Source organism: Melospiza georgiana, chromosome 10 (genome assembly GCF_028018845.1).
Source record: "Melospiza georgiana isolate bMelGeo1 chromosome 10, bMelGeo1.pri, whole genome shotgun sequence".
NCBI classification, from domain to species: Eukaryota; Metazoa; Chordata; class Aves; order Passeriformes; family Passerellidae; genus Melospiza; species Melospiza georgiana.
The window spans coordinates 2,816,828-2,888,916 of record NC_080439.1 but is presented as its reverse complement, the minus strand read 5'-3'; the positions used below and the strand labels follow the sequence as shown (position 1 = coordinate 2,888,916).

The following is a 72,089-nucleotide window of genomic DNA, read 5'->3' as shown; positions in this document are numbered from 1 at the left end:
ATTAGTTTGTTCCCAGCAAATAGTATTTAAAAAAAAAAAACCAAAAAGAACTGTTTTGGTTTTTGTCAGAAAATGGGAAGTGGAAAAGGAAGCAGTTAAATGCTCCAGCAGCTCCCTGAGCAGAACCAGCCCTTTCTCCCTGAGCTGATGTCCCACACTTGAACAGCCAAGCAATACCAGACATGAAAGCTGAATAACTGAGTTATTCTGGATGTTAATGCTTCTTTATTTCTAATAAAAGCAATGTGGAATGTAAATTCCACTCAAATGACAAGTCGAGCCCATGAATTAAAACTCCAAATGGTTTTAAAAACAATTTAATCCACATAAATGTACTTTTTTGGGATCTTGGAAAGGATTTCAAAATAAATATAAAACCCTGGTCATATCAGTAACTACAAAAAAAATATGCAATATCAGGGAAAGGTCTGAGCATAGTGGGAAAAGCACAGATGTGCAAACAGAGCTGAGCAGAAATCTGTGCGTGGCTCATTCACTTGTTTGCCAAAGTGTCATTACTGCAGTACGTTATTTACAGATAAAAAATAGCATATCCTTGCAGTCATGTGGTGTTGCTGGCTCCTGAACTTCCTGCTTATCTGACAGGTTAACCAGCAATTCTGGGCAGAAGTAACCTGGCTGCTCTGGTAGTCAGCTCTTGGCCCAGGGAAACTCCTTCATTCAGAGAAAGGAGCAGCCAGACGGGAAAAGCAGCTCTCCAGGTTGGTGGTTTTCTGCTTCCTTTGCAGACCCAAGAGTGCTCAAAGTGGGAGAGGTGGAGGTGCTGAAGTGATCAGACAGGCAGGTTGTGGTGGATAAACAAAGCCCTGCTGCTCCCCTACATTTTGGGTCAATTTGATGCCACTCCACAGCTCTGATGTTTCGGTGGGTGCAGGATGAGAGCAGCACAGCTGGAGGGGCTCTGTGATGTCCTTTAGTCCTGAACTCTGCACTGTCCCCTCCTGGGTTCCACAGACACCAGAGCAGAGCAGCTGGAGGGTGCTCAGGGCTGCAGAAATCCAGGAAAACCATGGAATTGCACCCAAAACCTGCAGCAGCTGCTGCACAGGACTGGCCCTGGCTTTGGGATTAAAGCAGGAAATTGGAGGGTTCCTCCTCTGTGGGAACCACAAAAAGGACAATTAACTGATTGCTGATGGGGGACAATGTTGTGGTGTTGGTACTTTCTAAAAGCAAAAGAAATAATCCTAGAAATATTTGGGTTGCAGGGGTCTTTGAAGTTCACCTCTGCCATGGGCAGGGGTGACACCCACTGGAGTATGTGCCGGAAATGCTCTGAAGAGTGGATAAGCACTTAAATATGTTGCAATACTTTACAGCCTTGTTTAAATACTGAGAAATCTCACCTTAGCCAACCCCAGAAAGGACATGCAAACACCTCTGTGTAGTACTGAGGAATGATGATAGGCTCTACAAAATGTACAGGTACAGGGAAATGTACAGGTACAGGGAAATGTACAGGGCATTACCTCTGTGCAAAGGGGAACAGTGTAGGAACAAGCAGAGCTGCAGGGGAGGAAAAGACATCACCTAAATCTAGTGTGGTAAAAAAAAAAATCAATGCCAGCCTTAAAACGGCACAGGAATATTGGAGGGACAATTAGCATTGGTGGTGCAAACCAACAAGATCATGAAGGTGCACATTTTCTTTTCTCTTCAAAGTGTTAGCAGGACATCAAGGTGGAATTGAAACATTTTATAAGTCTGTTGCTTGATCCCACTGTGAGTTTCCCCAGTCTCCAAAAATCCAGCCATAATCAGTGCACTCTCAACTGTGCTCCTGTTCCTGCTGATGCCACTCCCAGGTGTCTGTGCAGGTGTGTAACAAACACCACAAATGGAGCGCTCCCCTCTGAGCTCATCTCCTGCTCCTCCAGGGCTCAGGAGGGCTGGGTGCCAGAGGGTTGAGGCTTCAGGAGTGTTTTCCTTTGTGCTGTGGTTGTGCACAAAGCTCAGACACTGAACTTTGCCATCACTTCCAGCCTGCTCCTTGCTTCTGCAGGAGAAGCTCTGAGATTTCAGGGCTGGGGAAGCTCCTTGGAGCCTCCTTTCAGATAACCCCTGGTCACAGCTCACCAAGGCCCTGCTGATACTGATGCCCCTAGATTTGAGCTTTTCTATTTCCATCTCTCTGTAGCCCTGCAGTTCTTTAGTGTGTAACTCTGAACTCCACACCCAGTGCCAGCTGCTGCTGTCCCATTTGGGGCAGACGCAACAATTCCTCTCCAGGCCTGGCAATCAAGGACACCTCACTGCCTCAGGGCCAGAGATGGAAACAAAAGTGAGTTGGGGCAGCAAACTGGGGCTCAATGCCTTCATCACCTGGAGCTGGAATTGGAAGATGAGCCCCCAATATGTCCTGCAGAGCTCCCCTGCACCTCCTCAGGAACCGCGGCCTTGCCTGGCGCTGCTGTCACCCCTGAGCCCTGCAGGGACAGGGGGCAGCTTGGTGACATTGTCCAGGTCATCCCTCATGCCTTAGGGTTCTGTTTTTTATATTTTTTCATCTATTTGTAACCCTGTGATTCTTTAGTGTGTGACTCTAAACTCCATGTACTGTGTCAGCTGCTGCTGTCCCATTTGGGGCAGACACAACAAATTCCTCTCCAGGCCTGGCAATCAAGGACACCTCACTGCCTCAGGGCCAGAGATGGAAACAAAAGTGAGCTGGGGCAGCAAACTGGGGCTCAATGCCTTCATTACCTGGAGCTGGAATTGGAGGATGAACCCCCAAAGTGCAAATGGCCCAAAGTTATAAAAGTGTGAAACCCGTGAGCCGTGGGGCAGTTTGGGTGTAGGCCCTGGGGGGCTTGGTCTGCCCTGGATGTACCTGAAGGGCTTCAATCAACAGAACTGCTTTTTATTCCTTCAACTCTGTCTGCCCTCTGGTTTTAGGTAGCCCCAATAAAAGGCATCAACACCCCAGAGCTTTTGCAGTTAAAATTCCAATTATTAATGTAACCTCCCTGATAGCCCTGAGGAGTGGCTCTTTCTTCTTCCTCAGCTTCCTCAGGACACAGAAACTGTGCTCAGTTTTCCCTTTCTCCCTTCCCTTTTCTCTCCCAGCTGACCCCAAGGGCACCTGCAGCAGCCAGAGCTGGCACACTTAATTAAGTTAATCATTACCTGGGGTGGATGCTGCAGGTAACTCAGTTGATTAACACCTGTGATCCTGCAGTGCTGCTTGGTTAAATCTTTGCGTTCTTCCTCTTGGGATTAATGCCATTTTACAGATTTGGGCTGGGGTTTTTGGATCATAGAGCAGACAGGCTGCTCCAGAGCTCCTCATCTTCTCAATCTCTGCATAAACATTTTTTCCATAAGCAGCACTCTTGTTTCACTGAGCAATAGCAGCAAATCACTGCATTTCTAAGAATTCTGAAAAATAAAGTTCCCAGGCTTTCCCAGCTGTAAAACCCTCAGAAAGGCGTCTCTTCCCTTTTCTGCACTCGGGTTTCTCTGGCAGCAGTGTGGCTGTTACACAGCAATTTTCTTTCCATGTTTTTAAAGTGGCTGATTTTAATTTGGATGTATTTTCCCCTGCAAATCCTTTCAGTCAATATGGAATTACATAAAGCAGCTTTTTGAAGAGAAATTGTATCTGGAGAAGTTTCCACTCTGAGTGTGTGTGTATTTTACACAAACTATTTATTTTTTATGTCTTGGTGGCACTATCATTTTCGATGACCTGTGCTCTACCAGACTGACCTCAAAGACATAAAATGAAAAAAAAAAATGATGTAATAGTTTTGATCCTTCCACATCAAGAGTGCTGCTTTCAAATAAGGACAGGGTGGAAAAAGTTTGCTTGGATGATGGCAAGAAAGTAATTTTGTTTTCTTATCCCCAAAAAATGGAAAATAGGTTGGAGTGACTTAGAAATATATTTCCTTCATATAAGTGTAAAATGCATGCAGTGTATTTTACAAGTTCTTCCCATTAAGAAAGGGAAGAAATTGTAAAATTTATAATAAAAGGAGATTTGTGTAGGTTTATCTGTAAAGGGCAGTAAAGTTTCCAATCATGAGTGAGTGTCAAATGCTCTTCCATAAAGGATCATCAGTCTTGAATAGAAGGTGAATTCTTTACATGTGCAACACAAAACCTGAAATAAAATACAATTATTGGCTTCAGCTCTCCATTATTCTCAAAAGGGTAAAAGTACTGTGTAAGTTGGGAAAGCTCCAAGAGACATTTTTAGAAAAATGAGGTGGTTTAGGTGTCCTCCACCAGGCAGGATTATTTATAATGGAAATGAAAATATTCCAGAGTCCCACATATCAATTTTGATGTTCTGAGATCATGGCTGCAGTAACTGACAATGGAAATTAAATATTCAGCTTTGTTTTCTGTCAGAAAACAAAGCTGCCATGATGCTTATGAAATAGCACCTCCAAGAGAACTTTTGGGCTGGACTGACCATTAATCAGTTTCTGTTCGGAATAATGAGCATTCATGGTACTCAGGATTTTTATCTTTATGTGCCCCAGATGTTTGAGTCAGGTTTCTCAGACCCCGTGCCCATGCCAGCCTGTCACCTTCTGGGACATGGCACAGCTGAAATGGTCAAAAGGGAGCAGAACCCTGTGTAAAACTGTTTTTAGACTTTTCAGAGCTCTTGCTGCCCTGGAGACACTCCTGTCTGCTCCTTCAGAACATTTTCCATATTTTCTGTGTCATGACTGAAACAATTTAAAATCAAGAGGATGTGCAATACCCCCAAACATTTATTTGAGCTTCATCTTCTTTGCCATGAACACATTAACCACTTTGGGGTGGTTTTGAAGAATAAGCAGACACTTTTACTGAGTTGTTTAATTTTTTTTTTCACATCCAAACACCCAAACCTGAATCCATTAGTGTCTCTATTGGTAGACTCATAAATCTTTATCTGAATGAAAGTTCCTCCACTGTCTTTTCCAGTTGGCTCCATGTGCTGGCTTATTTCCATGCTGAACATCTGCACACCTTTGTGCTATCACTTAAACGTTCAAGACAAAGTTTACTTTGGATTTAAAGAATCTTTTTGATGCCATTCATTCACACAACACAACAGCAACATTTTCCACAGCACCAGCATAGTTCCCAATTATTTTTTAATATATATATACAAGGGAAAAATATGTTTTATCTACCTTGCAGAGCTTGAGACTGGCAGGATGTTTAAAAGAAAAAATGTCTTTACTCTGATTTATGAGAAATCACAAGTAATACAGATTCCCCCCTGGGGATATTTCTGGGGAAGTGGAACCACATGGAGATGGAGCTCCCTCCTGGTGTGCCCTGACTGTCCTGTGGGGGCTGTTACAGTTTGGGGCACAGCAGCTCAGGAGCCTGAGCTAAAGCAAGCACCAGGATTTATTGCAGAAGAGAAGTGCAGAATATTTGCTGAGTAAGCCAGGACTTCTTGCATTATGCCAGGGATTGAAAGGGACAAAATAAATCCATGCCAGCAGCAAATCTTGGGGCACTCCACATTAACCTCTCTGTATGTCAAGAATTAGAACTTTCTTCTTCTCCTTTGTTTTTCCTATCTCACCCATGCATTTTAATCCATGGCAGAAAATTACCTTTTACCCTGCAGCTTTCAAATTTCCCTAATAAGCTTTGGGGATGGATTGGGTCAAAAGCCTTCTAAAACCAGCACTAGATGATCATCTGCAGACTGCTTTTATTCTGTAGATCTTCCTGATGGCACTCAATAGATCTGTGGGACAAGATTTTGAATGAGTCCAAAGGGAGGGCGAGGATTTCCCCCTCTCTCCCCACTTTGTAGATATTCTGGAGTTAAATATCCGCATTTATCAGCCCATCTGAGACTCTGAACTCGACATAGGAGCAGCTGTTTGTCGATAATTTAGACAGGAGGAAATCTGAGAATGCCCAACATATAATTACCCTTTTTGTGGAAGGACAGATTCACATCTCGGTGAAATGGATGGACAGGAGCAGGCTCTGAAGTGCTGCTGTGAATTTCAGTAGCTAAAAAATCCTGGTTGTATCCTTTGGGAGACTATTTTAGGAGAGAAAAGCATTGTGCAGCACATAATCTGCTACTGAAGTTGTGCTCTACAAGCCAGGACAGCCCGGCTCCCACCTGGGAGCTGAATAACCTGAGTTGTGTTCCTTGTGTTCTAACAACTCCTGAGCTGCTGTATTCCCACCGAGGTGCATGAAAGAAAAGGATTCTTCCTCCTTCTTCTTTTCAACCTGAGCTAAAAGCTTTTTTTCCTTGGAGTGCTTTGAGGGAAGGTAGGAGAAGGTGGGTGTTGTATCAGCTGAGGAGGAAAGCACACAACGTGGAAAAGCTCCTCAGCGCCAGGGAAAAAGTTCAAGGGTAGTTCAAGACTCCTAAAATCTTTGGGAATGTTAATTAAGAGGAGAATAAGCAATTTTTTTTTTTTTACTTAGTGATGTAAATACAACGAAATCATGTCCAAATATGACTCTCAGTAATTTGCTCTAAATCTAAAGATTTGGGGCCCCAGTTTGGGTTTGAGTGGTGGGACCGTCTCATCTGTCTCGCCACAAACCCCTAAAACTGGTGTTACCCACTTGCCCGCATTTCTGAGGGAAAGAATCAGCATCCAGCCTCGGATCTTTGCCAGGTTTGATTTTTCCTTTATCACACTGGCAGGTGGTGGGTCCAAAAGCAAACCACAAGGAGGCTTTCCATGGTTCATGGCATTTGTCATATGGATCGGGCACCTGATGTTCTGGACTCCAAATGTTTACAAGGTTGGAAAAAGTGCTCAGATCAATTCAAGGGAGAAAAACCTCTGGGTGGCAATAGGAGACAAAAACATCACCTTTTACTGAGATTCAGGTTTTTGTGGGCTAGAAAGTTTCACTTTAATTCTGTGTAATTCTGTGCTTGGCTGCTCTTCTGCAAACTTCCCCAACATTTGGAGAGTGTCCAGAGGAGGCACCAGGATGAGCAGAGGGGTGGAGCAGCTCTGCTGGGAGGAAAGGCTGGAGAATTGGGTCTGGGGAGACTTTATGTGGGTTCTTCTGAAAGAAGGCCTGAAATAAGGGTGGAGAGGGAATTTTTGTAAGGACATGGAGTGACGAGAAAAGGGGGAATGGCTGTAAACCAAAAGAGGGGAGGTTTATGTGGAATATTGGGAAGGAATTATTCCCTGTGAGGATGGGCAGGCCCTGGCACAGGGTGCCCAGAGCAGCTGTGGCTGCCCCTGGATCCCTGAAATGTCCAAGGCCAGGTTGGACACTGGGGCTGGGAGTATCTGGGACAGTGGAAGGTGTCCTTGCCATGGGACTGGATGGGCTTTCAGGTCCCTTCCATCCCAAACCATCGTGTAATTTTATAATTTGTTTGTTTACCTTTGTTCAGATTCAGCATGGCCATTTTTGAATATTCTTTATTTAATGAAAAGTGTTATTCCTCCTCTGCAATTAACACATTTCTTCAGTCAGAATAGGAAAGTAACTCTGGGTCACTTCACTGCCTGAGGGGCTCAGTCCTGCAGGAACAAATCTGCTCAGTTTAGCTGTGGTGTACTTAGAAAACATGCAATGGGAAACCTGAAAAGATTGATTTTGTTTAGAAGTTTGCAAGAAAAATAAATAGGTTGGGTATAAACTATCCCAAAAAACAGCCAGTTTTTGGGTGAGCTGTGCAGTGCATCCTAAGGTTATGCTGATGGCTGATTTATTTTTAATTATTTTATTTTTATTGTTTCATTCTCATTATTTTACTTTTGATTTTTCTGTTTATTTTTATTCTTTTCCCTACCTGAATTTCCTGGCTAGCAAACACTGATGATGGCTTTCAAAGTGAGCCAAAATGGGGTGAAAAATACTGAGCTGTATAATCACAAGTGAAAATGAGTCTGAGTGAAGTGTTTTTCCAGGATTTCAGGGTCTTCCCAGACAAACTGCAGCCAGGAGCTGAGCACAGCTCTGTGGTGATGTGCATTGCTTAAGGGCAACAGCACAACCTGGTGGTTTCTGGTTATTCCAATGCATCAGGATCTGCACAGGAATTTCCCTTCCCCAGAACCCAGCTCGTTGCCTGCACAGAGCTGAAGCCTGCTTTCATTAATTCATTTGTAAGGTTCCATTTTACCCGAGGTTTTCTGAATAAATAGAAAACAACAGACTGCAAGGGCATATGCAAAAAAAAGATGAAGTAACAGGTCCTTCTCAACATCCCCGATTCTGAAACCTCAGGGTGCTGGATATGTCTGAATTTTGCTTTCAAGATAATAACTAGAGGGATATAATTGAGGAAAAAAAATCTTGCAATATGTACTATGCAAATTTTGGGGAAAAAAAACAGAAAAAAGGACAAAAGGAAAGTGTGAGCAGAAAAAATTGGAAGTTAGCCTTGCTTTTTCTATTATGACAAAGCCAAGAAAGGTATATAATGCATTTACATAGACTGAATATTCAGACACCAATAATAATATTTATTCTCTTTCTTGTGTGTCTTCGGGGTAAGTGGCATTGCTCAGAGTGTAACTTCTGAGGTGGCAGTGAAATGAAACGGGTGTCAAATTGCTCAGAGAGAATTTTCAAATAAAATTAATTGCATTTTGTGTTTTGCATGGTTGTGAAGCACAGGCTGTGTGATTATCAGTAATGCAGATGTGGATGCTGAACAAAACATCTTGCGAACTACATGTTCAGTTCATTTTCTGATCATGTAGGATGGGACAAAAGCCACTGTGATTAGAGAGGGGATTCCAGTCCAGTGCTGGTGCTGCTCCTGACAGTAGGCAAGGCTTTTTCATGGAATAATTGAGTTATAGAAAGGTTTGGGTTTGGAGGCACCTTTAATTTCATCCACTTCCACCCCTGCCATGGGCAGGGACACCTTCCACCACCCTGGGTTGCTCCAAACCCCATCCAGTCTGGCCTTGGACATTCCAGAGACTCGGAGTCCCAGAGTTATTCTCAGTCCTGCTTGACTTGATACAAAGAACATTTGATTTCATCTGTGTGGCTTTGGAGCTGAGAGCAAAGGGATTTTCAAAGCCACCTCAGGAGGACTGAAGTGCTTTGGGGCAAAAGGCTCATTGTTTTTACGCAGTGAATATTCCTATAGGATTGTCTCCACACGGGAATGCTGAGGTGTCTCATTGCTTCCTCTTTGTCCTTTAGCCCAGTCCATGGCTGAGGAATGACTCACAATCACTCTCAAGAAAGCACTGGAGTCCACTGCAGGTGTGTGTGATTCATGCATTTAAACTGACTCTAAAGCTTTCTCTTTTCTCTTATGTTATTGTGACCCAATGTATGTGAATCCTGCTGAAATTCATGAAAATGTTTGTTATTCTGCTTTGGTTTGTTACAGAAGAAACACATTGTTACGTAAACAGGACAAAATTTCTGAGAAACTGTACAAAGATCTTTGTAAAAGTGTAGGACGAGGGAAGGAAGGAAGGAAGGAAGGAAGGAAGGAAGGAAGGAAGGAAGGAAGGAAGGAAGGAAGGAAGGAAGGAAGGAAGGAAGGAAGGAAGGAAGGAAGGAAGGAAGGAAGGAAGGAAGGAAGGAAGGAAGGAAGGAAGGAAGGAAGGAAGGAAGGAAGGAAGGAAGGAAGGAAGGAAGGAAGGAAGGAAGGAAGGAAGGAAGGAAGGAAGGAAGGAAGGAAGGAAGGAAGGAAGGAAGGAAGGAAGGAAGGAAGGAAGGAAGGAAGGAAGGAAATTGCCTTCTTTTCCTTGAGTGCTGAAGTAGAAGACAAAATGATCAAAGACCAAATGCTGCTGTTCACAACCTTTCCCTGTATCCCACTGAGGCAGTTCCTGAATCCCTCTGGAGCAGCCATGGGAAGGATGTTGAGCTGTGTCTCAGCCAACCATAACCATGGACAGAAACCAAACTCCTGAGATGGAAGCTGTCCTAGCTTCCCACACATCCTGCTTCAGACTGGAGAAACCAGAGTATTTTTCAGATGTCTAAAAACCCTTGGCAAGCACAGGGACGTCAGTTCTCCCTGCCTGATGTGCTTTGATCACTCTGTAATTATTACCCATCAGCTCAGACACTGATTTGTGCCTTGCTCAGGAGCAGCAGACAGTGCTGATAGCTGGCTGGAGAAGCTCAGATCAGCTGGGTTGAGCTGACATCTCCTCCTGCTGTGGGTCCTGGGTGATGCCTGGGGCAGCACTGACAGGGTTAATTCTCTACTCTTCTTCCCCAGCTGTTTCACAAAGTTATTCCACATTTTCATATTAGCACAAAGGATTGTCAGGAATAATTTCATGTACTACCAGGGACATCTTCCTGTCATGGAATCATTAGGGTTGGAAAAACCCTTCAGGATCCTTGAGTCCAACCCTTCCTCTTGCCACATTATGTCACAGTAGAAAGTGAGCATTAATGTGGTTATAAAAAAGAAACCCAGCCCAGTTCCATAATCTGACCCCTGGGCTGACTGACAGGGTCTTCGCCCAAAAACATCTTTCCCAACGTGCAAGTATTTCACTGGTCCAGCCCCTGGGGGCTGTAAAGATCAGACCAATGAGCTGTCCAGACCCGGGAGTTTTGAATTGCCTATAAAATCCAGCTCAGAACAATCAAACATGCTGTTTGCTGGTGACCAGTGGAGGTTTGTTGGGGATTCTGTCCCTGACGCTCAACTGCTGTGGGAACATGTGGTGACCCCGATGTAATGAAGAACAGTCCAAGAATTGTCTTGTGGGCAGAGAGGAGGGAGACACAGAGCAGTGCCAGCAGAGCTTGCCCCCACAGCAAAAAGCTGGAAAAAGACAGAGGCGAGTAGAGCCGACCCTGCAGAAAAAAATGCAAAAATTACAGCCAAAGGGCTCTGTAAAACAAAAGCTTGAAAAAAATCAGGGAGCCAACTCTCCAAAAATTACAGCCAAAGAGATATGTGAAACCAAAAAACTGGAGAAGCTGAAAATACAAGAAAAACCCCACAGAAGATATGGGGAGCTTTGTCTGCGCAAGACCACCCAGTTCTAAAGGAATAGAAACTTCTTCTTGAGCAATGGGACATAGATTATGATTAAAAAGTATTATTAGCTTTAATAACATGAGCTAAAAACCACAACCTCTGAGAAGACAGCGGGCATGGCCCTGCCCCATGCCAACCTCTGAGAAACACAGCCACGCCTCCAGCGGGCATGGCTCCGCCCCCATGCCAACCTCTGAAAACACAGCAGGCACGCCTCCAGTGGGCATGGCTCCACCCCCATGCCAACCTCTGACAAATACAGCCACGCCTCCAGTGGGTGTGGCTGCACTCCATGCCAACCCCTGAGCACACCACCACGCCTCCAGCGGGCATGGCCCTGCCCCATGCCATCCTCTGAGAACACAGCCACGCCTCCAGTGGGTGTGGCCCTGTACCAAGCCAACTGCTGAGAGCACAGCCACGCCTCCAGCGGGCATGGCCTCGCCCCATGCCAACCTCTGAGAACACAGCCACGCCTCCAGCGGGCATGGCCCCGCCCCATGCCAACCTCTGAGAACACAGCCATGCCTCCAGTGGGCATGGCCCTGCCCCATGCCAACCTCTGAGCACACCACCACGCCTCCAGCGGGCATGGCCCTGCCCCATGCCAACCTCTGAGAACACAGCCACGCCTCCAGCGGGCATGGCCCCGCCCCATGCCAACCTCTGAGAACACAGCCACGCCTCCAGTGGGCATGGCCCCACCCCATGCCAACCTCTGAGAACAAAGATACACCTCCAGCGGGCATGGCCCCGCCCCATGCCAACCTCTGAGAACACAGCCACGCCTCCAGCGGGCATGGCCCCACCCCATGCCAACCTCTGAGAACACAGCCACGCCTTCAGCGGGCATGGCCCCACCCCATGCCAACCTCAGGGGACACAGCCACGCCTTCAGCGGGCATGGCCCCGCCCCATGCCAACCTCAGGGGACACAGCCACGCCTTCAGCGGGCATGGCCCCGCCCCATGCCAACCTCAGGGGACACAGCCACGCCTCCTAGTGGGCATGGCCCTGCCCCATGCCAACCTCAGGAGACACAGCCACGCCTCCTAGTGGGCGTGGCCTCTCTCTCAATGCTGCCTCCATTGGCGGCTCTGGGAATTACATCCTCCAGAGCTGCTGATGTCAAACCCGGAAGCAGAGCCACTCCAACGCCATGGCCCATCCTGTCACCACCACAGCCCCTAAGAACCTTGCAACATCTCCTGACAGCCATGGTAAGCTTGCCAGAGCGTGGGGAGAGCCCCTGCAGGGCGTAAAAAGCATCCAAGAGTGTTATTACATAGGAATATTGGTAAAGAAGGCTGCCCAAAAAAATGGCATTGGCTGTGTAGCACAGCCGCCTCTCAGCAGCAGGAGCAGGCCACCCTCACACCCTAAGTACGGGCAGCGAAGATGCAAACAAAAAACAATCTAACAGCTCCAGCCAAAGCAGTGCCAACAAAAGCAATGCCAAGTTCTACCCCTCAAATATCAACAAAGCTCCACAGCCTCTACTGCTTCAACTGTACAAAGGTTCTCATATTCCACAGACTCTAATACACTAATAACATGTGCTAAGGGTAAAACTGTAGAAAGGGTGTCACACAAGGGTTATAAAAATACACAACTGCTTATTAAATATGCACTAGAATTCATAGTACAGTGTTTATTATTGTTGTTTGTAAAATCAAAATTAACAAGTCTCTCCTAGCTGATTCTATTACAGTTACTAAGTATTATATTTCTGTCTCAAGTACAGGCTACTGTGTATTAAAAATATCCTAGAACGTATGTTAGTAAGTTTATTCATAATCCTTCTATCATTATTACTTGCAATGCTACTAGATCAACCTAGAAAACTCAAAGGATTTACTTGTAACATTATAGATCTGTTAAGGCATACACATATGCATTAATTCAGTAATGTCATAAGCAAATTCCAGTTGCAAAGTTTTTCAACTGAGAATTTGCCACCTGTCATAATTCTAAAAACTAAAGTCACCTATTGAAGTCAGTAACAAATTTGTAATTCTAACAAAAGGAATAAAAGCATGTTACTTGCACTGTTACCATAATAACTGAAAGATTTAAATGCCTATATTTCTTTAATTATTCATAAGTTGTTCATGTTAAATTTTTTTGTTCCCAAGTGCCACACCCACACAGTTTTTGAACATTTTCAGGGATGGTTCCATTGCCTTTCACCCTTTCACTGAGGAAATCTTCCCTGTTATCCAGTCAAACCTGCCCTGGCCCATTGGAGGCCATTTCCTCTGGTTCTGTCATTCTCACCTGAAAGACAAGACCCACCTAGCTGGGACCCCCTTTCAGGTATCTGTAGAGAACAAAATGTTGACAAATTAATGTCAAACACCCACTCAGAAAACAACCCCAGTTTTCCTGCTAGGATAAAGGAAAATTCTCCTTTTCCCATGCTAAATTGAGGGATAATAGAGAGGGTCTGCACTGTGTTTGGCCCCAAAGTGAAAGCTGCTTTCAGTACACACAGATGGTGAATCATCCTTTACCCAGAGGAGTACAAATTCTGTCCTACAAATTCACTGTGTTCCCATATTTGTCCACCAAATTGTGTTCTCACTGCTGTAAATTTTGTATTAAATTATTTAGGTCAGCTTAAATTTGGAAAGCAGCAAAAAGAGCACCATTTTTTTTTTGCCTCATTTACATGTCTGTGGTTGCTGTAACACAGTTTGCTTGCTAAATTAAAGTGATGCAAGCAGTCTGCCAAGGAAATGCATGGCAATATTTTTTGGTTATATTTTTGAAAAGCTGGTTGTAACTCTCAGTCATTAGCCCAAAAATAGGTGGACACGTGGAGTATAAAAATTTAGATTTCTTCCAGCATGCACTGGGTCTGTGGATGCTCTGGTTTGAGGTTTCATAATTTTCCTGTGAATGAAGAGCATTTTGAGTCTCTGCTTAATGGTTTAAGCATATCAATACCTGTGATCCTGTGATTAAGGCCTGCCTAATGGCAGGTATTGTCAGGATCCAGAGGATCACATTAAAAGCCAATAATAGCTGCATGCTGTGCTCTGACATGATACAGTCCAGCAGCTGCCCCGCGGAGAAACACTCCAGGCATCGTGTCAAAGGGACGCAATGCTAATAACTGAGTTAGGATGGGTTTATTTCATCCTGATGGTGCCAGAGCCCTTCCTGTGCCTTTGGACAGGCTCCTCCTCAAGGCCTGCCCTCATCCCACCTCTTGTTTTCACTGCTGCTGAGATTCCATTCCAGCTCCTGCCAAAAGCTCCAGACCCCATTTCTGGCTGGCTCTGTCCCAGGCAAACACCTCTCAGTTCCTCAGGGCTTCCCATAAACATTTCCACACAACTCTGTCAGCTCCTGCTGCCTGACATTCCTCTGGGGATGCCCTGTGTGGGCTGACAAAAGTTGTTTTGTGGGTTTTCCTGGGTGGGTCCCACCTTTCTGCTCCCACCAGGTGCCAATTTTCATAAATGGGAAGGTTTTATCCACTGAGGCTGCTCATATTTGATTGTCCTTGCATGAATCCTGCCATGGAGTGACCCAGCACAGCTTTCCAAGCCAGTTCTGGTGGTGTTAGCACTGCAGGCCTTCTGCTTTATTTTTATTTATTTGTATTTTTTTTTTTAATTTGTATTTTTTTCTCTCACTCTGGAGAACCTCAGTGCTGATCCCAGAGACTGAATCCCCATTTCTCATGCACCAGATGCTCAGCACAAACTAAATTCCCCCTGCCCAGGTAGCCATCATGGTAACACCTGTCTCAGCATTAGCTGGAAATCATCTGCATGGTGACACTCTGGGGTCACCTCAGCCCAGAGGGACAATGGTTTGGGAAGCACAGAAAGAGCTGCATCCATTCACTCGCATTCCCTTTGGTCAAACATCTTGTTTCCTGTCTGTTCTGGTTTAATTACCCCAGCAGCATTTGATAAATTTTACTCCTTGCCCATCTTCTCTGGAATAGCTTCCAGGTTTCTCTGTAAAACACTCAGATTCAGGCCCTTTCCTGTCTCATGCACCAATACCTAGTTTTCACACAGATTTTTATTGATTGCTTTTCTTGGTGTTATTTTATTTTGCTGTTTTACGGCTGCTGTTAACATTTACTAGAGGAATTAATTTACACTCTGTGTGGAAGGACATCGCTGCAGATATTCTGGCAACATGAATTGTGACTAAAATTTGGGGAGGGGGGTGTGGAATAAAAGGAGGAGGGGAGGAAAGGCAGCAAAGGAGGGTGAGCAAATTGCTTTTCCCTTTGCAATGGTTAAATCCGAACCACTGGTAAATGGCCTTTCAGTGGGGAGGGCAGCTCATTTGTGATACAGGTACAAATGGGCTCAATCAGAGAAACAACCCCACAGGCACTTCCAATTCTTTGTGTGACATTCAAACCCTCCAATGTTTTCAGCAGCTGATGATGGGATTTGCCCTTTTTTTTTTTTATTTTGCGTGAACACAAAAATTAAAATCACTTGAACGCTTTCACCGAGCAAGTCCTCACCACTGTGCTTTATTCCTCCAGGGGCTCTGGGAAATAGACTGAGAGTCTTTGCCAGCCTAAATGATGCTGTGATTCTGTTTTAGGGGAGCTGAGGGAAGGCAGTCCATGGGAAACTCAGCAGCACCCACCCTCCCACCTGTGGGCTTTCTCCAGTGTGAGGGAGTTTTAGTTTTGGCAAAAATGAAGGCACAGGGATTTGTGCCATGAGGTTCCATCCCTGCTTTCCAAATCCATTTCCAGACAGAGCCCTCACTGCAATTCTCATTGGGGTTGATTATTGGTGGCTCCAACACGAAGCACTGGCAGTTCCTGGGTGGGCTGATCCCAGGTGGTTTTCCTTCCCCAGGGGGTGGCTGCCAGCCAAGGAGCCCAGGAATATTCTACATAACATCTTTTGGTTATTGCCTGTAGTGACTTCTAGAAAATGCAGCCTCTGAGTCCCAAGGGCTGACTTCTGTTTGCTGTGGGGAATGGATGGAAATGATGCTTTTAGTCAAGATTACCATCAAAAGGTCCTTATGTTTGGTGATATATTGAGAGAAAATCTAGGAAACTGCAGCGATAACAGTGGGGTATTTAAAACAAACCAAAATTATGGTGATGTCCCTAACTTTCGGGTGTCTGAATGCAATCCAGTATTTTCTTATGATCTTGGGCACATCTTTCAATTTCCCAGGCTCCTTGGTCTGACAGCTTAAACAGAAAGTCTTTCAGGCCCTGGACTCTCTTCATGCATTTTGTGCTGAACCTGCCTCCAGGCAAAAGGGAGAAAATGAGCAGAGAATCAGAACAATCGTGCAGCCACTAAAACTCCTCTCCCCAGCCGAGGTCAGTGAGCTCTGACAGGTTCTCCAGCACTGCACTGAAGTTTTCCCTTCCTGTTTTGACCTCTTGCAACTCCTGCTAAGGGAAAGTATGCTGCAGGATCATTTTTGGAGTTGAAATGCTCTGACATGATAGAGGGCAAGGGATTGGAAAAGTTGATGTTTTAGGCTTGTACAGTTTCCATCATGCAAATGAAAGTTTGAGGAAGGAAAGAGAAGTTTATGGGGTGCTTGAAATATCAGGGATCTGCATAGGGCAGGATGATCATGAGTAGAATGTACTGTTATTAAATATAATTCTAGCTCCTCTATAATGAAATATTTCCTAATAGTTCTAAATGGATAAGCTTCGGAATCAATGCGGCCTCAATATTTCGATCTGTGCCCTCAAAATCCATACTGAGCATCATATTTTGCACATCCTCTTACCTTTCACTTAATGTTATGTACTTAATATATAAACATACAGCAACACCTGAGGGAGCCTCCTGTATTTTAGCAGGAAGCCACCTGTTCTGCCAGGGCTGTTTTTCCAAGCAGATGGTCCCATGATGGATTATCTGCTCCTCACCCACCACAGTGTCTTCCTGATCAATTTGCACAGCTGTTTATAATGAGGTTTTCCTGCTTACACAACACTTGCACATCCACAGGACAAAGTGGCCTTCTGCTGAAATGCCACCCAGCCTGAGAAGTTTGTTTCTGTGCTAGGGAAGAGCTTTCCCAAGCCTGTTCCCAATGGGATCTGGCAAGACACTTTGGAAGAGGTTGGCATGTGGTAACAAAATAAGTACAACCTCTCTCAGGCTCATCTGTTAAACCAAAGTTATATTTATTTCATGAAACAGAAAAGCCAAAAAAATAAAATCTGCTGGGAACTACAGAAAATGAAGAGAAAATGGCTCTGGAATGTTTTTTGTAATGATGAGGAAAAAGAAAGTGTGTGCTGATGTTGACCAACACGTCACAGAATCATTTGGGCTGGAAATGCCCTGTAAGATCAAGTCCAGTCACAAACCCAGCATTGCCAAGCCCAGCACTAAACCATTCCCAAGAGCCACATGCACGCATCTTTTAAATCCCTCCATCCCCACTCTTTTCCTCCTGCTGGAGCATGGTTTAGGGGAGGTGCAGCCCAGTTGCATGGGGGCTGCAGGAACCTCTCAAACCTCCTCTCCACAAACGTCAGACCTACAGCAGGGCACCTGAGGCTTTATCTCATGACAAACACCCAATTATTGCCACTAAAATCCGTGGCTGTGACACATTCAGGAGCTGTGACCCTTTAATGGGATCGTGGATTGTGACACGCTGAATTTGTTCCCTGTGCAGCTTCCCACCCCCAGGTCCCAGCAGGTCCTGGAGTCAGGATCAATTTTTACATTCCTATTTGCACTGTGCTGGATGAAATTGGAATCTGAAAGCTGCAGTGGCTTGGGCTGAACCTTTGAACATCCTTATGGCATTTCCATCAGAGACGTCATCTCTCTTGTGGATGCAGAAACTCAAAGGCAGAGGATCATGTTAGACAAAGCCTAAAATAGTGAGAATGGGGAGGACTGGGAAGAATTTCTAATTTTTAGATACAAATTCTACTTAAGAGATTCAAACGAGCTCATTGATCCACCAAACCTCTTATTTATTCACAGAGTTTTGGTATGGGAGGGCATGAAATGGTGAATTTTGAGCTGCTGTTGTTAGATGATCATGGGAATTCAAATATCTTTATTTTAAACAATTAGAGCTTTACTATCTATAGGAAAGAAACAGGAAACAGAAAGGCAAAAGAGTCATACAATCAATTAATTAATTGTCTGCAGAAATCTGTGAAACCTAAGTTATAATTTAATTGGTTTTTTCTTGCAAGCTAAACACCAGGCTGCAATAATGGCATGCAAGTCATGTTGAGCACATATTAATCATTTTTTATTTTCTTCATTGAACCTGATCCCTAAAAGATAAGATACAGAATTATGTAATACCTCGAGGAACTAAGAATATGTGAACATTCAAAATAATAATAGTAATAATAATAATAATAATAATAATAATAATAATAATAATAATAATAATAATAATAATAATAATAATAATAATAATAATACCTTTATCTTTTCACTGGCTCTATTTTCTCAGTGGGTCTGATTTCTCCAAGATATTTACACAAGTACAGACCATAATTGTGCTAATAAAGAGGAAATTATACTGATCTATAATTAGAGTAATAAGGAGAAAGGTACAGCAGATCATAATTGAACCAATAAGGGGAAAATATAATCATGTTTAATGATTATATTTTGCATGAGTGTTAGTGTATTCTGTATACTTAATAAATTGGTACCCATTTTCATGGTGTGTATCTGAAACACTTTTCCTGATATTATCAAATTACCCTTCAGATCTATTGTTGGGCACTTCTGCTGGCCCTGTAACTCCTCTGGGGCGAGGAATAAGCAAAATAATAGAATTTCAGATGGGTTTGACCATCAGCTTCGATCATCTGTAGCAACATTTCATCCCTGTGCAGGTTTATTTAGTGTGTCCCTGGTTTAAATCCATGGATATACAGGTGGGCAGTCTCCTAACAAGGGTGGGATTTGGAAAAAGAAATACAGAAATGGTTGAGAGGTGTAACCCCACAGGGTCACTGTGTTTGGGCATGGAAAGATGCTCTGCAAGCAGGACATGCTCGAAGGACAAGGCAATGATTTATTTCCTAATATTCACAGCAGAATAACGTGGCTGCAAGCCCCGGAGCTGAGCATCAGTAATTCCTTACTGCTGCTGCTGCTGCTGAGCTCCTACCTTGTGTGGGCTTTTTTTCCAACCTGAAAATTTCCCAGCTCGCAGCTTTGATGTGTTTCCCCGCGAGTCCTTGAGCTGCTAACTGTCCCCTTCTCAGCAATCTTCCCCCTGTCTGCAGTTTGACCTCTTGGAGCTCGTAGAGCTGGGAGTTTACTTGTTTCCCTCGCAGCTTTTTCTCACAACAGGGCGGTTTGCTCAGAGGTTCCAGCCAAGGTCGCGCAGATGCTCGGCGTGGAAATCAGAGGGATCAGAGACAGAGCTGAGCCCTCCCAGGGGAGTCCACCAAGGCTCAGCTTTAAAGCAGCCTCCCCACATCTTCACAGAAGTGACATCAAATACAGTTTGGATATAATTGTCTTGTTGGTTTCCCTCTCAGCCATTAAAAAAATAACGATGTTTCCTACAATTACTTTTACTTTCCTCAGGCATGCCCACTCTTGGTGTGTGACATCCTTTACTCTGAGGTGACACCTGCAAAGATTTTCAGCCCAGTTACCCAGGCAGGAGCCCAGGTGCTGTTTTTGAGCTGTGGGTGGCTTAGAAGGGCAGCACCAAATCTGGTGAACGGGATCTTCATGTGCAAGGTCAGAGAACACCTTGGGAGAGAGGCTCATGTTTTCAAGCAGAAACATCCGAGACATGTATTTCTCCAAATATTTTTCTCTCTCAAAGATTTCTCAGCTCTGCTAAGTCCTGAAGATCAATGGAAAGAGAATTTACAAGAGCATGGAGTAACAGGACAAGGGGGGATGGCTTTAAACTGAGAGAGAGGAGGTTTAGGGGAGATATTGGGAATTCGGAATTGTGAGGGTGGGCAGAGCCTGGCATAGGTGCCCAGAGAAGCTGTGGCTGTCCCTGGATCCCTGGAAGTGCTCAAGAACAGGTTGGATGGACTTGGAGCAGCCTGGGGACAATGGGAGCTGTCCCTGAACTGGATGGGCTTTGAGGTCTCTTCCAACCCAAACCATCCTGGGATTCCATGAATTCTGTGATAATATGGAATGTGTGTGAGTTAGGATATTAATAATACTTAGGTAAAATCCTGAGGGGCAATAATGGTGAAGTAAATAATAAAAAAATACTATATTTTTATAGTAATATATACTATAGTTCTATGTACTATAGTTAACTAAGTAAAAAATGCTGTATTTTTATGTATTTCCATATACATTTATATATGATATTTATTGTTCTCTAAGCTTCTTAGACTAAAAAATATCCATTTTCCCTAGACCTGAACTTTGCTTTCATTTCTTCAGACACTTGGGCATTTCTTTGATCAAAGTACCCGTGTCAATGTGACAATGATTTCACATTTGAAAGAACAAAAAGACACTTTCATATTTTGTGTTGATTTTTAAGAACCTCGCCCTAAGTGAAAAAAATTACATTACCTTATAAAACCTCATTAGACAGATAGATAGAGATATTTTTTAAAAAGGCAAAACCCATAAAAGTAAGAGTATAAATACAAATATGTATGTAGGTGAATAGCATATATATATGTATATACATATATAAATATACATAAAAATATATATACTATACACTATATACTATATACCATATACCATATAACATATAACATATAACATATATATAATATATAAATGTATATTTATGTATATGTAAAATATATAAAACCCCCACTGGTTTGCACCTCCTTTTCTTCCACTCTCCCATAGGATCACTGAGAAAATGATGACTCTCCACACAATTACTGAGGGCATTAAATGTGGTTAATCTCTAATTTTTGCACAGGTATTTTTAGCAAGCTAAGTAATAACTAAAAAGAAGTGTTTCCTCTCACAGCGCACAGTTGTAAAACTTTAATTTATATGTTAATTTTTTTTAATTAAAGAGGGAAAAATAGAGAATTTGGCTTAGTTTTCTTTAAAAATACAGCATAAGAGCCGAACATTGGGCTGAAGGACAGCAGTGGAGAGGGCTGACATTTACCTGAAGACATCCAGGTAACCCCAAGGCTGAACTTGGAGTTTCCTGATGCCTTGGAAACAGCCTGAGAACAGTGGATTCACTCATCCCAGGGTCACCTTGTCAGAAAACTCCACATTTTGCATTTACTAAAGCAGTGCCTCGGAGCAGGAGGCTGATCCTGGTGCCCTGGGCTCTCTGAAGAGGAGCAGGGAGGGGAAGGCACAGCCCCGACAGCAAATGAAGGAAAAAACGGACAAGGTTTGAAAACAGATGAAGCCAGAAGCAGCTTTTAGTGTTTGAGTCTCCTGCTGCTTCTCTGCTGCTCAAGGCAAAGAGGTTGAGAGCACGAGCATGGTCATAAGCAGCTGAAATTTGCTTTAAAGTGGCCTCTAACAAGATTTAGGGGTTATGATTCATCCCTCTGATGTCAGAGAAATGAAGGAAGTGTGTGTCACCTGGACACGTCCCCAAATGGGCTGAGGAGGCAGCGGAGAAAGGCAGCAAATGCTGAAACACTGAGACCTGCCTCAGTTTGAGTAGCACCATTCAGTGTTTCCTGCACTTGAAAGGTTTTCATCAGCAAGAGCTGTCACCAGAAATAATTCTGAATTAATCTAATTATAAAAAAATTATTAAATTTTTATTAAATATGTTACTATTAAAGTTTTATTAATACATATTTATTGCTAATTTTTATTATTATATTATATTACATTACATTACATTATATTATATTATATTACATTATATTACATTATTTTACATTACATTATATTATATTATATTATATTATATTATATTATATTATATTATATTATATTATATTATATTATATTATATTATATTACATTATATTATATTACATATTATATTATATTATATTATTTCTATTTTATTATTGAATATTTCTATTACACTGCTGAATTAACAGTCTTGGTTAAGAATTCTGAAATCCCACTGTATTGCACAGTTCTGTGCAGAAAGTTTAGTGATTTTTCATAAAATTATGGAATCCTCAAAAGGCCTGAGTTGAAGGAATCCTAAAAATCAGCCAGTCTCAACCCCGGCCATGGTGGTTTGGGTTTAGAGTGGGACAAATTCTCTCCAGTGAACATATCCATGCAAAATACCCGTGGAAGGTCTGATCCTAAAGGACATGGTAAAATTACCAGGAGAAATTAAATAATCCTGCTTTCTTGAACTTTCCTCTGTTAAAACACTAATTCCCATGCTGGCTTTAAAACTCCCACTTGTAATCTCCATATTAAGGTCTATAAACTTCATCCTTAACTTTTTTATTTCTGCTTTATTCCTGTTCTGTGCGTTGCCAAATATTGCTTTTGTGTAATTGAAACAGAGCTGTAGTTTGATTATTAAACAGGGAAGGTAATTGTGTTCGGCTCTAAAGGGGGAAGCAAATGTGGACAGCAGGAAAAAAAGCTTAAATTGTGGAAAAATTGCTTTTTTTATTTCTTCAGAGCAGAGCTAGAGAGCAGATGCTGCTGGGGGACAGCAGTCCCAGCTCCATGGGGTGTTCTCTGGTTCCATGGGGTGGCTCAGGGAAGGAGGTTTGACAAGAAAGTTTGTAAGGGTGTTGGATGGAATTTTTTTCTTTTCCCCATCCCTCTGTTTTGATCTGTACCCTACAGAATTATTGCACTTTAATGCTGTGTTGTGGGACACATCCCCCAGCTGTGGTTCAGCCTGGCTTTGCACCTGCGGCCTGGAATTCTGGTAGGAAAAATACTCAGGAGCCCCAGGAAAAAGGAGGATTTCAGGTGTGCTCAGCACCACGGGTGATTTCCTGCTTGAGGGTTAAGAAAAGAGGGCAAGCAGCATGTGACACCACACAGGTCCCATTTTTAGCCCTAAAATCAGAAGGGGACAATGCAGATCTGTGCCACGGCCTGGCTGGGCAGGAGCCAAGTGATGCAGCTGGTGCTTGACATGTCCAGGCAGGGCACATTCCTGTTTTATCTGCCACAGCTGCTAAAACCAATAATAAATACTTATTTACAAAGAAAATCTGAGGTTTGAGTACAGGAAAAAAAAATTACAGGTGAGAATTCTCTAAGCAAAATGAGAGGCTTGAATTATTTACATTTCTATTTATTCGTATAAACAGATGCCCCACGCACAGAACAAACCCCTGTGTTCCCCCAGCCCTGTGCCTGGTTTTGCCCAGCCTGGGGTTGTCCCTGGAGCATTTCCAGGGCTGCTCTGGGAGCAGATGTGGGATGGGAGGCAGATCAAGTGGCTGCTGCCAACTCTCGCGAGCTCCATGTCAGAAAGAGTTGATTATAATGTCAGCACCGGCCAATTTACGGGCTTAAAGCAGCAGCTGCACCGCTGCATTTCCCCCAGGGATCCCAGGAGCCCCACTCTTAAAAACTTTGTAGTTCCTTGTAATAGAAGCAGGGTAAGTGATTCTCTCTTTTGCACGTCTCTGCCTGCCAGGATAATTTGCGGTTCAGCCTGATTTGCGCGGGGATTGGGATCGCAGGGAATGCTCTGCTCTGCCCATTTGTTGCTCTCCGGGGGAAGTTGCCTCTGCTCTGCAAATGGAACGGCGTGTGTAGCAGAGCCTGGCATTATTCAAGGGATCCTGGGCTAAGTAAATTAAGCTGAGCTAGAAATCACTTATTAATTCAACCATCTTTCCTATTTAAATAGCGATTATGTAGTCCGGTGTATAGATTTTTTTTTGGCTGGGTAAAGATTTGCAAGGGGGAGGAAAGAGGCTTTGAGATAAATAGTGTTCCCTCGCTGAATAAGAATGCAAAAGTAGAGTCTGTTTAACTTTTGCTGGGGGAAACTACTAGAGCAGCAGGTTTTTACAATGTGCAAATACACTGCTTGATACAACTCTGCTGGGCTGGTGCTGATGAGCTAAAGCAATCTTCTGACCCTTTTACTCTCATTGTAATAATCAAGTAATGTTTGTTTTGCTCGGTTTGCTTTACGTTGCTGAGTTTGGTTTAAAGCAGCATTAAAATCCTTATTAAATGTAATATTTGCCAGGCATTCAAGGTGTAATAATAATCCTCTGTCACTTGTTACTTTTGTTAATATTGGCAGAGTGACCTGGGAGTAGATGAGTTCTGTCATTCAGTAGTACAAAACTTCTGTGTTTTTCAAGCTTGATCCAACTTGTTCTTTGAAATGCCAGAGCCAATTTAAAAGGAACAGAACTGATTTTTTTGGGTTTTTTTCTCACTACTATTATGATCTAAAACTATTACCTCTATATTTTGCAATGCTACATTGTTTATCCCATCTCTTTTTAATTAACAGGAAAGTACAGGAGAATAATTAATTTTAATTAGTATTCAGGTGGATTAATCTTGAGGAACTTTAAAGTCTCTTGTTTTTCTTAGCATCATTTTCTCTTCATAATGACAATATTTTAAATACTTTATTATGTCCAGCTTGTTGTGGTTTTGTCGTGATCAAATTCACTGAAGTACCAGTGCCACAACAGACTTAGAGAAATAACTTCTCCCATCTCACAGTGTTACTGGGCGCTCCAAAACCCAACTGGATCCCTCCTCCATCATTATCCTTCTCCCAGCTCTGGTGGCTTCTCAGGATTTTGGGTTTGGTTTTGCAGAGGGGCTGAGAGAAGCCCTGGGATGCTCAACACTAATGATATTTTAAGCACAGATTTACAGAGCAAACCAAATCATTCTTCTCACCTCTCCTTCCATGGCCTCTCTTAAATCCTCTTGAGAGTGTTTTAAAATAAAACGTGCTGTGTTAAGAAAAATAATCCCAAGTCTGTGTTGGTTTAGCAGGCTGGAAATATTCAGCAAACCTGGTAAATTCTGCCCAGTTGTCTCAGAGACAGTGGGATTTAGGCTTGAGTGCTTTAGCAAGCTGGGGTAAATACAGGCTCTTGTTTTGGTCTCTGTGCAGGCTTGGAGTGGATATCAGAAAAGGTTCTTCCCCCAACCCAGAGGGTGCTGGGCACTGCCCAGGCTGCCCAGGGAATGGGCACAGCCCCAAGGCTGCCAGAGCTCCAGGAGTTTTTGGACAACACTCCCAGGGATGCCCAGGGTGGCATTTTTGGGGTGTCTGTGCAAGAACAGGAGCTGCACTGGATGATCCCTGTGGGGCCTTTCACACTCAGGATATTCCTTGTTCCCATGCCTGGCACAGAAAGAGGGGAACCAAAGCCAGTGAATTTGTGACTGAGCCTCCTGCCCGTGCCAGGGCGAGTTGTGCTGACCCAAACTCCTTGGGACCTGCTGGACCCCGTGAGCTGACAAATCACATCTCTACTATTTAACCAAAAATGGGACAATTGCAGGTTTCTCTCAGTCAGGCTGAATTCTTGATAGAATGTAAAACCAACTCTGAAGTCTATCACCCCCCCTTTGCCACCTCATCTATTTTATTTTAACAAAACAACCATAAATGTTTATCTTCTCTAAAATTTATCTACTTTCTGTCTGTTTAGATGAATGCTAAAAATATTGTCCCTGAAGATTCCTCCCTGCTCCTTTGATGCTGTCTCAAAATCGGAAGCCCCTTTGCACAAAATCTTCCACCCCTCTGCTGCATTTTCCTTCCAAGAACAGGCAAACAAGCAGGAGGAGCTCAAATTGGGCCACAGCTGTATTTTCCAGAGAAATTATCCTCATTCCTTTTAAGGCCACGAGTGCTCCTCATTAACAAAGAATGGCCTGTTTAAAGGGACAGGACAAAGCATGCCATGCGTGACAGGGAAACTGGCAAAAAAAAAAAAAAATAGAAGGGAGCTTTGTTGAGCATTTTCAGATATGTAAACCATAGAAATGGATTTATGCAAATGGGCTTTTTGCGAATTTTCAGTTTCAACGATGGTGCTGAGGTTTTATTTGAAAATGTTGGGGTTAGTAAGATTATTAGAGTGCTTAAATGTGATACATAATCAACATTTATATACTTAGCTTTAAGGTAATACTAATTATCACTTGGAAAAGCTCAGGAAGGAAAGAGCAGACCTTACCCAAATTATTAGGCACTATCTTCATATATTCAAAAATCCTTGATGTTTTAGCATTTTAATATTAATTCTAAATAGTAGAAGTATGACTGCTTCATATGACTCTTCTGGCTGTAGACTTGGTTCAGATGCTCTAGAAAAACAAAATCTTAGAAGAAATTATTCATGTAGTTTTTGGTTGGTGGGTAAATCATCTGCAGTGGTCAGAGCCTGCTTGTATGATTCCATGTCTCCTGGTTTCTCTTCCCCGGTTCTACACTTTTTAGCAAGAGAATTTTTCTGAAGTACTGACCAAATACTAAATACTGAACACAATCTTTGCAACACAAATAACCAACAAGAACTTGCAGATTAAAACTTCTGTGCTTTGTGTAGCAGCACCTTCTCATTTTCAGATCCCCTGGCATGACTTGCACTCTTATTTAACAGACCATTTTGGTACTAATGTATTGCAACGCTAATTCTGAAATTTATTTTTCATTTATTTTTCATTTTCTGAATTAATTTTCATTTATTTTTCATCCTGTGTTGCAGGCATCATGATTTGGACAAATGGTTTAAGTTTCTTCACCGGGTTTCTGATGGGCTTTCTCCTCCTGTCCGTGTTCAGCAGTAAGGTGGTGCCTGAGGAGAACATCATTGCAACCCAGAAGGGCAAAGTCAGAGGGACCAGCCTGCAGGTGCTGGGGGGGACAGTCACAGCCTTCCTGGGAATCCCTTACGGGCAGCCCCCCATTGGGAAGCTGAGATTCCAAAAGCCAGAACCTCGGGAGAAATGGGCAGATGTTTGGGACGCCACCAAACACGCAAACTCCTGCTACCAGCTCCTAGACACAACTTACCCCGGCTTTGCTGGCTCAGAGATGTGGAACCCAAAAACCAACCTGAGTGAGGACTGTTTATACCTGAATGTGTGGGTTCCTTCTCCCAGGCCCAAGAACGCCACTGTCATGGTGTGGATTTATGGGGGTGCCTTCGAGTCTGGGTCCACTTCCCTGCCTGTCTACGATGGGAAGTTTCTGGCCAGGGTGGAAAGAGTGGTGGTGGTTTCCATGAACTACAGGACTGGCGCACTGGGATTTCTGTCCTTGCCAGGAAACGAGAAAGCTCCTGGGAATGCAGGTTTGTTTGATCAAAGGTTGGCACTTCAGTGGGTCCAGGAGAACATAGCAGCCTTTGGAGGCAATCCCAAAAGCGTGACTCTGTTTGGAGAGAGCGCTGGCTCGGCCTCTGTCAGCTATCACCTCCTTTCTCCTGAAAGCCACCCTTTATTCACCAGGGCCATCATGCAGAGTGGGTCTGCAAATGCCGCCTGGGCTGCAATCACATCTTCTGAGGCCAGGAACAGAGCAGTGGCTTTGGCCAAACAGCTCCAGTGTCCCACCAGCAACGAGTCAGAGCTCCTTTTCTGCCTCCAAGACAAGGACCCGAAGGAAATAGTGGAAAATGAAATTTTTGCCGTTTCAGAGAGTTCTCTTTTACAAATAGAATTCCCCCCGAGCGTGGACGGCGATTTCCTGACGGACATGCCAGAAGTATTGGTGGAGAAGGGTCTTTTAAAAGAGACCCAGATCCTGGTGGGTGTTAATAAGGATGAAGGTTTATCATTTCTGGCATATGGAGTGCCTGGCCTGGACAAGGACAGCGATGGCTTGATCAATAAAACCCAGTTTGAGGCAGCTTTAACTCTGGCCTTCCCAAGAGCCAGCAAACTGGCCATAGAGTCCATCATCTTCCAGTACACAGACTGGGATAACCTGGGAAAGCCGGAGCACTACCGGGATGCCATCGACGACGTCGTCGGGGACTCCATCATCATCTGCCCCGTGGTGGAGTTCAGCACCAGCTTCGCCCAGCTGGGCAACCACGTCTTCTTTTATTTCTTTGAGCATCGCTCCTCCAAGCTGCCCTGGCCAGAGTGGATGGGGGTCCTGCATGGCTACGAGATCGAGTTTGTGTTCGGGCTGCCCCTGGAGAGGAGAGTCAACTACACCAAGGCTGAGGAGCTCCTGAGCCGCTCTATGATGAGATACTGGGCAACTTTTGCCAAAACTGGGTGAGTTTACTCTGGAAGTTTGGTTGGTTGGTTGGTTGGTTGGACATTGTTTCAGCAGGGGGAAAAAGCTTGGGCAACTTTTGCCAAAACTGGGTGAGTTTACTCTGGGAGGTTGGTTGGTTGGTTGGTTGGTTGGTTGGTTGGTTGGTTGGTTAGTTGGTTGGATGTTGTTTCAGCAGGGGGAAAAGCTTGGCTGTTTCAGTGCTGCTTTGGAGCCTGATGGAAATTATTAATTGATGGAATGATGGAAACAGATTAATTGTTCAGTTATCCAGAATTCCTATTTTAGTTCTGACAAAAGCACTAAGGTTTCAGTAAAATAAACTGTAGGTGTTTGCTCCCTGTATTGGGCAGGCTTAAGGGATCAATGTTTATCCACCCATAAAAGCAAATACAAAACATTTCTTTGCTAGGGCAGCAGTTGTTCCAAAGGCAGGTAATGGTTTCAAGGGTTGGAAACAAAATATTTCAAACACTATAAAAGACTTCCAGCAGTAGAAGTAGGAGGAAAAAAGCCCAGTTTCCTAGAGGATGTAATATGCTGAGAACATTCAGGTGTATAACAGGGAGGTGTGTTATGTTCACACGATGAAGAAATTGGGATTTCAGAAAGCCTCTCATCCCTGTGTGCTGAGTGCAAGCCCAGGACAAAATCTCCAGTTCCAGTCCACTCGTCTTGAAGTGAAATATGGCCCAGCCTGCACAAGGAGCAAATAAGAATATATCATTTTGGTGTTGGAATGGATTAAACCAAACCCCTCTCCAGCTGGGCAGCCCCTGCTCCTCTCAGCAGGGCTGGGGACTCCCCATGAGATGCTCAGTTTGAAATGAAAACTTTCAGATCAGTAACAAAAACAGCCCCCACCACAATAATCTTGTAGGATTAGTCCCAAGCCTGGTGGGAAGGGAAGATTTCTTTTTACAGAAGTTTGGTTTGTGCTCTCTCCTGAGAAAATTATACATACAAAAAGCTGTTCCTTGGAGAACACACAACCAAACAGTCAATTCACACTCTAAAAGCATTTCTTTAACTTTAATGTTATAAAATCCTGCATTAATTCTGTTTCTAAGGTGGAGCCTGTGTTTGATTTGTCAAGGATATATGGATTTGTAAAGGGAAATCAACATTGGAACAGGATCTAATTAATTTTTGAAATAGATTAGAAACCAGAGGGGACCACTGTGCTCATTTAGTCCACCCAACCTTGTACATAACACAAAACACAGGTAGGACTGAAATGTTCCCACTGATTAAAAATGTTTCCACTGATTAAAAATACAGAACAAACACTGTTAGGTTGTTTTAAACCTTAATTCCACTTAAAACATTACATTATAAAAGTAAGTGTTTCCAGGCTGAATTTGCCTATTCTAATTCTGCATTTTCCAGATTTTACATTTTGTTTGATAATTTGTAAGATTCATTTTATGATTTTTGTTCCATATAGAGATTGATTATTAAGGATCTATTAAAATATTCCTTAATCCTTTTTTTTAAATTGTTTGTTAAACAAATAGGCCATACCCTTGAGACTTGCACTAATGTGCTTTTTCTCAAATTATAACTCTACACCTCTAAACCTGTGATCCATCCACACCTTGTTGGAACTTTCCCTGCTAGAATTAAACACTCATCCCCACAGAGTTGTAATTCCAGGTGCCACCTCTCCCTCCCAGTTCAGCCTGACATTCCCTGTTCATCCATCCAAGGCAAGAGCTGTTTGTGCTTCGTGGTCTTATCTTGGGGCTGCCATTGTTCAAAGGCTCCACCATCCATCCCAATTCCACATTTTGCCCCTGCCTGGGCTCTCTCCAGCTCCAGGACACCCCAAAATTGGAGGCTGCCAACCCCAGCCCTGTGCTGTCCCTTCCCCTGATCCTCCATGGTGAGCTCAATGCTTATTTTTATGTGCATCCCTTTTTTAACAGATTTACTTATCAGTGTATCTGATTGATTCATTGATTGATTGATTGCCTTGATTTGTAGGAGGATTAATTACCTTAATAAATCCCATCCCCTTTATATGCTGGAGCTTGTAATAAATATTTCTCTTACCAGAAGAGATGAGCATATTAAAACTCAGAAATTAACCGTACCAATAGCTGTACTCATCGCTGCATAATGCTTTCATACAGCTTTAATAATTGTAAAATTTAATCTAAAATTTAGTCCACGAGCTCTTCCTGGCTCCCTCTCTGCTGAGAGCCTGAGCACACCCCTCTGTGTGAGTTTGGTGGGGAGGGCTGTGGTGCAGAGCAAAGCTTTCTGTGGGGTTCAGTCTGGAATTAAGCTGAGGTCGATTTATCAAGGACCAAAATGCACCTGATGGGTTCCCAAGATGAAGTCAGACATTGGGACAGGCTTGGGAACACGTCCTGCACCATGAGGATGTGCTGTGACACCGTCCCTCTGGGGCTGGTGATGGTGGAGAGCAAACAGAGTGGAAGTTCCTTGTTCCACCCTGCAGCAGCATCTCCCACCAGAAACAGCACACGCTGCCATTGAACACAACTATTTCTTGGTGGAAAAAGAGAAATTCAGGTCTATGGTTGATTTTGCAGAGCAATGTTTACATTTCTTTGAACTATTGGTTTCCACTGGATTATGTATGTATTTCATTTTCATGTGTATATTTCATTTTCATGTATATATTTAAAAATACATCTAAATATATTATATTTATATAATATATTTATATAATAAAAATGTATATATATTTATAAATACATCTAAATATATTATATTTATATATTTTTATTCTATAAATGCAATATATTTATATGTTTATATATAATATAAATATTTATTTATATAAATCTGTCTGCTTATAGAGAAATATATATATTTATAGTATTTATAAATCTCAATAACCTGCTCCGCAAAGCACTGTTCCTGTCACTGCAGCTCCTAAAATTAGACAGCATAAGGTACATTCAGGTTTAAGTTTGTGGAAGTCAGTCCTGTCACCTACTCTGATCATCATTCACACTATAATTAGATTACCCCACAGATTGAATTTCAAGTGGTTTCCACAGCAAACAGCAAATAATCCCTCCCTCTGCTCCCACCACGAGGATCCAAAGCACCATTATTGGGAAAAACAATACAACCCAGCAATTTCTGTGTTAGTGAAAGATCAGATGAGGATTAACCCTCTGGGTGACCCTTTGCTCATTATCCAGAGCAGAGACACCTAAGGCTCTGTGTCCCATTATTCAGAGTGTGCAAGCACTGGGGAAGTAATAAAAATTCCTAATAATTCCAAAATTAATAAGCAATCCTTTTTTTTCCCCAGCACATTTGAGCACAGCAAACATTTATAAGGAGCTGGGGAAGCCCCGCTTTGACTTAAATGTTTGTAGGAAACTCTGGCATGATCAAAGGGCAAACCTCTGAGGGAAAAATTACCATTGATGTCTCCAGCAGATGAAGAGAAAAAATCAGGCAAAAAATGAGAAATATTGTACGGCACATTTTTTAGTGAGGGTGTTTGACCTAATATTCTAATGTGCTGAAGTACAAAAGCACAAGGGAGGGGAGAGCAGCCTGCAGAGAAAAGGAGATGGAGTAGAGTCAACAAAACTGGAAGAAATCTTGTTTTTCCTGGTGTTTTCTGCCTGGGAGGTTCCAGAGCTGCTTCTCATGAGCCCAAACTTTGACCTTAGTGAGCTCTGGGTTTTATTATCATGCGAGGAATAAAGATACTGATAGGAAAATTAAAAATATGCACTGAGGAACATTTTCTCTTTCTGTCATGGTTTAACCCCAGCCAGCAGCCAAACCCCACAAAATGCTGCCCTCTTCCTCCACAGAGGGATGGGAGAGAGAATCCCAGGGATAAAAGCAAAGAAAACTTGTGAGAAATCCTTAATGTCGTGTAAGGACAAAAGAAAAGATGTTAGGGACAGAAAGGGGCTCCTTCAAAGCATCCCAAGGGTGTGAAATCCTCTATTTCTGCATTTCTCAGTCACTGAAGGACTCTGTCAGCCAGCCCAGGGGTTTCCCAGCCCACCACCGTCCCCAGCAGGAGTGGATGCAATTTTCCAGATCTCCAACACTTCCTATTTCACGTCCTGGCTGAAAATAAACAGCAGTGATTAGTGACCATTTTTCCTGGGAAATGACAAGCATTTCTATTTTTGAGTATAAACAGGGACTGGAGATGTAGAGGGTTCAGCAGGAGACAGGAACACACATTTTTCCTGTGAGCCTTGGAGCTGGTGCTGCTGTTGGACTCCAATTTCTCTTCTGCATCCCAGGGAATAGGGTCATTTTTAGGAATCAGCCATATATTGGCATAGTCTGTGAAGATCCTGCTCAAAAAATCTTTTTCATGGCTGAATTTGGGTATCAAGTAAGTTTAACCAAGTATCCCAGCCATTCCTTTTTAAGCTATTAAGTTATTCCATAAAATACTTTTATTTTTCATACATTTGAGCCTTAAAAGAGTAACATTTTCATCATACCCTGAAAAATCTTTGTTCTACCAGCAAGGGAAGAAAGGGAATTACTACTCCTGCTGTCAGAATAAATCAAGCCTAACAAAATATTTGGGTTATAAGAAGGAACAGATTCCAAAATCAGCGTTCTTGATTTACACTTTGAGGTTGAATTCATCCCTTCACCTTGACCTGGGGTCTCCTCAGCTTATTCTTGCATTTAAGAGTATTGGCAATTGAATATCAATTCATAGCCTCAAAATCATGTGATGAAATACCAGATATCACCACAGTGAGACAAAGAGAGATTGGATTCAGCAGGAAACTGTAGTGTGGTGTCAGGGAAAGTGCTAGATCAGCTCTGGTATAATTGTCTTTGTGTGGAAATAACGTTTATTTTAACAATAATGTTAATTTTCATTGGCCTTCTCCTAAATTTTTCCCAGCACGCTTGATTTTAAGCCACGCTCATGAAAAAACAGAAATCTCTCTTTTTGAACATTTTTGAAGTTCCTTTTTCTGCCTCAATTTTGTTATTCTTCAGAAAGCTTTTGAAAGCAGGCAGGTGACACCAGCAGGTCCTACAAATGTTCTGCCAGGTCTGGGAAGGGGAAATTTTATTTATCCCCAGAAAAACAGGATGGGATCCCGAAATCTGTGGGTGCCTTTTCCATTCCTTTATCCATTAGATTTGGTGTGTTCTTTAGTGATGAGAGATGCAAAGTGACAATAGCCAGACAAAGCAGATGGGCTGAGAACTCAAGCAAGAATATAACAGAGCACACAAAGATAATATTTTTTAAGGCTTTGTGAAAAATGTTTCTGATAAAAGGAAACGGGCAAAACTTGTCTCCCTGCCAGTTTTACAACTGCTGAAACAAATCTTTGCAGCTTTTTCTATAAAGTGAAGCCTTTGAAATATTTCCTCCTATGTTTTAGGGGAATTTGTGAGGCTTTGATTGTCCCACTAAAGCTGTGAAGCATTTTGTCTGGTTATTATTGCCCTTCCCTGATGTTCCTCTGGTAGACACATAATAAATTTCAGTGCTTTTGTTACCAACTTAACACAACCTGTTTATGGAGAGTAGTTTCAGAGCAGTGAGAACAAAACCAACAGCCTCATATAGAGTCCAGGCAGCACTTGAACTGGGGACCTATATACTCTGGGTATGGGAAGGGCTGAATATACTGGGAAAAAATAAAAATAAAAAACTCCCAGCACTTTTAATTTCCTTATACTTCAGGAAGTTGGAAGTTTTATGTGCCTCTGAGCCATTTCAAAGGAAGAAATTTACTGTGGGCTGTATTTCTGCCAGAGATTCACTCATGTTCACAGGGATGGAGGAAAGTTTTGGGGTTGGAGTCACTTTGATCCTCACAGGGCCTTCAAACACATCAGAGCTCAGGGGGACCAAGAGGAGCCTTTCCCTGAGGCTGCTGCTCCTGAGATCTCACACCGTTCCAGAAAAGTTAATTTTTCATCTTAACAAGTGATTTTTTCCTGATTAGGTCAAGAATCCAGAAAAAAAAAGGAGTATGAACAGAGTGGGAGAGAGGTTCCCAAAAATACAAAAATGTATGTGGAAAATCTTTCTTCCCCATGTTAGGGAAAATCAAAGCTTTCATTTTGACCCAAAAGGACACATTTGCTCTCTCTTTCACTGTCTTTCATGTGAGAAAATTTCTGAGCTATGCAAGGAAATTGCAGAAATTATAGTCTTGAAAAAAAGGGAGGAAAATGGTTTAATTTTGAAGAAAATTTACTCCTATTTTCCCACTTAGAAGTGACTCATCGTCTTTGCCAGAGTTTACATCCATTGTTCTGTTCAGAACAGCAATGGAAACACCTTTTTAGCAAACTAATAGGGAACAGTGGATCATGGAAAATATCAGTAACCAGAGACTCACCTTGGCAGGCATCTCTCTCTCTCTCTGGCTTGCAAGCTGACAAGCTGTCATTGAATTTCAAAACTGAAAACAGGAGTATTTGATTCAGATGCCTTTTGAAAATTAGTCTGGGATACAAATTGTTGAGATTGGTTTAATTTTATTACAAACATTGCAAATTACACAAAGTTCCTTTCCATATGTGCAGCAAACTCAATTCTGTCCTCACGGATTTTCCTCCCTCCAACAGATGAGTCAAACCATTGTTTCCAAACAGGAGATGAGAACATCTATTAAGGAAATGTCCAAATATTGTAGGAGCCTTTGAGTGAGAGCAAAACTTAAACCTAGAGCTGCAATGCAGAGGATGGCCTGGAAGAGAACTGTGGCAGTGCTTCGTGGAGCAGGGGAAGCTCAAATTCAATTGTCAAAGACTGTGGGATCAAAACCATCAGTGGTGGCTTGGGGCTGAGCAAGGAGAACCAGGCCCTGGAAGAGAGGGAGATCTGAGGGGCTGGAGGGAGGAATGGAGCTGGGAATGGTCTGAAGCACCAGGAGAGGCTGAGGGATCTGGAAAATGCCCTGGTAAATCTGCCCAGGACTGTGGTACAGTCCCCATCCCTTGAGGGATTTAAAATCCGTGTGGATGTGGCACTTGGGGACGTGGGACAGTGATGACCTTGGCAGTGCTGGGTCAGAAGCTGGACTTAAGGATCCTGGAGGTCTTTTCCAACCTAATTCTTTGATTTTATGGATCCAAATCTTGGATGTGGCTCTGCCTTTCCTGATAAGTGAGATGGGTTGAAGAGCCTCTATTGGAGAGTTAGGCATGGTATTTTCTGAGGTCCCTATCATTGGAAAGAAATTATGAATCTGACTCCATGTTTTTAGAAGGCTAACTCATTATTTTATGATGTTATATTATATTAAAGAATGCTATACTAAAACTATACTAAAGAATAGAGAAAGGATACTTACAGAAGGTAAAAGATAATAATGAAAAACTCAAACTCTCTGCAGAGCCCTGACACAGCTGGAGGGTGATTGGTCATTAAGTAAAAACAATTCACATGGAACCAATGAAACAATCACCTGTTGGTAAACAATGTCCAAACCACATTTCAAAGCAGCAAAGCACAGGAGAAGCAAATGAGATGAGATTGTTTTCCTTTTCCTCTGAGGCTTCTCAGCTTCCCTGGAGAGAAATCCTGGGCAAGGGAATTTTTCCAGAAAATATGATGGTGACAAGCCAGAGTTTCAAGGGCCTGGCAAAGAGTCTACACAGACACATTCTGGGGAAAGGAGGGGCGTGAAGAGAAAGAAACGTTTCAAGAGTAAAATAAAACCATGGCATGATTGCCACCTCAAATTTGGGAGTGGGAAAGTTGGATGTAAATAATTTAGTGTCTGGTGGGAAGTAAGGAAAATGAGAAAGCAAGAGAGGGAAATATAGCTGCTGCAAGACATCAGGTGACCAAGAAATGCACAAAAGAGAGAGAACAAAAAAGAGATTGAAATGTGAGAGCAGAAAATGTCTGAAAGACTTGCAGGGGGAGAACAAACCAGAGAACAGAAAAATGAAGGAAGGGCACACATGGACTTATTATGAGTTGTATTTGATTCACATATAAAGCCAGGCACTTCAGAGAGAATGTATTTTACAGGCGTGTAAACACACAGTCCGAAAAGGCACTGAGAAATTCTAATTAATGTTTGCTCACCCACAGTTAATCCCCTTTTTGAGGGCCACTCTTCTTCCGTGCTGCTTTCCTGCAGCTTCGTCCCTGTTTCATCACCAGGAGGCAGAAATGGGAGCTGGAAAGGTCTGCAAACCCCATTTTTCCAGGTGGTTCTGGAACACTAATCTGAAGGGACGCTGAGAAGTTCCAGGGGAGGAATGGAAACCTCTCAGTGCACATTTTAATTTAGTCCCCAACGCCAGAGATTGGCTGTTCCAGGGAAGGGGCAGAGGCGAGGGGAGAGGAAATGAGGAGCAGCAGAGGTTACCTAACACCACATTTTTGAAGGGAGCTCAATGTGGTGTTTAATTCTCTTTTCAATCAGCTGCAGGGGAAGGCAGTGGTGGGGAAATGTAGTTAGAAATTCAGTGTTGGGATTTGGGAGATTCTGTCCCCAAGAATTTGAAGCCGTGTTGGTAGAAATTGGGTATTTTGTGCTGGCAGTTGGTGATATTACACAATTTTATAATATCAAATTGAAAGGTGACATTCTCTGCTTCCCCAGACACTTCTGTGTCCTCTACCTTTCCTAGCAGGAACTTAAGAGAATTTCTTAATTTCAAAAAATGCAAACCCTAAAGAGCACTACCTCAAATGTGCACCCCTTCCTACAGGAACAGCTGTTTAAAAACAGTGATTTTTTTTTTTTTTTTTAATTCTAACAAAGCTTTTCATTTTAATGAACTTTAAATATCTGCCTCTCATGGGTCTTATTCATGGTGCAACCTCCAAGTGGATTTTCTGTACAACTGGCAGTGCTCAGACGTTTAACAGCTGTTTTTTCCTGGCAAGAAAGTAGTCTGCATATAATAATTTCCACAAAACCCTCTCAATTTTGAAAGAGAAGAACTTTAAACAGGTTCCTCCTCTCTTCTCATATTGTTTCTCCTTAAGAGCAACACTTCCATGGCTCCCAGCCCATGTGTTGGTATTTGGAGATCTCCCTCTTGCTGCAGCTCAAAGCAGAGACTCAGAAGAATTTACAAGAATGGGACATAATTCAAATTTCCTTATCAAAGGAAGTCATATGTAACTTCCACTAGTAAATGTCAAACCTATAATGAATTTATACCATAAGAAAATATTATTATCATCATTATTACTATTAAATATTTGGGGAGAAGGTTGAGAGCACTCTATTTTCTTGCTTACATTTCCCAGCACGAACCTGCAGTGGTTCAGTTTCTGATGAAGCAGCAACACAAATTCCCCCTCCTAAAAACTACCCAATAGTTTCATTTTTAAGACTGCTCAATTTGGCCTATATTATATGGTCGTGAAAGTTTGTGACTCATGCACTTCCTCCCACTCACAGAAATAAAACAGTAGTAGAAAATATAAAGAAAAATGCCACTGTGATGAAATCCATCAGGACACAACGAATCCAGAGGGTTTTGGTTGGTGCAGGGCTCTGTGGAGCATCCATCCTGAAAATAAATCATGATTAGGGCAATTTCCATTGAAAACAAATCTCAAATATCATATCCTGGCATAGTATCAAATACACAGTCTCAATTGCAAATTTGGTCTCTCGAGATAAGAAAAGCATTGAACACATTTATCCAACAATTTCTGAGTGCCTGGGATGAACTTTATTAATGGCGGGGAAGGGAAGGAATGGAACCAGCAATAATATCCATGAGCACAGTGTTTACTCTTCCTCAGAACCAGCTGGGCTGACAAATTTTACCAAAGACAGTGGGAATTTAAAACACAGTATTAATAGTTTTATGGCTATAAAAACATTATTCTCTTCCCTATCCTCTTTTTTTTTTTTTTTTTTTTTTTTTTTTTTTTTTTTTTTGTGTTTCTGATGAAACCCTGGTTTGTTCCAGGGAGTAATTCTAGTTAAGATATCGTGTAAATTCGTGGTTTTCCAGGTCATGAGGAGGAAGAGGGGTGGCAGAGGGCATAAAACAGCCCCAGAGGATGACTAAAAGGCCAAGTGCCACACACCTTCCTGTCTACTCTCTCTTTACTTACCTGTTAGGGAAGGTACTTCCTCCTGCAAGGTCTCCGTGGGGTTCAGGACCTTCTTCCATTTCCCAATATCCCTTTTCAACAAGGTAACACTAAAAGCTATAGTTCCATTTGATGTCATCCTGCAGCCAGGACTGTTAAGAAATAACAGCTTTGAAAAGTGGCCCTTGAAAGCTGAAATTGATACCACACAAAAGGGCAGAAGGATCTCACAAAACACTTTGCAGGAACATTGGGGGGGGGAAAAAAAGAGGTAAAATTGTTCCTTCAGCTTAAAGGACTAAGCTGCAGTGTTGCCTCTCTCATGTCTATCCAAAAGCCATATAAATACTAAACACTCAGCAGAGAGCTGAGGCAGAACATCCTGCATCTGAATGTCTCAAATACTCCATTATTTATGACCAACACCTTGAGGCCTGCCTTGTGTACAGCAGGAATTTATGACATGCACGAGCAGGAATTGCTTCAACTCAATGGGTGCTCCATGAGGCTCTTTGGAGCAGAACACAAGACAAAAAACATAATAGCAAATAGCACAAAAAAACACCCAAAAAACAAAAAAAAAAAACCTCCAAGAAAAAAAGGAATATCAGCTTGTTGCTTCATTTCCTGAAACTGATATATAATATCACATCCCACGATAATTTATAGTTGAAGGCATTTAAACAGGCAGCTGCTGTGTCCAGGCTGGAATCTGGGAGGAATATGCTGAGCTTTATTTAGCCTGTGAAGGTGTAAGAAAGCCTGGCTGCAAAGGTTCTTCTCCAGTTTCTCTCAGTTAAGGACTCTGCCAGCTGGATCCTGCTGCTTTCTTCAGGGATCAGCAGAAGGAATAATATTTACCCAGGCTAGGACTTGCAAAGCAGTTTCCCTCTGGCTCAGGGACACTTTGCAGTCACTGGATTATGGACTCGTGTGTGTGATGTGGGAGTGAGAACTGAGCACAGCAGGGTATAATGAACTTCCCAGAACCAGCTGATTAAAAAGGGAGTTGGAAGGATTCAAGCCTGCATATTCCTCAGACTCGTGGTGCTCATCAGAGGAGCCCTTGCTTTCCTACTGTGGCAATCTCAGTAAGGCTCAAATGCCACAAAATCAGGATTTTTGCACCTTATTAGGGAACAATTATATGAGAAAATTTTCTAATTTCAATTATATGATCATTTAAATCAATTATATGAGAAATGTGTAATGACTTATATTTTCAGAAACCCGTCACTATTTTCTCACATCCATGGTGCCATCCAAGCAAAGCCTTACAAAATCTGCTGTCACTACCCCATCATCCCCCCAGGGACCACACCAGCCCCCCAAATTGAGATTAACCTGGCAGGCAGTGTGCTGCAAGGGGAAAATGAGCATAGGTATCAATATCACCCATGCTGGCCTTCAGGAATCATGTAAGACACCTGGCTGTGCTGGCCTGGCTAATGCCACAAACATTTCCCTCCCCTCTGGAGTGGGACTTGGGCAGCACAGGAGGGCCTGGAGCTCCTCATCAACAACAAAACGTTTCCTTCCAAAATGTGAGGGGAAAGAAAAACAATAAAAAGAAAGGTTCATCTGTTTGGTTTAGACCTTGAAGATCATCCAACCATCAGATGCGCAGGAGCAGCCCTTACTCCCAGAACTACCCTTGGGGTGAAACCTTTATGTTGTCCTTCTTGTTTGATGCTGAACTGACTGTTTCCATCATTCTCAGAGGTTTTGCACTGCAGCTGCAGGAAACCTGCAGGAGTTGGGGTTATTTTTTTGCTGTTGCATTCCCTCCAAGGCCATTCCCCCTCCCATTTTTCTTGTGCCCATGGAAACACCTCATAAAATACCATCCCATGGAAACCAGCTGATTGCCAGTGCTGCCCCACAGCCACCAGGAATCACAAAAGCCAATGAAAGGGATTCACATTCCCTCTCTGCTGCCTTTAAACCAGCTTTTAAAAGAAAAGGGGCCAAATTGGAAAGGAGCAGCAGCAATTCCAACCAGGGTGAAGCCAATCCGCTCACACTGGGAGGGACAGGCCTCCCTTGGATGTCAATTCCTTCTGCACAGGGAAGGCACAAGGTGAAGCAGAATTGTCATTAGTTTTCATTCATCTTAGTGGGCACTGAGATGTGGGGTTGTTTTTCTTGTCCTCTGGAGAAACCCACAATATAACTCACATGGTGAAAGCTTGGGACAGTCTGAGCTACACTGTAGGACACTTGTTTTACAAAAGTAAATCCTAAAGCACTCTAAACATGCTTTCAGGAGGGTTAGCAGAGAATATTTGCCATTCTGGACTTTTTCAAAGTACAATTTAACACTACAAAAGAATAACCTCTATGTGGTAATGATGGAATTCAGTCCATGACTTTTCACTGTTCAGAAGTTGCTCCCAAAAATAAAGGGAACATTTTCCAGGTACTTTATATCCTGAATGTTTACCAAAAGCAGTCAGATGATGAATTACATATTTTTGTGTGTCTGTATGATAAACCATTTGTAAAGGTAATGCTGTGTGAATATTAATAAAAATGCAGTGAGCTGGTATTGTTTCTCAGGCTATATTGATCATATTAATGAGAATGGTAATGTACGTATGTTTATTATGATTAACAGAGCTCTGTTCATGTTGCATTTTCCATTGGAATGAAATTAACTTTCTGTTTCTAAAGTTGCTGAAGATTAATATTAAATACAGAGAAATGATTGGTGAATAAGCTCTTCAAAATCCTCTTCACGCCTATATCAAATTTAGTACACTTGCTATAAATTAATCTCGAAAACTAGAAGTTATTGGCAATTGTGGATGGAAAAACCCAAAGGAGGAAGAACCTGATCTAAGTAACAACAAATACAATGAAGAAACTTCCACTTAAAAACATATCTTAACAAAATAATTTACTATAAATGAGCTGCTGTGCCACTGACAGAGTAGAGAGAATTCAGCTTATAATTTCAGGGCATATGCAAAGAGCAAACATAGCTGCAGGAATGAGACAAATTCTGTTTACACCAGAGTTTAAACACAGGTGGTTTGAGTTTGTGTTTTGCTTTGTTTTGTTTTGTTTTGTTGTGTTTTGTTTTGTTTTGTTTTGTTGTGTTTTGTTTTGTTTTTCTGCCTCGCATTTCTTTTCTGGGAGCAGTTCAAAGAATTGCATTTCTTCATTGCCTTAGGACTTGCTCCTGCAAATGGTAAAAAGGGTAGAAAAGGAAAAAGATTCTTTCTAAGATCTTCAGTGAAGCTCATATTCCTGGTACAGCTGAAGATGTCCCTGCTCATTTCAGGAGGTTGGATCTTCCAACTTCCCTTCCAAGCCATAGCATTTGATGATTTTCTCCAAACAAAATTAAGGCCTTCTCTGAATAAATCTTGTCCAAGAAAGGTGATTTGACCAGATAAAACCATGAAATAGAGGCCTGTCCTGAAGGTGCACAGCCCAAAGCCTTTTCATGACACACCATCGGGCTCCAGTGCCAGCATTGAAGTGGCAAAACTGGGATTACTGAGGCAGAGGTGATTAAGCAATACCAGAAGATGAAAGTGCAGAGGATTAAGGCATTGATAAAAGATGATAGAATGGAGGTTTCCATGCAAATGGATCTTTAGTTTTTCAGTACAAACAAGTTCCTGTAATCGATCACCAAAGATTGTCCATCCAAACCTAAATGGGCAGCGACAGGTTTGTGCAGGGTATTGCGTTCCTGTCTGCTCACTGAAGGTATTCCCACCACACCCCCACTGTTCTGTATGAATATTATTAGACCTTGAATTTGGTGCAAAGAACAGGGAATTTTACAGCCTATTCTGGGCACTGCAATTCTCATCATGAAGTTATTAGTAAGAAGGAATGAGCAGTAATTGTGAGGGAACAACAAGGTTATAATCATAACTTGTTCCAAATTATACTCCTGTGATCTCCCTTTTGCTCTGACTGGGAGCTGCTTTTTAACTTGGGAAATTTTCAATATTAAAGCCAAGAAGGAAATTACTGGGCATTTCTTTGAACAGTAAACTTCCTAGAAATGCAGAGATTGTCATAATCAGCAAGTTCACGGGCTTCAAAGTGCTGTGTTCACCTGACAGTTCTTTCAATCATTTTTTAGTAAAATACATCTGTAGCTATCGAGGCATTGTGTAATCCCCCCACACACCTGTAAATTATAATGTGGGATGTCATGATTTATTTCATAGCATAAAAGCTGTTAAATGAATACTGACAGCACCATTAGCATCCTGATCTTGAACTGAAGTGCAAGTCAGCTCTGCTTAAGTCATCATTCTCAGGAGCCACGAATAAATGTGCACTCAAAAAAGGTGCCATGGGTTAATCAGTGCTGAATTAGTCAGGAAAAATCAGTGAAGAAGGGAGCAGGTCAGGAAATGACAGCCTGAAGCTTTTATTCCAACACTTGTTCTTGAAGCAGCCAATGCCAAAGACCCCAGAACACAAAAACATGGGCTGAAAAATTGATTAATTCAGAATTAAGTGAGAAATATCGATATTTCTTCAGCATCTTGTGCTCTGAGTGCTCCCACCCACCCCTCTTGCCTTGTTCCCTCTATTGGGAAGCAGAACCCAAATGGGCTCCACTCCCTGGACTCCTCTTTGCCTTCTGCCTTCCAGCAGGAGTCCTGGTGAAAAGCAAAGCAGAGAGAACCAAATGAACTCAGCTCAGAGTTAATTTACCCACCAAGAACCACCAATTACTGTTGCTCTGCCCTAAATCCCAGATTCCTTGATGTCAGCTTCCGGGAAAGAAAATGGCTCCTTGTGCTTGCACTGAGATAAAATGTTTAATTTCTGTCCTTAACCTCCTCTGAGCTAATGGAGATGAGTGACTGTTTGAAATACACATCTACTTATTCTAAAATTCATGTTCTGTTTTGTTTGTTCCCTAATGTAACACTGCCCATTTTGTTGTTCTCCTACACATTTAAACCATTTTTTTTCCCCTCATACAGATTCTGTCATTTCTGGAGGTGAAATCTGGATTCCTGTCCTTAGAGCCTTTAGAATCCTGTTGTATCATAAATATTTATCACAACTCTTTTAATACCAACAGCTGTGCTCCTTTCACATGCAGAGCTGGTTTTATAAGGGTCAAGCCCTCTGTACCTCTTCCCAGTTTCCACAAGAATTCAGATTGTTCCCATTTGGCCCTCCACAAACAGGACTCAGCACACCTCCAGGATGAGAATTCCTTCTTAATGAGGAATAATTGTTCTCTCTCTCAGCACAGATCCTATCTCAGTTTAGACATTATTTCTACCCTTACTTGCATGTTTATCCCAGTCATTTACTCCAATCTGTTTGTCCAGCTAAAGGGATCAAAGGCATTCAAACTAAGACACAAACCACTCTACCTCTCAGACTGGCAGGCTGGGTAGTTCTAGAGTCATCCCTAATAATTCACAGCTCCTGTGAAAATCTCCAGATTCAAAAAGTTGCTTGAATGTGATCATTTATTAAGTTATTCCCTTTGATGAACCCAGAACACCTCAAAAAGGGGATTTTTTTTCCCTTCAAATGAGGGTAAATGAAATTTATCTGGCTTTTTCCCCCTGTTACTTCCGAAAGAACACATCAGTCATCCCAAACTAACACACTTAAGCTGAACAACGATTAAATAAACCCAAATCATGCTTTGTTGTGTGCTGAGGTGGTTTATCATTCTAAATGGAGTGTTTATTTTCTCATTTAGATCTCCAAACGGGACCCCAACTAATGGAATAAAATGGCCAGTCTTCACTAGTGCTGACCAGAAATATTTGACACTGAACACCAACACTTCTGAGGTACTGACAAAGCCACGAGCTCAGCACTGTCGGTTCTGGAAACACTTTTTCCCCAAAGTGATGGAAATGACAGGTAACAATTCTTTTCTAGATGCCTTTACACAAAACTTTCATGCAAGGACCATTTGCGGGATGTTAATGTGATAACTGAGTTCAGATCTTTCTGTTCCTGTTCGTAACTGAGATGTCCATTTGGGTAGAACTGAACTGGTGCTGGATTGAGCTGTCCGTGCTGTGCTGAGGGGGGACCCCAGCCCCGTCCTTCTGGCTTTGGGGTCTCCACCCTGTTTTGTACCAGCACAAAGCCTGGGCGCGCACCAAGGGCCAGGGCTTTGTGATACTGAGTTTTTCTGTCCCAAAATCCAGATGCGGCCACACTGTGAGACCCTGAGTGCTGAAACCTCTGTTCTTGGGTGCCCCCTGAAAGAGTTTTGGTGCCGCCAGGGTTCCTGGGTGCTGGAGTGAGCAGGAATATCAGTGCTAAAGGAGGGTTTGCACTGGGAGCTCTGGAGGCTTCAGATGTTCTGTATAAACTGTGGGACGTTACAGGATGTTATATTTGGATTATATTATCTATTATTTATGGGATTCTATTTTACGCAACTGATCCCCTGAGGATATGAAGTGCACTGCCAAGAGGGGATTCTGGTTTCCAGCTCACGTGAGAGCCCTGTGTTTTATTTCTGGAGTGTCATTGCTGGGAGCCCAGAGCCTGCAGGATTTGCTATGGAAAACAGAACTGATTTGTGCCTGGCCATGTCTACAATGGATTTATGAGATTTCACTGCCAGGAAAAGTATAATTGTTTGAAACTTTAGGATCAGTTGAACAGAGAAGATCCAAGTTTTTCCAAGACCCCATAGCCCTGTTTTACCAAAGCCCAGCAATAGATGAAGCCTCTGTGCTCTGGATTTCAAAAGGAATTGATTTTATAAAGTGATTTTGCAGCTCTGGCATCACATTCTGCAGCTTGACTGAGGGAAAGTCTTGTTTCAAAAATGAGATACACTTTTAAGATGTTAATTAGTAATTTAAAATCTTTCTCTAAGACTCAGTTTGAATGCTCCTCTTAAAAACACGTAAGCCTTAAAAATATGTAAACTGTCATGGTGCACAGATGATTCCTTCTGAAATAATTTATTCCCTCCTCATTTGAGTCTGTGACTGTATTATGGCTCAACTTTTATCCCCTCTCAATTCAACAGATGTTTTTCAATTAAATCAAGAGACACGAAATCAGTAGGTAAAATGAATAATTTATGAAGCCTACTGTGTGATTTTAAAATCACAGCTTTCCCAATTACGGGTGGATTTCGGGGAGGTTTCAAAGATTCTGACAACTTTGTGCTGAGCCAGGAGAACTGAACTCTTTTACATATTCCTTTAACCTGGCTGGGGAACCCTGGGGAAAATGTGTATCCTACAAATGGGCTGAGCTTAGCTAAGCCTGCGTGGAGCAGAGCACCAGAGTCCAACTCAAACTGGGGAAGAGGAGAGCTCTGCCTGCTCCTGTGGGGTGAGGGATGGTGGAGCAGCGCTCAGGACCTGCCAGCAGACATGAATTCATCACCGTGCCACATCGGGTAATTGGCAGCGTCAATTTACATAATTTAATTAAAAGGAATTCGCGAGCGTATTCTGAGCAAAAAGAGAAGAATCGTCGTGTCTGGATCCAAATATAGAACTGAGGCAAGGATGTTGTCAACAAGTGGCACTGCCTTGCCTTGTATCATCTGTCAGTCCTTGAAACATTGCAGTAATAAAAACAGTATTTCCATTATGTTCCCTGTACAATATTATCCAGTTCTGACAGAAAACCCTTTGAAATCCTGTGTACAAATGTGATATAATAGCTTATATTGCAATAATTCTCTTCACTGAAATATTATTTTGCATTTTCTCTCTCCTTTTATGCCCAAAGGACAGTGCACAGCATTAATGCAGAGATTTCCTCTTGTTCTGAGTGTCTGTCCTTTCTATTACTCCTTTCATTGAAATATTCTTAGGAAAAGAAGGTTGCTTTAACATGAGGTGATATAAGATGACAGGGAACAAGTAAGGAATTTTTGTGTTCTCATTGTTACAAGTTCAAGTAGGGTTCAGATAGGCAAAGTAGAATTCTATCAGGTAGAACCCAAAAAGGACAATCAAAACAACTTATTTTGCAGAAATTACAATTTTTCAGCATCAAGTGATCAGGATTTGCCATGGATTTGCTTGGTACCCCCTTGCCTAATTCCTGACCCACTCCTAGCCCAAGTCTTGCCACCCAGTGAGGGATTTTAAAGCCTTTAAAGGCCAGCTCCAAATGTGTCCTGAATCTGAACCAGCCTCTTCCCATCACAGGCTGGGTAAGACAAGTTCCCTGAGGCAGCTAAATATATGAGAAATATATATCTTTACTGTTAGAAAATTCACTTTTTTCTCAAGCAATCATATCAGATTTAAAAAAATAAAATTATTATGGTTGTGGGGTAGGAAAATAATAAGGAAAAAATAAGGCTCTCCAGTAATACAAGAGTAACAGCCATATATAAAATATGGCTTTGATACCTATAGAGTGATTTGTGTGATTTTGGAAGATTTCTCAAGGTATTCTCCTCGGGTTTCAATTAGAAAACTAAATTCACCATCAGAACCTGGAGTTTTGTGTCCAGGACAAGTAGACCTGGGCTCTCAGCTCCAGGCAGACACAATTCCTACAGGATTTACCCCAATTTCCAAGGCCCTGAGCACTCCCTGCCCAGCCCAGCACAAGCTGGGGGCACTCAGCATTTCCCATTCCAGCCTGAAACCTGAAGGGTTTCTGCTGCTGCTGCAGCTGGGAGAACCACACTGGAGGGACAGTAAACAGTAAGTGACTTTTAAGTGGCTTTTAGAGCAATCATCTGTTAATTATAAAAGGATCTGTGTTAGACTTAAGCTCCTCAACACAACCTTTAATGCATCTAAAGCCCTTCCTATTTATATGAGCCCGTTTCCTCTTGATTGTAGAACGCTGCAGGCAGCCAAACTTTCCATTTACTCCTCCATTACTATTTTAGTGAGCCTAATACATATTTTTCTATTTTATTTGATATTACTGGATCATGTATCATCTATGAAGAAATCAAGTTTGGCCATATGAATACATTACTTTTTAAAACCACCATAAAAAGATTTTTTTAATGTGGAGGCAGAGAAATGTTGAACCTCTTGACCAATGAGCAACAAAAATTACTTTATTTGCTGTGATCCTCCAACCTATATCTGGATTCTACAGAGATAGATACTCAGGGTGGTAAGAATATTAAAAAATTGACTAAATATAAAATTCACCATCAGAATTAAATTAAATTTCCACAGAGCAGGATACATGAAGAAATGTGAATTAATCACAGGTAACCTCACCAATACTATCACACCTCCCAACAAAGACTTTACTCATTGCACCTATGAGTAAAAATTTTCTGTGCCTAAACCATCTGATTTCTTTCCATTTCATTCCATGTCAAGGAAGATAACAGCCCTTGGAATAACTCATCTCCCTGAGAGCTCTGCTGACTTCTGGAAGAACTAAAAAAATAGAAGAGAGGATTTTGTAGTCCTTAAAAACACATGTGAAAATGAATATACTGCTGTGTCTAACAAAGCTTTGATATCCAGAGAGTGTGATTAAAGAATATTCAGTATAGATATTATTTGTGATGTTTGTGGAGAAACTCTCACCATGAGAATCTTCAGCATAAACCTGTGGCATTTATCATACTACTGAACCCAAAACAAAGGTTTGCAGAAACCTGCAGTCGTGAAACCTGAAATTGTGAGGTTCTGAGGACGGAAAAATTAATTCCAACTTGCCATCCCTTATTAATTAACAGCTATGTGGCCTTTATCCCAATCCTAAATGTGGTTTTGTGTGTTAACATGAAGATTAGCACTTCATTGGCACATCCAGCAGTTCAAAGGATGGGATGGGGATGAATTTAACTTTGCTGTAAGACCACAAAAGTAAGGGAGAGATGGAATGACAGGAAATTCCAGATGAAGAATCAAAAAAACCCCTTTTTAAATTTTGATCTGTTAGACTGAAGCCTTTCAGAACACTGATTCATTGCCTGTAGAATCTCCCATTTTCTCCTGCCCAGCCTCACTGCGCTTTGCACAGGAATTAAGGTGAAGTTTGGGATTGCCCCAGCGGCTTCTAGAAAATTCAGTTTTCACTGTTAGCTGGCTCTGCAGTCCCCCAGTGCTCTGAGCTGTAATTATTGGTCAGCTTGGACTCTCTAATCTTTTCCTTTTTTGCCTCCCAGCTCATCTAAGTCATGGGTGGTTGCCTCCCAGAGATTGATGATGTTGGCGATAATGGGATGCATTGACTTGTGACTTCAATTTGGATCTTATCACTGGGGGGAAGAAAAGCAAACAAATGGGAATCCAAGTTCTTATTTCAGTGGTTTCCATCCCCCTTTTGTCTTTTAGTTCCATAATGGTGGCTCCTCTGAATTTTTTGATGTCTTCTTTCTCTAGCTGGCTCACTTGTTCACCATAATCTTTAAAAAGGACTGAAAAGCCCCATAAGTTATACTCCAGAATGGTGACTTTTAATTCAAGATGTGTCTGTGGTAGAGATATTTCGGTATCTTTGGGCAGATTTGAAACACCTCTGCACCTGAATAATTAAAGAAGAGAGGGTTTTGAGTTTCCTTTTTAATTCTTAAGTGGAGGTTTTGCCTGAATAAATAGAACTGGATACCCAAAATCAAGAAGAAAATGAGAAACACAGTTCAGGCAGTTTTCTCCAAATAATACTGCTACTGCTTCATACACTAAATTACCAATCCATTTGACTTAATGTGAAAAATTTGGCTTTGCCTGAGACCCTGACTACATCCTTAAATTAAATATGTGTAAAGGAGAGTTCTTAGAGTCAGGGAAGCAGAATGTTGTGCATGTTCTATCCCCATGTTTCTGACTTCTATCTACATAGTTAGCAATGAAAATGAGATTTTATTGTTACCAGCACTTCCAAATCATCTCTGTGTTAATGGCAGTTGTGGCCTGCAGAAAGAAAATTTTAAAGTATGTGAACTTTCCTTTGATCTCTGTTATAACCAAGCTTATTTACAACTTTGAGCTGAGGGAGAAGGATGTGGTTAATTTATTGACATTTTTTCCTATATTTGTTCTTCACACTTTTCTTTTTGACTGCATTTAAAAGTACAGGACTTCCCAGAGAAAAAAAATATCCTGGTTTTATTTCTGGTCTCACTGGAACCAAGAAGTAAATCTCATTTCAAAGTCTCATTAAATTGCCATCTGGATTTCCAGACCAAAAAGGTTTGGAAACGTTGAGCTAAACTGCAGATAAGCGACCAAATTACTGGATGCTTCTCCAAGCTAAATCTCGGAATCAGTGAGCTCTCTCCCCCGAATATTCTCTCTAGTGATGTGTAAAACACTGAAGTATTTCATTTTCACATCACCAGTTACACTTGCAGCGCTGGCAGGTCATAAAAAGGGGGGAAGGGGTGTATTTATGGAGGGAAGAAGAACAGCAGAAGAACATAAAAGCCAGAGGAGCATAAAGAACCCACGGAGCTGTTACCTCAGGAACACCATCCCCAAGTTTCTCTGGAAGGGAGCCATGCCAGTGAGGGACACCACCAGAGCTGGGTCCAGAATGAACAGAGCAGTCACAGATCATCAATGGTTTCTGAACTTTATCCTGAGCTCTACAGATGGTACAAAGGGATGAGCAGCAGTGACTGGTACAGCCTGCAGGTTTTATCCGCATTTTGGTGCTGTCTGGGATGTTCCTCTCGTGGTGTTAATCGCCTTTCGGGGCTTCAGGAGGGGATCCCTGTCCATAAAATACTCTGGGAACCCTGTGAAATGCTGTATTTTTGAGACTCTTTTCATCCTCACCCTCTGCTCCCATGCTCATAACAGATTTGGCAATAAACGTTTCCTTGGGACTCAGGATTACTTGGAAAGTGCTTCAAAGGTGGGGATGAAAAGGAAAAGAGAAGTTGGTTTCATGTTGACATAGTGCACATCTGACAGTGTTCTTCTCCAAACCTGTGCCCTTTATGCTTTAAATTTGGGGATTTTTTCCATGGGAGGTCGAGGTCTTGGACATCCATTGAAATCCATTAAAACAATGGAAATCCTGTTGTTGCCTTAAACAAAGATGTGATTTCACCTTGTCTTTACAAGCATCTCTCTCATTTTGCATTATTTATTCTTCAGGGTGTGTGGGTTTGAATGCAAGGTATATTTAACCAAAGGAATATGTTGAGGATAAAAAAAGAAAAAAAAAGACTTTAAAATTATGATTTTGATGGACAGAAGAATTATCTAAAATGTATTTTAAAGATACATATTTTAAAAAATCCAAAGTATATTTATTACCCTGCCAGAATAATATCTTTGCACTCCTTCCTTTCTGATGTAAAGACAAAATACTAATCACTGAATTTTCAGTCATTCCAGGTTTAAGGAAAGAAGCAAAAGACCATCCCATAATGTATTTGAAGCAGATGACATTGATAATCAAAATTATTTTTCAATTAGCATACAAAGAGATTCAAATTTAGATTAATGTAACCCATTTCATGTTTTACAGGAAATATTGATGAAGCAGAACGAGAGTGGAAAGCAGGATTCCATCGCTGGAACAATTACATGTCAGACTGGAAAAATCAATTTAATGATTACACCAGCAAGAAGGAGCTGTGCAGTCTCTAATTAATATGTTTACTCTTTCCAGTGTGTCCCTAGAACTGTTCATCAGGCAAATATCCAGGTAGCTTCCCAAGCTGCCGAGCATTAAATATATTATGCAGATTAAAAGGAAATATGACAGCTACAACTCTGATTTCAGATCTTTCATTTATATTTTACCTCCTCTCTCAATATAAAAATATAAGGCACCCACACCCTTTGAAGCCTCCCTTAAGGTTAAGTAGGACTGCAGAGATTAAAGGCTGGAGATTAATGGTGTACATATTCCTATAAACACTGGCTGCTTAAACTCACCCTTCAAAGAAACAATGCAATCTTTTAGGGGAAAATGGATTTTATTTAAAACAGAAATAGCAGTTTTACAGCATTGCCATGCAGAGCACAATCAGATTTAATCTTTAACTGCAATGCCACCTCACTCAAGCCTTGTTTCAGACATAATTTCATCAACATAAACATAAGGACGCAATAACTTTGCTGGACGCACCAGGCAATATTTGCTTGTTAGACCAAAAAGTTTTAAGACTGCCATAAAAGTGGGAATCAGAGCTTCTTTCTGGCCAAATATGTGGACAAAGCCATGGCATGAGAGGATTTGTATTGAAAATCTAAATCAAGTGCTACAGTGAAATAAGCTGGAAAAGCCAACGCCTTCCCCATAATTCCCATTTTTTAAGGAGTAAAGAATTATGGACTCACAAATAATGAATTCACACCTTTCCAGCTCAGGCATGCTGGGAAAAGTCCTTCCTATGGAGGCAAACTCCAACTATGATTTCTTTTTTGCCCACTCAGTTGCCTCCTGGTTGAGGGACCCCCCCTCAACATTTACTGAAACACCCGGGACAGGTTTTTATACCTGCACAAGAACCTCGTTCTCTGTGTCAGCAGATTCCCAGCCCCAAAACCTGCCAGGAGAGTGGTGGTGAGCAGGAATCTCCTGGATGGAAGGCTGGAGAGAGGATCCTTGCAGAGGGACCTTGGTGGGAAGGACCCAAAGGACTCCTTGCCGCGGCCAGGTGAGCTCCCTGCCCTGTGAGCTGGCATCTCCCACACTCCTTTCCACCTGCTTGAGCTGAACCCATTAAAAACCTCTACAGAAACCCGTGGATAATTCTTCCTCCTCCCCTGCTTCTGGATGGGGCTGGAATTTTTTTTTCTGCCCGAACACCACTGTAATTTGTTGCTTTTCACTGGCCCCATGGATAATTCTTTCTGGAATTTTTTCTGCCCGAACACCACTGTAATTTGTTGCTTTTCACTGGCCCCATGGATAATTCTTTCTGGAATTTTTTCTGCCTGAACACCACCGTAATTGGTTGCTTTTCACTGGCCCAACTGGGAAGAATAAATGCCAAGAATTTGATGAATGTAAGTAGCATGTAAGAGCAACAAGCCATCTCGTAAATAAATTATCCTGAAGCTTTCTGTAAATGCAGTAGCATCTCAGTGCATCTATTTTCTGTGCTAGTGATTGCAAAATGCCTCCTTGGATTGAGCTGAAGAACTCCAGATAATGAACTGAGAGTGTTCTCTTCCTGGCAATCAGTCTGACCACACAGGCTCCCTCCAGTGAAAGGATTTATTTATACAGGAAGGCCAAATTCTGCAAGAGAGGATGCCCTATCATCTTTCCAGTTATTTCTAAGAGGACATGATTATTTCCCTGACTACTCTATGGAAAACCACTTTTTAGCACAGGATTTTCAAAGGCTGCAGTCAAACCTGCACAGAGAAAAAAAAAATCCGATCAATTTTGAGCATGCTAATCAAAACTTGCCATGATCTGGGATGCAAAAGCCCTTTTTATGTAGCACTACATGTTTATACCACAGGTAATTACCCCATGACATAGATTAGCATAGTATTTATCAAATATTCAATGGGATACTGAAAATAAACACAGAAGGGTGAATTTTTTGTCCATCCTCGAGCAGTTTTGGCACTCTCCATTTTATTTCTGTGCTGTTCTTCGTGGGGATTTTGGGTGCTGCTGTGCCACAGTGAGCCTTGACAGCACCATCAAACCACATTTATTTCTTCAGCCATCCTCTTCACTGCAATATTTCCTTATCCACCTGTCTGATCAGCCTAATCAATGAGGGAAAATTATCTGAGCCAATTAAAATGTAAAATAACCTTTGGAAAGGTGCTGAAGGAGTTTAGAAAATATTTGGTTGCAAAGGTGGTTTTTGTTTGAGTAGAACAAAGGTTAAACCACTTTTTGAAGGTTTTACTGATTTTCTTGGTGTGACTTGCTAGCTTTGTATTTATTCACCTGCTGGGAAATAATATCACCATTTATCATTCAAATGAAATCAGTACATCATGTAGTCATTCATGGCTCATATCTGCAAAAAAAAAAAAAAACAAAACAAGGAAAGCCTGAAGTACTTGGATGTAAGTGGTTAAAGTAACGAGGAGTGAAAAAAGACTGTGATTGCCGAAAATGATGATTATATATTAGAGGGATGTCTCACCCAGACCTTCCTGAAGATGGAATGTTGTTAATTGATGTTTTCTTTTCGCTCCTGAGAGCCAAGAAACACAGGTTTCTCTGTGAAACCTGAGAAAATGTGTTGCTTCTTTCTTGCCATCTTTGTTACCCAAAGCAAGAATTCTGAATTTAGTCACAGAGTCAATGAAAGATCAGAACAAGATGAACTGCAGTGCCAACAAAAACGTTGGCATTAAACCAGTTCTCATTGGGTTTATAATCTCCCAGGTTTAATGACAGATATTTCACACTTATTTTAGATGTTGGCATTGGAGGACTGAAGTCAGACATTTCCCAGCAATCAAACCCACCATTTCTTTTTTTTTTTTTTCTTCACATTTTAAATGTTTTGTCTGCAGAACTTTTTGTTAGATAAGCTTTCAGTAAAGTTGAGCATTATTTGTTTGAAATCCAATCTGGGTGTCAAACTCACAAGAGTTGGGATGTTCATGGTACCAGGCCTGGTCTGCAGAGCTGGACCAACCAATGCTGAAGATTTCTGGCTTTCAACAGAGTCCAAAATTGTCCTTAACACAATTTGGACCCTCCCAAAATTTCCAAGCTTCCTCCCAGCTGCAGATATTACCCTCATAACCCCCTCATAGTTTTTTACCCCTCATTGCCTGGATTTTTGGAATGAAAGTTCAGGCCTTGCCATTCCAAACCTTGGCTGTCACTCTGATGCTTTCACACTAAAAAAGGCAAATTTCTGTTGCAGTGGGAGGCTAGGGTTTGGCCTTCTTTGGTCAGTAGAGGCTCAGTGTGTTTATCCAGCAGAGATTTCTGCTCTATAAACACACGGATTTATGTACCCAGTTAAATCTTCATGAGGAGACAGCTCATCCCCACCAGCTCAGAGCTGGGAAGGTGTCATTTCAACAGAAGGGAATGAAGCATTTTGGGTTTTTTTAAACAGAAAAATTAGTATTTGAATTAAAGTTTGGGAGAGAAAATTAGTTTATAAAAGAATTCTCATGTTCCTGTCCCAGCAGAGCACTACCAAGTGGTTTGGCTTCTATAACACACAGATACCAAATGGATTGATCTGAACATAACATGGGCAGAGGAGGGATATAAATTTGTCTCTATCAACATCACGACATCGTCTTCAGGGGCTTGATTATGTTTTATCATTTCTCCTGGCTCAGCACCAGTTCTGCACCATCAGCAGAGCTATTTAGAGGGACAGAACAAACGTCACCGTGTTGGAGTTACACCTGTAGTGTGTCCAGAGTGTGGAGAGCTGTGACCGTGTTCACAGGGGTCCCAGGATGAGGGAAGAGAGGAGGATCTGACTCCATGTTTCAGAAGGCTGATTTATTATTTTATCATATATATTACATTAAAAATATACTAAAAGAGTAGAAGAAAGGATTTCATGAGAAGGCCAGCTAAGAATAGAATAGGAAAGAATGATAACAAAGGTTTGTGGCTCAGCTCTCTGTCTGAGCCAGCTGACTGTGATTGGCCATTAATTAGAAACAACCCCATGAGACCAATCACAGATGCACCTGTTGCATTCCACAGCAGCAGGTAACCATTGTTTGCATTTTGTTCCTGAGGCCCCCCAGCTTCTCAGGAGGAAAAATCCTAAGGCAAGGATTTTTCATAAAAGATGTCTGTGACAGACAGCACCCTGGGCTGTCACTGCCCCCTGACACTGTCACTGTCCTCCTCAGTGGAGGGGAGATTTGCACAAGTGAGAAAATAAACATCCCAAAAAAATAAAAAACAAGGAGAGGAAAATAAATATAGAGGAAAAAAAAAAAAAAAAGAAGGGAAAAATAAAAATTTAAAAAGTGAACAAAATCCACACCAAACCAAGCAAACTAAAAAAAAAAAAAAAAATGAAGAAAAACATCCACACTCCCCACAAAGAAACACCAAGGAGGGGAATTAAAAAAAGAAAAACAAACAAAAAGGTGGAAACAAACAAAAAGGTGGAAACAAACAAAAAGGTGGAAACAAACAAACAGGTGGAAACAAACAAGGAGGAAGGGAAGGGAAGGGAAGGGAAGGGAAGGGAAAGGGAAAGGAAAGGAAAGGAAAGGAAAGGAAAGGAAAGGAAAGGAAAGGAAAGGAAAGGAAAGGAAAGGAAAGGAAAGGAAAGGAAAGGAAAGGAAAGGAAAGGAAAGGAAAGGAAGCTTCAAAGAAGAGAAATGGAAAAACATACAACAAAGGTGGGGGAGCAAGTCTGGCAGAAAATGGGAGTGATAAAAACAAGGTGTGAAAAGAACCCAAACAAATAAGGGGAAGGAATTAAAAAGCCTCACACAAGAGCATCTCCCCCAAGAATGCTCAACCATGGAAGGGTTTCACACCCTCCACTGAGGCACTGAGTATCCCAGTGTCTCTGTTCCAGTAACTCCAGCCAAAAATTCCTCCCCATGAACTGCCAAATAAGTTTAGGAATCTGACAGTGATCCTGAGCACGGGGTGAGGAATGAGCCAGGCAGGTTTGGCTCTCTTGGGGGCTGCTCTGGAAGGTGCTGCTGCCAGCTGACTCCTTTCTCCCTGGTTTTTTCCTTCCAGCTCCTGGAATTCTGGGCATGTGCCAAAGCCCCAGTGCCCTTGGCCAGGCAGGGGCTGAACCCAGCACCTGTGTAACAGATCTGTGCAGCTGGAGGTGTTCTGCCATGCCTGCTCCATCTGTTCCACATGCCACAGGTGTGCTGAATTGGGAGCAAGAATCCTTTAGGATAAACAAAAACAAAAAAAAAAAAAAAAAAAAAAAACAAACACAAAAAACCCCAAACAAACAACCCCAAAAAATCCAGTTCCTAGCTGAATTACTCCTTCCTTCCTTCCTCTCCTTCCTCTCCTTCCTTCCTTCTTCCTTCCTTCCTTCCTTCCTTCCTTCCTTCCTTCCTTCCTTCCTTCCTTCCTTCCTTCCTTCCTTCCTTCCTTCCTTCCTTCCTCTCTGTTGTTATTCTGTTGTTATTTATCCTCACCTACACCTCTTTTCCATTGCTGCTGGATGAGCACAAAGAGACTTTAAAAAAATCTCTGGTAAAATATAGAATTTTAGACTGTTTGGATACTTTGGGATCCACAACAGGAATTTGACAACTGGGTTCATATTTAACAGCTTGACTCTGTGGGGTGAGAGGACTGCATTGTGTGTTTCTGGGGGAATATGCATCCATCCACACAGATATCCATGGAAATGCAGGTTCAGCAGCATGGAGATGGAGTTTTATCTGCTGCACCTAAAAACACAACTCCAGTATGCTTCTTTTTTGCTGAAAAATAAAACACTCACAGAACTTTCTGATATAAATCAACACCTCAGCCAAATGAGTTACTCACAGCTAAAAGTTCCAGAGCTTTTCCCTCGGATTTCAGTTGTTTTAGGTCCAACTTCTATGAACAAACATAATTAGCCATTTTGAAATGCTTGGCCAGACAAGATAATTCCTGCCTGACCCCTGCTGATTATCCTGGTTCAGCACAGGAACCTTGCAGCTCTTTGTTGATAAACCAGATCAGCTGCACTCATCCAAACTTTAACTCGTGCACTTAATGACTGCAGAGCAGTGATGTGAATCTACAATTAGTGCAGGTGCAAGGTTTGGAGAGGCTTTAATTGGATTGCAGGTGAGATTAACTCAGGCTTCCAGAAATGCTCCAAGAAGTGCAGGATGGGGAGGTGATGGTTTGGGTGGCTTTGGGGAGAAGCAGCAGAAAAAATGAACTTTAATTCCTGCACAGGGGCTTCTACACAAAGTGAACAGTGATAAAAGTGAGGACACTTCCAGAGCCTGTGGGTGCTGTTTTTTGGGATTTACTGAATTTCGTCATTACATGTATCACTCTTTAAACCCCCTGGTGTTCTTTTCAGGGATCTGGAGCTAGCCAGGAAATTATTATTGTACTAAATCATCGTTGTATTGCAAATTATCCATCTATTTCTTCCAAATCTGTATACGTTATATATATATATATATATATATATATATATATATATATATATATATATATATATATATATATATATATATATATATGTGTGTGTGTGTGTGTATATATATATATATGTATATATATATATATATATATGTATACATATATACATGTGTGTATATATGTATATATGTATGTATGTATATATATATGTGTAAATATGTATATATATGTATGTATATATATATGTACATATACATGCATGTATATATATATATATATATATATATATATATATATATATAAATAAATATCACCAGCTGCTGATATTTCCAATCTGTTCCATTTTAATATGAGTCCTGGTTGCAGGACTTAATGTTTTATCCACTGTTAATAGAACCATGTGTGAAAGGTGTGAGTCTGGGAGCGCTGGGGTTAATTATTTTAATTTATAAACTATTTATAAGTCCTCAGTTAGAGTGAGAAGTGGTAAAAATGTGTAGGCAGAGAGGAGTTCTCACCACAGCTCTCAATCTTCCCAATGAAATTCCTCCTTGCAGGATGTTTAATCGCCTCATCAGCCTCTCCCCAGCACAGCCTGTGCAGCACCTTTTCTTACAAAACAGTTACATTTCAACTGCATTTAATACTGATCTCATTTTATCATCTCACATGTGAGAAAGTTAAGGTTTTAACCCAGAAAAAGGAGCAAAAGATGTGACTGATCATTTACCCAGAATTGTTTAGAAAGTAATTCAAAGGACCTTATTCAGGACTGTGAGAACCAGCTGAAATTACACATCCAAAGGGATGCTTCTGAAATATTAAACTTTTCTCACTCACTAATTAAAGGGATATAAATTTTATAGGTACTGTTAGCAGGAGTTACATCAGTCATTAAATAACCCTAACCAAGCCTCATTTCTCATGACCTAAAGCGAATATATTAAAATTATTTTTCTTAAATTAAGACTTACAACTGCAGAAAAAAAGAATTAGCTCCTGTTCTATTTTCAGCATATTTTTATCTAGATCTTCATCCCGTTTCATCTCTCATTTTCAGTGCTACAGTGATGAGCACAGTCAGAATTTTCCCCATCTCTGCTCTTAAGACCTTGACCCTGGAGCTCTCACTGCAGAATTCAGGTTGCAAAAAATCATTACTACAAACCAAAATCACAATTTCATCCACAAACACTCACTACTGCCTCCATTCCATTCCATTTTTCCATTCCATTCCATTCCATTCCATTCCATTTTTCCATTCCATTCCATTCCATTCCATTCCATTCCATTTTTCCATTCCATTCCATAAACTTCTAGATCCATCTATCTCTGGGAATGACACAGCACTCCCACTTCTTGATCATTGGGTGACTTTCAGTTAATTAAAATTTTGTCATTGCCCTCAGAGGAAACACAAAAGCTCCTTTGAGTGACATTTGCAATCTTCCTTATCACTTCATAATCTGGGAGGTATTTACTATTTAACAAAAAAAAAAAAAAATCCACACCTCAGAATGTATTTTTTTCCACAGATTTCTCTTAATGATGAGCTAAATGGGAGCGTAAAGATGTGAACAAATTGTGTTTATCTTCCCCTCTTTGCAGAGGAAAATCCACTACAAATGCCATTTCCTTCACATATTCCATGCTGCTGCTATTTGTGAATAAATGGACTCTGAAAAATGGCAGCAGAACCCAAATTCTCCTCTGCCAATCCTTGGGAGAACTGGCAGTGTCCGCAGCCCACCTCTGTTCACCAAGGCTCTCCACAGATTTTTGTCATTGTCCCATAAATCTAATCCATTTCCCATCCTTATCCACACTCAGAATAGGTATTATTCCAAATATTTAGACCAACACATCCAAAAATTCCTTTCTAGAGAGGGATCTTGACAAGAAATCTCTGCAGGAGCTCCCAAGGCTGGGGTTTGTCAGCCCAGAGTGCAAAGAGGGATCTCAGACAAAGCTCAGCCTGCAGGGAAGGGAATGAAGCTCAGAGCAGTGGAAGATTTAACCCAACATTTCCCCCACTGCAGAATAAACCCTGAAATTCCTGTTCATTCAAGAAAAATGCCAAAATCCCTGAAAATCCCCCCTCTGTTATTTCTCCACTTAAAGGAAGATTTCTTGACACATATCCAACCCCTGCAGCCTGAATTCCTCGTCTTTCCCACTGGCATTGGTTACAAGCTCCTAAAAACCAGGCTGGAGTCAGAGTTCTGCAGTGAATTCATGGCATTTGACACTCATAACTCCAGTTATAAAAACAGATTAGTGCATTAAAAACCTCCTTAATAACAGCTCTATCAAAGCAGACATTGCCCAAAGCAATACAATTATTGGTCAATAATTCCTCTTGAGCTGTTTCTATTACCACCACTTTATTTCAACACTTGCCTTCTTACCCTTTGATCTGCTAATTATCTTTTTACCCTCTGATCCTCTCTACAATTCCCTGGCAATTTGATCCATTAATTACAGAGCCCACGTTCCCCATTTTCCACAGAATGTGCAGTTTTTTGTGACCTTCTTCACCTTCCTTCCTGCAAACACTTGCCATCTTTCTCTAGGGTATGGCTTCTTCTGTAAATACATAGATAATGGTACAAAATGCTGTAATTAAAAGCATTTTTTGCATTTTTCTTGCAATCCTTTGGGCTTCGTGAAAACATCTTAATAGTTTGTCATTGACTTAGATTTCAATGGAAATGAGCAGTCTGGTAAATGCTTTTGACTCCATCTTTACTGCCATAAACATTTGAATTTTTTTTCCCAATATTAAACATTGATTGTATTTCCATGCTGGAGATTCTATTAAAAACACAGTTTCTGCTATATTTTGTGTAAAATAAAATTATAAAATTATAATGATATAATTATAATTATAAAAAGTATTTTCTGATTTAAAGCTTTTCTCATTTTCTGAGCACATGACCCACAGATTAGTGAATATTCTGCATTGCCAATTTCCCACTCCCTTCTAAGCCAGATTCAAACCTAAATAAGTTCTAGAATAGAAGAATTTTAAGAAGATAAACTTGAGTTTTTTACTTGCACAATCCAGAAATGATGGTGCTATGGAAGGGGGGCATTTTGGGGACTGGGGAGCAAAAGTTTGGCAGCTGGAACAGAACCTCGGTGTTTGAAAACTGGATTTAATTAATTTATTGTGACCAGGATATCCCATAAGGATTCCAAAGAGTCTCTTATTCCACCAGGAATTCTCTGACACTGTTTGGTTTCTCCTGTGTTTCTGCAAAAGGACACTCTCATTTACACCCCCAGTGCCTCAGTTGGTGATGTGGGAATTCTTCTGTTAATATTTGCATTTTTAACCACAGATTTCGTTCAGAACTGAGCACTTGGTAAATCCCCATCAATAAAATGCAGCAAAACACAGGCATTGCAGTTAATTTTATTCTCTTTTTCTGTGCAAATGCTCACTTAGTCCTTTGGCCAAAGTTACCAGCTGCTTAAAGTAATGGCTTTGTGCTGTGTCCACTCAAATGAACTCAACCACTTCTCATTCCAGAGAAACCTGTGCAGAGCTGCCAAAGAATGATCATTAATGCAAGATTTTTCTTTTTGACAGCTTTTCTGCCTGGAAAATGATTGATTGGGCACTTCTTGTATAAATAATCTTTGCAATTTTTAATATAGAGAATCCATTTTAATATCTGCATCGTAAAAAACAAGAAATTCTCATTTCTGTGCATCCAGTTCTTTTCAATCAGATTATTTTTATAAATAGGAGGATTGGAAAAGCAAAATGTGTCTTGCAGAGCAGAAGTATCTTCAATAATCCAGAGGAAAATCTGCTAAGGAATAAAATTCTTCTTGCACAATTTCAAACCAAAATTGTGCTTATTGAATATAGTCCTGTCTAATCATATTGACTTATTCCTCCTTTTTTCCCTTTCAGATCTAGCTGGTAGCATATAATTTGCCATTTTTCACATTAGTTCTTAAATAGCTCACACTTCCTCGCATCACGAGGCACTTAACAGCTTCTCAGTAATCTGATTGTTCAATTGTCTGAAGATTTCAGACACAGAAAAGCCAAGTACAGGATCAGCCTGAACTACTTGGAAATACAGGAGGCCATTCCAGCGCAGCTGAAGCAAGTAATGGAGAATTTGTAAAATAAAGCACACAGGAATGAGTTGTGGTTGGCAGTAAATACGTGAGCAGCTCTGAGGGTGTTTCTGTCTGAGTTATGGAGCTCCTCAGGAGCTGTTTGGGGATCAGGGCTGGTCTGCTTGGCTTCCCTTTATGGTTCCCCAGCCGGGTGTCTGGGTGCTCCTGGGAGCTGCAGTGATTCAGAGCTCAGCCCTGATGGATGGCACAGCTCAGAGCTGCTGACACCGTGCTTTTCCCTCCCTTCCACCTCCTTCCTGCAGGAAAACTTTCTCCTTCCTTTGCTGGTCCTGTCAGAGATTCCAACCCAGGCTGCACCATCCCAACAAAAACCTGCTCGCCTCCAGACCTGCACCTGTGACTGACCTGGAATGTGCAAAAGGAAAAGGAAAAAGTTGTTTATCGAGAAAATCTTCAGAGAGATGAACCATTCCCTTGAATCAAACAGCCTTTCCTGTGTAATACTTATCCTGGTCAATATTTAGGTTATTAAAATCCAGCCAGCTACAAAATATGAACACATACAATTTTTTTTGACATCAGAATCCAGAATTCAGCTGATTGTGGCACTTTTTAATCTCCAGTTTCAATCCAAATTCACATAAGAAAAACACTTAGGTAATTTTCTTTTGCCAGCTCTCACTAACCACTAAGTAATCGCTATTTTTCTTTTGAATCCCTGTGGCAAATTGCATCATGTAGACTTCAGTTACTCATGTGGTTTTTTACCCTTTCCTTTCTGTCTCTTGCTTTTCCTCTCTGTGTTGCCTGGACTGTTACTCAGTGTTATGGAATTTTAAAAAATCAATTCTTCTCTATCATTTTGCTTTATGATGAAAGAAAGGCAAGGTGATTTTCCATAGAGATTGCCAACCAGGGTGGTGCCATCCACAGAATTCAGCTGCAATAATTTCCTCACTCTTTCTCCACTCTGCATTTCCTACCACCCCAAGAAGTTTGGAACTCTTAAAGCTTCAGCCTAGAAGAGCTTTTCCTTTCCCCAGATTGTGTTTGTTCTTTCAGCTCCCAATAGCAATGAAACTCCAAGGTTTAAGAAAACTTGATGGTTTTATTTCCAGTCATCTCCTGATTTCATTCTCCAAGATTTTTTTGCTGCCAACTGTTTCAATATTTTGCACCAAAAACCTCATTTAAAGGTGACTGAAGCCTGCCAGCCTTGCAGTTGGGGTTTGTGGGATTTAAAGTGAGCCCTGATTTACCCCAACCCTTCCAGCAGAGGATCCATGGGTTGTGCTTGGGCTCAGGCACACACAGAGTCCGGAACAATTAAGCATTTATTTATAGCTGAAGTTGAATGTATGAGTAAGCCACACATGCTCAGGAATTGCAGTGCTTTGTTGACCATGACATTGCCCAGGAAGATTTAGGAAGGAGTGAGGTGCCAACTTCACTTTTGCACCAGGGGCCTCTCCTGTTTCTGCTGGGAGAGGCCCAGCCTTTAAACCTGGTTTAGCACTGAAATGTTTACCTTTAAACCTGGTTTAGCACTGAAATATTTACCTTTAAACCTGGTTTAGCACTGACATATTTACCTATCTTTCCTCTCCTCTTTTCTCCCTCTGATATTTAAGCAAGGAGCTTTGTTTGAACAAGAGCTCTTTAACCTCATCACAGGCAGGGTTTGTTTTTTTTTCCTCATTTCAAAGTTGTCATTAATTAACATAAACCCCAGTGATCCTGCTGGCCTTGCCTGGAGAGGAGCTGGCTGTTTGGTTTTTGATGAGGAGGAAGCAGTCTCCAAACAGAAGCAGTGCTCCAGGACAGGAGCCAGTGGGCAAAACCTGAAACCCAGAACATCAGGAAACACAAATTTATTGTGAGGGTGGCCACACGCACCCTCACTTGTGAGGATAGCCAAACCAACTGCCTCGGGAGGTTCTGGAGTCTCCATTCTTGAAATTATCCAAAAGATGTCTGGATATAGAACTATGGAATATTTTGGGTCGGAAGGCACCTTAAAGATGATCATGTTCCAACCCCACTGCCCTGGGCAGGGATGTCACCCAGTAGACCCAGTTTCCCAAAGTCCCATCCAAGCTGACCTTGGCTCTGGGTGGTCCTGCTGGAGCAGAAGGGTTGGAGCAAGTGATCTGTGGAGGTTCCTTCCCACCTGAACCATCCTGAGACTCTGTGAATGTGTCCATTAATCCAGAGCCTCAATGTGAAGCACATCAGACGTGAAATGTGAGGATGTCAAGGGCCTCTGACATCTTCACATTCTGCCTGGAATGAAAATACACTGCCAGGAGCAGTAACAAATAATAAAATAAATCATATTAGATTAGGTTCCCTCCATCCAATGAGGTCCCTAAACTGTGTAGCACCCCAAATAAGGTAATATTTAGATTACATTTTTTTTATGTCTTTGCTCACTTATGAAGCCTCTTGGCTCGTTCTGCTTTGCTCTCCTATTTCTGTAATATGAAATAAACGTTTCTTCGCCTGGCCAATTTTTCTGAACTGAAAAATAAACCTGTAACTTGGGGCATGCTTGGAAGTGTTTACAGATGCTCAGTAACCCCGTGAAGACTCTCCTGTCCCTTTGAGTTTAATGGAAGCTGACACGGAATTCAATGAAGTGCGAATTTCCCTCTCGATTTCAGGAGCTCTTTCCCTGGATTTATTATGCCTGTGATTCCACCCAGTGTCTGTAAACAGTGTTATAACACAGCCACCAGCTCAGCCAGGGCATTCCAATTGAGAACTCAGAGACCAAAAGCTTTTGCCATCAGCTGCCCCCAGTCCTCATCTGGGGTGGATAATCTGGATTTAACACTCCTGACATCTGCCTTTTATTACTAATTGGTTTCATTTCTTTTGGAGCAGTTTCTTATTAGAAAGGATGAGTCCTCTGTTTTTAGGGGACACACTAAATTCTTCATGCCTCATTCCTGGAGGTGTCCAAAGCCAGGCTGGAAGGGGCTTGGAGCAACCTGGGACAGTGGAATGTGCCCATGGCAGAGGTGGAACTGAGACGAACTTTAAAGCCCCTCCCTACTCAAATCATTCCAGGATATCAATAAAGTATTATAAGATGTTGCAGAAGGGTCTCACAGAGCAGAGAGACCTCAGCAGCTCCATCCTCCTCCTGAGGACTCATGTCAGGAGTGGTGGATGGTAACAAACCCCACGTGGGACAATCCAAACTGCTCCCCATCTCACAAACAGGGGTGTGTGACACTGCCAAGCCCAGTGTGCCAGCTGGGCAGCCTGTGGAGATCACCTGCTGGGATATGACTCCAAAATATGGATTTTTGTTTATTCATTTATTCATTTTTTATCTTACATGTGTGAGTAAATTGCCATCAGCAGGATCACTGCAATCCTGGATCCTGTGTAGCACAGAATATTTGGCCTGCAAGTTCCTCTTACAGACCTGGCAGGGCAAGGTTGAGCTTGTTATCCTTCTAATCCTGCCTCAAGCAGGTGCCTGGAAGGAAATGGAGTCAGAGATCTGGTTTCTGTCCCCACTGTGCTCCCAGGAGTGATGACAGAGTTATCCTGGGACCGGCGTGAGCGGGAAATGGAAGGGAATGGCAGAAATGCCCTGCCCGGGTCACGTAGCACAGAGCTTCCCTGGCACAAACACCTCCTGCCCAGGCTGGCACGGTGACAGACCTGTCCCCTGGCCAGCAAATGAGCAGAGGGCTCAGAGGGAGGCAGAGGTGCTGTGCTGGCAGGGAGCAGGATCTCATCCCTGCGAATGCGAGCGCTGCCGCCTCTGCCAGGAGAGCTTTGCTAAACTCTTCTCCTGGTTTTAGTTTCCACAAACATCTAAGCAGCAAAGCCCTCTTAAAATCAACTGAGAGCCACCCCCAGAAACAAGTGCTTTGCTGGGAGAGGCTGGGCTCGAGCTGAAGCCCTTTGCTGCACAAAGTTCTGAGTCAGTATTTTCAGTGGGCTGTGCAGTTTGCCGTCGTTCAGTTGGAGGCACCTCCCCGTTCCAAACAGTCCTGCACACATCAGGAATGCTGTCCTCATCCTGTGCCTTATTATGAAATGATAATGGCCCTCTCTAACCTTGCTGGAGGGAGAGTTCTGAGCTGAGGCAGGAGAGCTGGCCTCCCATACTGATGAACAGAGATTTTGAAGGAGATATCCCTGCATCTCCACCTTGGTGCAGGCAGCTGCAGTGGATTTCTCTTGGTTATCTTAAGAGAGCTGGAGTTCATAGCTTTAAATATCACCAGCCCCAAAGTCTGCTCAGAATATTAGGAACTTAGTTCTTGGCGGTTTTATCTTATATTGGCATTTTTTATGTTGCCTAATCATGCTGTTTGCACATTTCAGCCCCAAAATGATATAAAATTATGCATGTTCAAGTGGTCTCTGGGAAATATTTTCCCTCTTTGTTTGCCTCTGATAAAAATCTGCCAAAAAACCCCTTCAGACCTGCCAGTCAAAAGGCATTAAAATATATAAAATTCAAGAACCAGGGCTTTTGAGAAGCCTAATCTGGCCTGAGCTGTTGGAGGCAGAACTTCCCCAGTGCAATAAACAGTGGGAACATTCCCTGTGAGCCTGATAAAACCTGCTGACGTCTGCAGGGAGCTGTGCTGCTGGAGAAATATTGCAACTACTCCATCACTGTTGCATATACAGAGCTGGAGCCAGCTTGGAAATGTTCAGGCGAGTTATTCCCAGTCTCGTTGACAATAACCACTTGTCTCATGTAAAATATCCACTCCTGCAGGCACAGCAGTTGCTGTTCCTGGGCTGGGATATTCAGGATGTCGTGTTGCCTGAGTGATTTCCAAACATGTGCAAGTGGAGGGAGAAGGAAAATCTATGGGAAGCTGTAAAAACGTCGCGTGCAGTCCCTGAAGTCGCCGAAATAATTCTGTGAAAATTATTCCCCCTTCCCTCGTGCAGTCCCAACCTTTCTATTTCAGCACCAAGGAAAAAGTATATTTGGAAAGCAGACTGGCATAATTACAGCACAGAGAAACTTGTGAGAAATGGCAAAATAGCACTAAAAAGAAGCCGCTGGGAATAACAAGCAAAGGCAAAAAAAAGAAAAAGAAAAAGAAAATAATGTTATTTGTACAAAGTTTATGTGCAACAAATGCAGAAAGGAGAACTCTGCTGGGTAAATTCAGAGCACTCCTGCTGGCCTGTGCAAGTGAGGGCACCTCAATATGATCCATGGCATTGGCTTCGTCACTGCTCTCTGGGGGTGGCAAACTCATGGAAGAGTTTAGATTTTGCTCAGAAGTTGGTTAAAATAATCTGGGTTATTTTCAGGGATGAGCACAATGACAGTGTCAGGTTTGGACATTGCAGGGGTGTTGGGAAGGTGTTCCCCAGAGCAGATCAGATCAGCAAAAGGGCTTTAAAATCCTTGGAATTTCTACAGCTCCAGCTCTCATTCCACACTTCCCTTTACTTAAGCAATAGGAAACACCAGAGAAGAGGAGAAGAAATACTTTCCAGTGCTGGTAATGTGTGTACCTGGGTAATTCCCACCTCGTTTTCCAGGGATTTGCCTTGGCATGGAGCAGAGGAGCCGCTCTCCTCCCCGTCACCATGCGCCCAGTAACTCGAGCACTTGTGAGTTTTCTCTAAGTGCTTTCAAGTGGAGCTCACTTCTCCTCACACCTCATTTCTGGAGTGGTTCCTGCTCCCTCCATGTGCCCCTGGGAAGCAGCTGCAGCATTCCTGCTCCTGTCCCTCCCTCTGTGCCAGGGTGTGGGACAAGGGACAGCGAGCCCCAGGAATGGCACGTCCAGACTGCAGCAGGAAATCTGGGCCTGCCGAGGCTCCTGCTTCATCTGTCACACCATCCCCACTGACATCCCCCTGATCTGACCCACAGGGAGGAGCACAAGGAATGCAAAAATCCCATTTATTCCTGCGGGGAGGAATGCTGTGCTCACAGCTGGAACACAGCAGGTTCAGCCCCAGCCTCCTGAATCTCAACATCAGAGAGAGCAGTGAGCTGAGCGAGTTCATTATTGGAGATGTTGTAAGCTGGGCTTTGCAATTAATTTTTCCTTTTTCTCACACGAACCCTGGTGCACTTGACCTGTGTTACACTGCACTCTCTCTGACAGAAACACCACAGATAAGCCTCTCATCAGCAGTGGCCTTGGTTATCTGGCTCTGTTTGGGAACAGAAATGTGCTATCAGGATCTAAAAAAAAAGGTCTGCTTAATGTCAGGGTCTATGCCAAATTATGGCATGAAAAAAAAAGGAGAACATTTCTGATATGATTTTCTTTTTTTGAATAAACTAAAGCAGGAGAGATAAAAAGCTGTTTGATGAAGATAAATGCAGAAATAAATTTTTGCCGGCCATGAAGGTCACAGAAAAACAGAATGAGAAAAGATAGAAAAGCCCTCAAAGATCGTGGATCACCTGTAACCCATCCCCACCTTGTCCCCAGCCCAGAGCTCTGAGTGCCACATCCAGGAATTCCTTGGACACCTCCAGGGATGGGCACTCCAGACCTCCTTGGGCAGTCTGTTCCAATGTTTATTCACCCTTTCCATGTGGAAATTCTTGCTGGTGTCCAACTGAGCCTGCCCTGACCCAGCCTGAGGCCGTTCCCTCTGCTCCTGTCCCTGTTCCCTGGGATAAGATCCCAGATCCCCTCCTGTCAGGAGCTGTGCAGAGCCACAAGGGCCCCCCTGATCCCCCTTTTCTCCAGGCTGAGCCCCTTCCCAGCTCCCTCAGCCCCTCCTGGTGCTCCAGCCCCTTCCCAGCTCCCTCAGCCCCTCCTGGTGTCCCAAACCCTTCCCAGCTCCCTCAGCCCCTCCTGGTGCCCCAAACCCTTCCCAGCTCCCTCAGCCCCTCCTGGTGCCCCAAACCCTTCCCAGCTCCCTCAGCCCCTCCTGGTGCCCCAAACCCTTCCCAGCTCCCTCAGCCCCTCCTGGTGCCCCAAATCTTTCCCAGCTCCCTCAACCCCTCCCCACAGCACCATGAATGTTCTGGCCCCAAGACCTGATGTCCCTTTTGCCCATGCAGGGTTGGTTTTCAGAGGGTAAATCTTGACCAACCTGCAGAGAGAGGGGAGCACACCAAGGAGGGCTTTGACTTTCAGATGTGCATCAAATTGAACTTTCCATAACATTTTCCAGATGGGCAGATTCTTCGTCGTTCACAAATTATCCGTGTGTTTCCTGGGCCCGATTCCCCAGACAAATTCCTGTTCTCCTGCATCCTGAGAGATCTGTTCCTGTCTCTCCTTCACGCATTTCAATTCCTATATGATTTTTACATTACATGTGAGATAGCTGTAATCTGTGAAGGGATAGCGAGATCAAGAGAAGAACGAGATTATTCTCTTTGCTTGTCAAAACAAACAGAAATAGCATTTCTTCTTCTCTGCAATGGCTGATAGGAAGAGAAACACAGCAAAAAATATTCATTTTTCTGCCTCTTGAAGCTGGATATGGTTCTTATGAAAAGTTCTCTGTGGCTTCTAGCTGGTAGAAGAGTTTGACCTAAAATATATTGGACTCACTTGTAACCATTAAAGGGAAAAAAAGAAAAAGCAGTGGCAGCAATAAAAATGCTGACAATAACATAGTGTCTTGGTCCATGGAGATTTGGCAATAATCAATACATGATGCCCTCTCTAAAAATACTTTGGCTTTTGGCAGCTTTAAAAGTTTTCCTCCCCATAGGTGGAGATCAGGCAAGTTGAAAAAACCCAGGGAAACTTCGAGAAATTACTGAAAGAGCAATAAATATTTAAATCTTGGAAATTCACCCAACACCTCCAGCTGGGCAGGAGCAGACAATATTCCCCATCTGCAGCAGCATGGAAAATCAATAGCACAGAGGCCGTGGTTGTTCCTGCTGCAAATGTAACCCTGGCTGCTTTATCTTCAGGCAAAAAAGCAAAATTTATTGCAAACACCGTGGGCCTTCCTTTGTCTCAAGGATATGAATAAGGAGTGTCTCCACTGAACCTAAGAAAATTATCCCAGTTAGTGGGAAATCAACTCCTGTTTGTGCAGGAATGAGGTGTCCGCAATGTGTGTGCTCAACTCCAGCAACCCCACTGAAGCACAACATGACTCTGGTTTTGTCCTTCCCTTTGCTGGGTACAAAGGGTCAGAGATGTCTGAAGTCCTCTAGTAAGGAAAACTACCAAGAGAAATAAAATATTTGGTTTCTTTCCTTACCATAATTTAATCAGTACCTACAAGACAGGGTTGTTCGAAGTATTTAGAACAATTTGTCAAAAGCTCTTCATCCTGCAGAACCTGAATGTAATTCTCACTTTTGGAGCACCAAAATATTTTCCTCACAGTATTTTGCCTATGGCTCTTCCCTTAAAACTTCAACTATCATGACAAGAACCATCACAAGACTCTCAGTCCATCTAAAACCAAACCCTGTGCCAGAGGTTGAAGTCCAAGTCCAAATCTTTGAAAACTTGGAGCTCATTTTCTTCAGAATTATTATCCCCAAAATAATATTAGGTCATTCATGCCTGTGTTTGATTAACAGGTCATTCATGCCCGTGCTTGATTAACTGCAGTAAACTTTGCCATGTTAACCAGCTCATAAAAACCATTTTCTTTAGCTCATGGAGCATCCAGCCTTTGGGATCTCTCTTCCTTTAAAGTACACAATATTTTTAGGAATTCTCCTGCACCCTAAAGGAGTTCCTGCGAAGAGAAAAATTATTTTGCAGGACAGTGTTTATGAGAATGTTTTGCTGCACAGCCTCAACAGGGCTTCAGGAATTTCCCAAAAATGGAGTTTGGTGCAGGGATCTCAAGTGAAGAGATGGTTTTGTGTCTTCCCTTGTTTAAGAAACAAATATCATGTTTGAGCAAATAATGAGAATGAAAAAGAGGAAATTAAGGAAATTAATTAAGAAATTAAGACAAATATTTCTTCATATGACATTGGATTTTAGATTCCAAAATGATGGCTGTAGAAAAGATGTGACTGTTCCTATTAAATATGTCAATCTTTTCATGGTAAGGTGGGACAGAAAAAGGTTTTAATATTCAGCAAATCTCTTGGTGGCTGTGGAGTGTTCATGACTAATCAAAAGTTCCTTAATGAAGCATTTGTGTGAAGATCTTTAGAGTGTGGTTAGTCACAAAAATACAAAATCTGAGGGGAAGGCAGGGTGGACTGGCAATAACAGCAGTAACTGTGGTGTGGAAATGGTTCCACGGTGAGCCAGGCGCCAGCACTTTGGTTCAGATCCTGAAGTCTAACATTTACAGCCAGTGCTTGTTTTCATTATTGTGAAATGATTGTTAACACAAGCATGAAGCACTGAAGGCAGCAGCTCGGAATTTTCCACGTTTTATTTTATTGCAACAGCTCTTTACCTTTTTTTTTTTACCCTTTTTTGCTGTCTCAGAGAATCAGCTTGGGAATTCTGATTGTGAGGAATTTTCTCCTCTCCCTGACTAATGCCACTAGTGGTTAATAAAGATCTGAAAAGCTTTTATAAATGAAATATCTTTTATTGCACAGCTTTTATTCATTTTTCATGCACACGTAAAAGACAGCAAAGAGGGCAAAAAGCCACCAAAACCTACAAGCACACAGAAATAACCAGCAAAGCTTTAAAAAAAAGATTGTTGAGGTAATAGAGATAACATTTTTAGACTGCAAGGATGGAAGGTGAAGAAACATAGATCCTTTGGGAAAGCAAAGATCCCTTTAAACCTTTTCCCACACTTCCTGTAGCACAATGAACTTTGGGTTGTAACATTATTTAGCTGTAACATAACTTACCCTGGCAGAAACACCAGCTCTGCTGTCTCAGGGGCCATATAATTCCTGGGATACTACATCCAATAAATGTTTTGGGCCAGGTGTAGTTGTACCAAGCACAGAGGAGGAACCATATGGATGCTCTGCAATCATCCTCCACATGGCTGGGGGACAAGAAAACAGCTCCTGGTTCATATCTTGATTTATAAAGGCGACCTGGTAACTCTTGGAATTAATACAAATCCTGGAGGATTATGGTAAAAAACACATCAAAAAATCATGGAGTGGTTTGGGTTGGAAGGGACTTTAAAAATCATCTCGTTCCAACCTCGTGGCACAGGCAGGGAATGTGGCTGGGCTCCCCTTCCTCAAACACGAGTTGTGTGCAAGGATTCTCCCTCATGGCTCGATCTCAGTGAGTTTAGGATAAATTTTGGATGGCATCCCAGCTGCAGCCCCCCTCTCCTGAACGGCGTGGCAGATTTACAGCTGTGCTGGGCACCTCAAGCACCCACAGCTCACCTGGGGAAGGAAATGAGGAGGGCAAGCCATGCATTATTCCCTTGGGGACTCTGTGTGCTCCTGCACAGGCAAGTTAATGTAAAGGGAAATTAATTGGCCTGCAGTTATGCAAAGCAAAGTGAACAGTAGCAGGGTTTGTGAGGCCAAAAGCACCGAGTGGCAAGGGCTGTGTGTAGGCATTTCCAAAAAACTCCCACAATCAGGTGTTTTATTGCAAGCTGAAGCGCAGGAGATCCCATAATTGCTACTTTTAAAAGAGAAACGGGAAACACTACTTTGCCACCACTTTGTCAGAAATGTGGGCTGTAAAACTCTGCAGCTCCATGGTTTCCATGGGTGCCACCTTTGCTGGGATGTCCTTGGGCTCTGGGGCGCAGGACAGAGGTCCAAGCTGCCCATGGGAATCAATTCCCCATCTCCAGAACACCTGGGATGGGGACAGGGACAGCATCTGTGGGGTGCAGGTGGTGGGGAGAGGGACAAAGGGACGGTGCCAATAGGGCAGAGTGCCCAAGGTCATGGGAGGAGCTGAAATTTGGGGTTTGCACATGGCCTGGAGGTTGAGCAGCTCCTTCAGGTCCCTTGGAGAGCACCCCCAGCCTGGAGAACCTCCATCCAAGCCTCTTTTGATGGGCTCACATATAAAATCAGTGAGGTTTTTTATGTTTCATTGCATTCTGCTCAGG

General features: G+C 42.2%; 1 protein-coding gene across 3 annotated transcripts; it reads left to right on the top strand.

Moving 5' to 3' along the window:
* Positions 1 to 23,358: 23,358 nt before the first annotated feature.
* BCHE (butyrylcholinesterase) lies at positions 23,359 to 50,750 on the top strand. Of its 3 annotated transcripts, none has more exons than XM_058031128.1 (4): positions 23,359 to 23,447; positions 26,550 to 28,071; positions 43,804 to 43,970; positions 50,505 to 50,750. In XM_058031128.1, exons 2-4 carry the CDS (start codon positions 26,555 to 26,557, stop codon positions 50,624 to 50,626), a joined length of 1,806 nt encoding a protein of 601 aa, XP_057887111.1. In that variant the 5' UTR covers positions 23,359 to 23,447; positions 26,550 to 26,554; the 3' UTR covers positions 50,627 to 50,750. The 3 variants fall into 3 exon arrangements, with proteins under 3 accessions (XP_057887111.1, XP_057887113.1, XP_057887112.1); XM_058031130.1 differs by lacking the exon at positions 23,359 to 23,447 and adding an exon at positions 23,535 to 23,601; XM_058031129.1 differs by lacking the exon at positions 23,359 to 23,447 and adding an exon at positions 23,569 to 23,642.
* Positions 50,751 to 72,089: the final 21,339 nt, after the last annotated feature.

Bases quoted from the DNA above. Each gene is read 5' to 3' on its own strand.
- BCHE (XM_058031130.1), top strand. From the start codon at position 23,535: ATGCTCTGCTCTGCCCATTTGTTGCTCTCCGGGGGAAGTTGCCTCTGC. The intron at 23,602-26,549 runs GTGTAGCAGAGC...CCTGTGTTGCAG, and splicing joins CTCTGCAAATGGAACGGCGT to GCATCATGATTTGGACAAAT. The intron at 43,971-50,504 runs GTAACAATTCTT...CATGTTTTACAG, and splicing joins CAAAGTGATGGAAATGACAG to GAAATATTGATGAAGCAGAA.